This window comes from Protopterus annectens, chromosome 16.part0, assembly GCF_019279795.1.
Source record: "Protopterus annectens isolate FY-2018-M chromosome 16.part0, PAN1.0, whole genome shotgun sequence".
Lineage (NCBI taxonomy): Eukaryota > Metazoa > Chordata > Ceratodontiformes > Protopteridae > Protopterus > Protopterus annectens.
Window position 1 is genome coordinate 74,198,488 of NC_056750.1, and position 72,089 is coordinate 74,270,576.

The following is a 72,089-nucleotide window of genomic DNA, read 5'->3' on the forward strand; positions in this document are numbered from 1 at the left end:
GGCTGATTTTATGAAAAGTGCCTTATCCATACATTGGAGTCTGATTGCCATGAGTCTGTCACTAATTCTAGTGATATCCCTCACTGTCTTCTGAAGCATTTATCTCACCACCATTCCCACACCATTTCTAGTCTGTCCTTCTCCTGAGTAGTAGACTCTGGACCCCAGAATTTTCTGCACTGCCCTTCCATTTTGTCTCCTGGATAGATAGGATGTCTAGCCTCCTCCTTACCATCAAGTCATCCACTTATAAACTGCATCCTGTCAGTGAATTGGCAATTGTTAGTTTATATTTGGCAGGTTGATTGGTTTTACATCCAGCTTTTGCTCAATAGAGCTATTCCAGTAACTCAAGGTGGGCAAATGGACACCAGCCAACCAATATCTTATTGGCCTGGAGATGCTGGGCATTATGGCGGGCATGCACTGGCCAATAGGAGTACATACACCCTCTTCTACTATTAGCATTGGTCCCTGGTGTAGGTTGGAGTGGGCCAGCTCTTCAACCGAGCAAATGCCCATACCAATATGGCACCATAGCCCAACAAGTCAAAATCACCTACAGCCAATTTTTTGCAACATCGAGTAGCTAGCCCTGATATGGTGCACAGTCTATGATCCATGTTCTCCTATCTTGAGGATACTGAGTACCATAGTTGATGCCTAAAGTGGTTGATCTGTACAACTCTTCCCCCAAAAGTGCTATCAAGGGGGTATGGTGCTTTCCACAACTCCATTATTGGTTGAGTTTGAGGTGTAAACAATCAGTATGCTTTGGGGATGTGTGAGGAACCCCACAGAGACAGAGGAAGAACATGCAAACTCCATGCAGGCATTGGCTGAAGGCCAGGATCAAACCTTGTGCACAGGAGACAAAGACCTTAAGCATTATGCAAATAGAGGATTATAAAATCTTCTTTTTCACATCCTCTGGGAGGTTTTGAGAATGCAGCCAGGTAAACCTTCTCATAATGGTTCCAGTGGCAGCCCCCTTAAAAGTAGCATTAGCAAAATCATAAAAAAGAAAAAGAAGTTATGTCTTACCATAACGTTCCATTTGTATTGTTGATCCTCATTCAGTCATTACGCATGGGTATCTTTTCCAACCTCGGAACTGAACCGGCCATTTTCCAAGCTCGTGTCAGCTTCACACTCTTACCCACAATCCCCCTCTCCCTGTTACCTCAGATTGAGTTTGCAAGTTGAAGAAGGTAGAGGCTACCTCTGGTCAAATAACATAAGAGAACCAGATGGTGAGATCCACTAAGAACCACAGGAGGGGGAAGGAGGGAGGGTCGTAATGACTGAATGAGAATTAACAATACAGATGGAATGTTATGGTAAGACATAACTTCTTTATCTGATATTTTTAATCCTCGTTCATTCCTTACACATGGGACAGAGTCCCCAGCTACCTCTATTCCTGGGAGGCTCTCATGGAAGGACATTCCTGAGCACCATAGAACCGAAAGATGCTCTTCCCCTGGAGGCCAAATCCAATTTGTAATGATTGATGAAGGTATGAGGCATAGCCCAAGTTGCAGCTGCACAGATGTCATGTAAAGAAGCTCTGGCATGGAAGGCAGCAGAAGTTGCCACCAACCTTGTTGAATGAGCTTTCATGGTAGTAGGCAACAAGATATTACATTGTGTATAAATGAAGGTCACACAGTCCTTCAACCATCTAGCTAATGTGACCTTAGCAACAGCAGATCCTAATCTAGATCCAGAAAAGGCCAAAATAACTGGTCAGATTTATGAACGGGTTTAGTCCTGTTTAAGTAAAAATGGATTTGCCTGTGGATATCCAGGGTATGTAGGCAATACTATCCTCAGTTTGAATGATTGGGAAAGAAAACTGGCAATTCAATGGCTTGATTAATGGACATTTCAGAGATCACTTTAGGTAGAAATGATGGATTAGTTCTCAGAGACTCTCTATCTCTATGAAATATCAAGTACGGACTCTTGATACATAGAGCTTGAAGTTCAGAAATACGTCTGGCAGAAGTAATGGCGACTAAAAACAAGGTTTTCCATGACAAATACTTGAGGTCGCAAGAAGAGGCTGATTCGAAAGATGACATTGTCAGAGCTTGTAGAACTAATGATAAATTCCACAGTTGAATATGTTCTCTAAAAGGTGGCTTCAGATGATTCACACCTTTTATGAAGGTCTTGCACAATTTATGGGACATAAGAGAGGAATCTTGGACACCCTCATGAAAATTAGAAATTGCAGCCAAATGAACTCTAATGGTAGAGGCCGATAGACCCAAATGAAAAAGGTCGGCCAGGTAGTCTAGTATTATCGACACAGGTGCTGAAAAGGGGTCTACTTGTTTATCTTTCAGCCAACAGGTAAATCTTTTCCACTTGCTCAGATAAGTAATTCTAGTGGAAGACTTATGAGAAGCAATGAGAATATCACGTACTGATAAAGAAAGATCATTCTGCCTGGCAATCAAGGGAATTGGAGTAAGCAGGCTGTGAGCTTCAGGCTGTTCAAGTTGGGATGAATCAGGTTCTGTGGATGTGAGATCAACACCGGTGTTGGATGGAGAATCCATGGTCGATCTAGCAGGTGAGGCCAAAGGAAGGGGAACCAAATCTGTCGAGGCCAATATGGTGCTATGAGGATCACCTTGCTCTTCAACCGACGGGCTTTCTTCAGAAACTGGGGAATGAGGGGAAAGGGTGGAAATGCATAAAGAAGACCCAAGGGCCAATCGTGGACAAGATCGTCCCTGGGTGACTGTCCCTGAGGGGAAATCAGGGCGAAGTAGTTGCTGCATTTGTAGTTGGTCAGGGATGCAAAGAGGTCACAGCAAGGATGGCCCCAGCGTTGGAAGATCTCTGCCGCTATCAAGGGATTCAGGGACCACTCGTGAGTTTGAAGAATACACCTGCTGAGTCTGTCTGCTATCATGTTGGAACTCCCGGGAATGTGCGTTGCTAGAAGAAAACGGTTGGTAGCCATCACCCATTGCCATATCCTCATGGCCTCTCGACAAAGGGGGTAAGATTTGGTTCCACCTTGCTTGTTGATGTACCAGACCACTGCCATGTTGTCTGATTGAATCGCAATTGTCCCAGAGGGCAGCAGGGGATGGAATGCTTGCAACGTCAGCTCTAGAACATTTATATGCAGATGGGCCTCCAGTTCGGACAAAGTGCCTTGGACTTTCTGTCCCTGACATAGCCCCCCCCACCCCATCAGGGAGGCGTCCGTGGTCACTGTGGCCTTGGCTTGCATTGATGTGATGGATTGTGTGACATCCACCAATTTAAATCCTGTTTGCACCTGTGGGTTACTCGAATCATGGCTGAAAGAGGATGCTGAAAAGGATACCATTGGGTGAGTAGTAGTCATTGTAGAAGCCTCATGTGAAACCTGGCCAGGGGAACAATGGTTATGGAGGCTGCCATGGAACCCAACAGCTGTAGAACAGAGTGAGCTGTGGATTTTTCCCTTGAAAGGATTGGGATTAGTTGTTGCTTTATCCTTAGAATTCTGTGCTCTGGAATAGCAGCTCTGCAGTTTTTGTGTCCAAGATAACCCCTATGAATTCTGTCAACCGAGATGGGGTGAGACTGGATTTTTGCCAGTTTATGATTATGCCTACCTTTGGGCAGCGAGGAGAGAGTATGCCAGGGCTTTTTCCAGTAGATGTCTGGTGGGGGCAGAAATGAGCCAGTCATCTAGGTATGGAAACACCTGGAATCCCTGAAGTCGCAAGTGAGCTATGACAACTGTCATGCACTTTGTGAACACTCTGGGGGCTGTATAGAGTCCGAAGGGCAGTGCTCTGAATTGGTAGTGACTGGCTCCCACATAGAGGCGCAGAAATCTTCTTGATGGCCTGTCCACTTTTATGTGGTAGTACGCATCTCGAAGATCTATCGAGCACATCCAATCATCTTTTTCCAAAAGCAGGAGGATAGACTGTATTGTGACCATCCAGAATTTTTGTACTCTCACAAACTTGTTCAATACACTAAGATCCAAAATTGGTCTCCAGTCCCTGGTTTTCTTTGGCAGTAGAGTAGAATCCGGATCCCATCTGGTCTGGAGGGACTATTTGGATGACTCTCTTTCTTAGCAGCTTTTCTATCTCTAGTGCTGCTTCTTCCCTTTGACTGGGTGGAACGTCGGGAAGATTTTTTGAAGAGATAGGACAAAGACTGAAGGGGATATGATAACCTCTGGTTATAATCCTTTGTACCCAAGAATCGGTGGTGATGGTTAGCCAGGCAGAAGGGTACAAAGAGAAACATCCCCCAACCACCTCCAGAGGAAAGGAGTTGGGCCGCTCTTCAGGAGCACTGGTAGGATTGACCAGGGAAAGAATCCCTGGAACCCTGGTTATGTGGACCCCCTCTGCCCCAAAAGGACTGGCTTCCCTGTGAGTTTCCCCCTCTGCCTCTGGGGGAGAACTCGGCCTGTGTGTCATGGAAAGGACCCTGAGATTTCTCCAACCATATCTTCCCATTCTTTTGGTTTCGGGAGAAAGCACGTTGAGGGGAAGAATAATGGACACCTACAGCAGAAAGGGTCTTACCATCCTGTTCACATCTGGCCAGTGTGCTTTTAACTTTGGGCCCAAACAACGAGGAGGCCTCAATGGGAGCATTAAGAAAGGAAGCCTTAAAGGGTTCCGCAAAATTGCACAAGCGCATCCAGGCATGTTATCTCAAGACCGCAGCAGAATCTGCTGCTTTAGCTGCTCCATCTGATGCGTGAGATATCAGTCACATAGAGGAGTTAGATATAGATTCAATGGTGGCCACTTTGTCAAGGACCTCATCAGACACGGCACCAGCCAAGGTTTCAGAGAGCTCAGAAATCAGATCACTTTGAAGCCTGGTAAAATGTGCCATATAACTCAGGGACCTGATAGTAAAAGTCGCTGAAGCAAAGGTGCACATCCCTATCCTGTCCAGGGCCCGGGACCCTTTGTTAGGCAGATGAACAGTCTGGCTTTCTTCCTCTGCCAGATCCTTTTTTGTTGCAGCCGTCACCACCAAAGCATCCACAGGAAGACCTTTGGACCAATGGGGATCCGAAGCAGGAGGGCACAAAATCTTATCTGGCCTCCGGGGAATAGCTTCGATGGTATCAGGAGCCTTCCAAGCACACTGCACGATGAGCCAGACAAGTTCATTGGCAGGTGGAGTAACCCAGGAGGTAGGGGGCCAGGCCCAAAAGGTCTGCAGGAACACAGATTCCTCAGAGGTCGGATACGAGGACTGCCAGTCACCTCTGTTTCAGGATTTTGAGGATATCACCAAAGGATACCTCAGAGGGTGACCGAAGGGATCCTTCCCCCTCATCGAAATCTGTGTCTTCAGTGAAGGACTCCTCTGTGGAGTCCATGTGCTTCCTCTTACACAAACTTTTCCGATGGACCTCCTCAGTGGGAGAAGCTGGAGAAGACAGCAGAAAAGAGGATTCCTGTGGGAATATGTCCTGAGGCTCTTCCACCCGGTGTCCGCTAGGTGTGACTTGTGAAACCAGTGTACCAGAGGAGGGCGGAGGTATAGACAGTCCAGTATCACCAGCAGCAGCAAAAGTCTTCTCCATCAGTTGGAAGGCTGGTCCACCCGAAGAGGAGTGCATGTCTAGGACAGGGGTCACCTCTCCCTAAGTGTCTCAGTCTGCCGACCCAGAGTTCCTGGATGGCTGTGGAGCATCAGACTATGCATGTCACAACTGACATCCGGGGTCATAGCAAAACTTTCCTGCCACAAAGGCAACTGCGGTTCCTTAGTGAGATCCATAAAGGGGACCTCAGAAGAGGAAGACTGTGCTATATCCATGGACTTTAAAGGCAATGAAGGAGGAGAATAAGAAGAGGTCTTTGGAGATGGGTGATTACCTCCCAAGGAAGGGTAGTTCCTGAGGGGTGGGATACCTCTGGCCAAGAGCACCTGATCCACAAGACGCAACACATCATGTTCAGAAAGGCTTCTAGTGGGCCTCCTGGAGACTGAGGGAGAAACAGGCCTGTCCACAGTAGAGGCAAACTCAGTGCCCATCTCATCTGTCTGCATCGAGGACAATGGTGCTGAGGGAGACTGGACTACGGTTGTCTGCACCGAAGAAGTCATCGGTGCCAAGGTCATGGTCTGCACCGACACAGGGAACATTGCCAAAGTGGTTGTCAGTGCTGAAGCTGGAACCGACAAAACTGGAGTCAACAATAAAGGTGTCGGTTCCGAGGAAGATCTCGGAGCCAACGCGGTCAAGGTCAGCGCCGACTGAATGGTCGGTGCCGATACAGTGGTAGGTACCTAGGAGCCCCTCGGTGCCGATATAGTGAAGGCTGCAGGAGACGACGGAGCCGAGATCACTAATGGAGCCAGAAGGCCTCGGTGCTGAAGGTCTAGGCACCGAAAGCACTGGGGCAGATTGAGTGAGCTCCGAAGCCAAAACTTTAGCCTTTTTAGGTTTTGGTTGGTGGGTGTCCCCAGCCAGGGGTGAAGGCAAAGATTTAGCCTTAGTAGAAACATCCAAGATTTTCTTATGGGCTCTAGGAGGGGTTGAGGCCTCCGACCCAGAAATAGCCTCTGAAAAGGGAGATTTAAGAAGTCCCTTCAGTAACAGCTTGTTTTTGCTTTCCAACAAGGTTCTATTCGAAAAGTTCTCACAAATAGTACAGGGTGGGTCAACAGACAAATGGAAGGCTCCCAGACAATAAACACACAAAGAGTGTGCATCAGAAGTAGGTAGTGTCCACAATCAGAACACCGTTTAAACCCCGGAGTACCTTTCTTATCTGCCATGACAGCAAATTAATTAATAGAAAAGGTACCAGCAATGGTACAAGAGAGTACCCGAAGGTATGAGAAAAAAGGGGGAAGGATTACCAACGATGGTAAAGAAAGATACCTTGCGGTAAAAGTGGTAAAGAAAGGAGCAGAAAAACCTGAAGAAATTATGTACACTAGATGCGATAGGGTAAAAGACAATGAAATATAAACTTTTCTGACAGAAAATAAGCTGAAAACTATTAAACAACAAATAACTGTACTTAGCTCAAGAGAAGTAGCTTGACACGACCGAATGGCAACATGGCAAATGAAATCTGTGGTAACAGGGAGAGGGTATTGTGGGTAAGAGTTTAGCTCGAGAGTTTGAAGCTGACGCGAGCTTGGAAAATGGCCGGCTTGGTTCTGAGGTCGGAACCAATACCCATGCGTAAGGAATGAACGAGGATTAACAATATCAGATGTTATGTTCTTACCGTAATGTTCCATGTGAATTGTTCATCACACCTTTGTTCTTACACGTGGGTATGGAGCCGATCCATTGGCGCTGAGTCGACCGCTTTCCAAGCTCAAGATCTTTCAGTAGCTCAAGGCACAGTACCTATCCCATGATGCTCTTTGACTAAGCCTCAGATCTAGTTTGCTGAATCCAGCAACAAAGGAACAGCCTAACATACCCTAAATGTCAATATGTGTATATATAAAAAATATATAAAAACATATATGTACAGTTAACCACAGGAAGAAAGTCTGGTAGAAGTAAAGGACAGTAGACAAACCAAACCAGACCTCCAGTCATAACCAGTCTTCAAGAACCCAGAGGGGGATGGAGGGTGGGAAATGTAAGAACAAAGGCGAGATGAACAACTCACATGGAACGTTATGGTAAGAACATAACTTCTTTATGTGAAGTTGTTCAATCTTGCCATTTGTTCTTACACATGGGTAGTGTCCCAAGCACCCAAACCCTGGGTGGCTCACGGGAGTACATTCCTGAAAACAGTGGAACCAAAGGAAGCTCTGTCCCTGGAGGCCCTGTCCACTTTGTAATGAGTGATAAATGTATGTGGTTTCGACCAAGTGGTGGCTGCACAAATGGTGTCCAAAGGCAAATGAGCTGTGTGAGCTAGAGTTGTGGATACCGCCCTAGTGGAATGAGCTTTCACCTTGTATTCTAAGGTCTGATTAGTTGAAGAATATACAAACTTTATGCAATCTGATAACCTTTTAGACAAAGTAACTTTAGACACAGATAGCCCTTTTTGTTGTCAGCATAGGAAACAAAAAGCTGCTCAGATTTTCTAAAATCCTTTGCTCTGTCCAAGTAAAATCTCAACTGTCTGTGGACATCAAGTTTATGTAGCATATATTCCATTTTATTAGAATGATGTCTGAAAAAAGTGGGCAACTCAATAGACTGATTCAGATTAGTCTCGGAGCAGACCTTCAGAAGAAAAGTGGGATTTGTCCTGAGAGAAACTCTATCAGGAAAAAATACCAAGTAAGGGGGCCTAACAGAAAGAGCTTGAAGTTCAGAAACTCAACGAGCTGAAGTAATAGCCACCAAAAATAATGTTTTCTAAGACATGAACTTCAAGTGGCAAGAGGATGCAGGCTCAAAGGGGGGAAGCATCAGTTGAGATAATATTAAATTTAGGTTCCATGGTGCAACTGGTTGTCTGATGGGTGGCCTCAGGTGATGAGTCCCTTTCAAAAAGGCTTTACATAATCTGTGTGACATAAGATTAGATCCTTCAATCCCCAAGTGAAAATTAGATATAGCGGCCAATTGAACTCTAACAGTGGCCGCTGCAGCACCTTCCTGAAAAATCATTGCGAGAAATTCCAGAACCCTATCAAGAGGGGCAACATAGAGATCAATATCGCATTGAGAGGCCCAGTAAACAAAACGTTTCCATTTACTAATGTACAGTTTCCTAGTGGAGACTTTATGAGAGGAAACCAGAATATGTTGAACTTTGGAAGACAGATTATATGACCTGGCTAGGTTGGGAAGTGGAGCAGCCAAGCTGTCAGTTTGAGGGACTGAAGAGAGGGGTGAAAAACTCCTGAAGAATGCATCAGAAGGTCTGGCACTGGGTCCAGAAACCAAGGTTCTTCCAGCTGGTATTGATGAAGAAAGTGGAACCATATCTGCCGAGGCCAAAAAGGGGCTATCAGAATAACTGTCCTTCCCGAGCCCTTTGCTTTCATCAAGAATCTGGGAATCAGTGGGATTGGAGGAAAGGCATAAAGGAGACCCGAGGGCCAATCGTGCACAAGTGAATTCCTGGGACTGTCCCCTGGTGGAGGGTTGAGGACAAAGTAGCTTCTGCATTTGGCATTCATTGGAGATGCAAGAAGGTTGCAGCAAGGCTGGCTCCATCTGTGGAATATCCTTTCCGCCACATTTTGTTTGAGGGACCACTCGTGGGGTAACAAAATTGCTCTGCTCAGTTTGTCCACTATCACGTTGGATTTCCCCAGGATGTGCATTGCTACTAGAAAGTGCCCGGTGGACACAGCCCACTTGCAAATCCTCAAAGCTTCTCGGCATAAGGGGTAATATTTGGTTCTCCCCTGTTTGTTGATGCACCAGACTACCAACATGTTGCCTGTCTGAATCGCAATCGCCCCCTGAGGTAGAGAGTCATGAAAGTGCTGCAATGCTAAAAGCACTGCTCTCAACTCCAGGATATTGATGTGCAAATGACATTCTATCTCTGACCAGGTGCCTTGGGCAGTCTTTCCCTGAAAAAGCCCCCCCACCCTATCAAGGAAGCGTCCGTGGTCACCGTGGCACTGGATGGGGTAATATAAACAGTCGACCTACTGTCACCTGGTGGCTGTTCAACCACCAGAAAAGGTCTCTCTTGCAAACATCTGTCAACAGAATCTTGAATGACATCAGGAGCTGTTGGTAGGACCACTGGATGAAAAGCAACCATTGGAGTATCCGCATGTGCATCCGGCCCAGAGGTACTGCTATGAGGGAAGCTGCTATTGTGCCTAAGAGTTTTAACACCTGAGAAGAAGGTACTTTCTTTTCTTGTAACAAGCATGACACCTGATTTCTTAGAGAGGTGACTCTTTCTAGAGGCAATTTGACCAGGGCAGTGTTGGTGTCTAGGTCTGCTCCGATAAATGAGATATGCTGCAATGGTAATAAAGTAGATTTTTCGAAATTTATGGTTATTCCTAACCGAGAACAGAGATTGATTGTATGATCCTTGGACTGAATGAGTCGATGCCTGGTGGTGGTGGAGAGGAGCCAGTCGTCCAGATACAGAAACACCCAGAATCCTAGATGCCTCAGGTGAGCCGTAACTACTGCCATACATTTGGTGAACACTCTGGGGGGCTGTAGTGAGACCAAAGGGCAGAGCTCAAAATTGGTAATGACTGGCCCCCAGCTGGAAATGCAGGTGACCTCTGGATGGTCTGGCCATTTTGATGTGGTAGTACGCATCCTTGAGATCTAAAGAACACATCCAATTGCCCATTCCCAGGAACGGGAATATCAATTGAAGCGTGACCATCTGGAACTTCTCCTTCTTTACGAACGTATTGAGTTTGCTGAGGTCTAAAATGGGCCTCCAGTCCCCTGTTTTCTTTGACACTAAAAAGAATCTGGAGTAAGTTCCGAATCCTATCTGGTCCGCTGGGACTGGCTGGATGACTCTTTTTTCTAGCAGGTTTTGGATTTCTGTGACTGCTTGATTCCTCAGACTGGGTGAACATCTGGGATTCTTTTTGTGGGTAATGGGGGTTCTACAAAGGGAATGAGGTAACCTCTGGTAACTATGTTTTGTACCTAAAAATCTGAAGTAATTCCTAGCCCGGCATCTGGGTACAAGGCCAAGTGACCCCCCGACTGCCTCCAGAGTAGGACAGTCGGACCTCCTCTCAGGAGCGCTGCTAGGGCTTGCCAGGAAACTGCTCCCTGTCACCCTGTTTCTGTGGATCCCCTCTGCCGCCAAAGCGGCGTCTTCCATTATTGCCCCCTCCTCTGCCCCTGAAGGGGGGTTCACTACGTGTGTTCTGGAAAGCTCCTTGGGACTTCCAGAACCACATTTTTCTACCTCTTTGCCCTTTGGGGTATGGTCTAGTAGGGGTGGAAAAATGGACTCCTACGGCAGATAGAGCCTTTCCTTCCTGCTCACACCTAGTGAGGGTCTCCTTGACTTTAGGCCCAAACAATGAAGAGCCATCAAACGGGGTATTGACAAAGGAAGACTTGAAGGTTTCCACAAAGGAGCACAAGTGCATCCAGGACTGTCTCCGCAGAGCAATCGCTGAACCTGTTGCTTGATTCGATCCCACAGCTGCATAGGAAATGAGCCGCATGGATGAGTTGATGACAGAATTAAGGGTAGAAAGCTGAGCTGTAACCTTTTCCAAAATAGCCTCATCTGTGTTACCCTTTAGAGTATCTCTGAGTTCTTGAAGGAGATCTCATTGAAGGCGAGTAAAATGGGTCAAGTAGTTAAGCGTTCTCATGGCAAATGTCGCAGAACTAAAAATGTGTTTCCTTTATCTGTCCATTGTCCTGGAATCCTTATTAGGAGGATGGACAGTAGAGAAAGTCTCTGACATCTCTTTCTTGGTAGCTGCCACCACCATGGCATCAACAGGGACTCCTTTGGTGAGGAACGATTTCTCTTGAGGGGCAGTGATGAATTTATTGGGCCTCCGAGGGACTGGTTTCATGGTTTCAGGGGACTCACATGCCCTTCGAGCAACCAAATCCATTAGTTCGTCGAAGGGCAGAGTAACCCAGGAGGTGGAGGGCTGAGACCCAAAGGCCTTCAGGAGCACTGACTCATCCTTAATAGGGCAAATGGACTGCCAGTCGCCCCTCTGCTTAAGTATTTCTAAGATGTCCGCAAAGGAGACATCCTCCGAGGGGGACCATGGGGACCCTTCCGATTCCTCTAAGTCGGTGTCTGATGTCAGGGATTCCTGAGGGGAATCCAAATGCCTCCTCTTGCAGAGTCTCTTTCTGGGAACTTCATCAGTGGGGGCGGCTGGTGAAGTTTCAGTAGAGCAGGGTTCACCCAAAGGGGATACCTGAGGCTCTGGGTCTCGACACTTAGTAGGTGCTTTAGACAAAGAGGCAGAACTCTGCATCTTCAGGGAGGAAGAGAAGAGACCTGTAGTGTGGGTCTGAACAGACAACACCCTCCTCATGGCATAAAAGGCCCCGGACTCTCAGCCCAAGGAGGCCACCGGTTCTGAGGAAGACAGAGGCCTCACAGGTGCCTAGGCCAAGGGCTCCGAACCCGAGGATGGAGCCAAGCTCACCTGCGTCGAAGCCCCGAGGGGAAACGTCGGAACCGACGCATCGATTCGACTCTCCCCCCCCGGAACCGATGAGAGAGTGTCGGATCCGAGACTCTTCGGATGGCACTGAAGAGGTCAGGTTGGGTGGAACTGAAGTCACTGGAACAGGGCTCAGCTCCACAGATTACACAACCATCAGATCTTCCTCCTCCAGCTCCGAAGGCCTGGGTAGGCTCAGAGGAGGAGTAGTCACAGGCAATGGGGCAAGAACAGGGCTCAAACCCAGTTGGGATGAAGCCGAGAGCAGTTTAGCCAATGCCGGGTTCTCCAAGAGCCTCTGCACCACACGGTCCACATCAATAACTGACATCCTTGAAAAGCGGGTCGAAGGGGCCAAAGAAGCTACAGACCTAAGTACTGGAGATTTTAAAGTGTCCGATACCGGCTCCAAAACCAAAGGTTGGCTCCGAATCATCGGTTCAGCACACGGTTCTGAAGACCTAGGAACCGGTGACAACACCTTAACAGAGGTGCTCAGAGCCGAAGACTTAGGCTCCGAGGACACCCTAGACAACTTCGACCCTTTCGAAGACTTGGAGGTCTGGTCGGACTTGTCCAAAGCTTGAAACTCAGGTGTTGAGACCTTGATCAATAAGTTTCCTACATCTCTCTAGCAGAACTCTGCCACTAAAAGAGTGGCAGATGGAACAATCCTCCTGCAAATGGAGAGGTCCCAAACAATAAACACAAAAAATGTGGTTATCTGTTATTGACATTTTTTGGCCACAGACACATCTTTTAAATCCGGACTTTTGCTTTTGGTCAGCCATCATGTCCAGGAGAAAGCACAATTATCAGATCCCTGATAACATAAAGTACAACAGTATAATCCAATAATAATCAAAAAACAATCTTGCCAAAAAGTGGGACAGGAGAAAAGATAGATCCCTGTATAACTATAGTAAAGGATGTAACAAACTGAAGAGAGGGCAAGGCCCAAGAGCAACTCGCTCCAATAAAACACACTAAACAGGGACAAAGTTCTAAAAAAAGATAGTATAACAAGGGAATACTGGTAGAAAAACATATATATATATATATATATATATATATATATATATATATATATATATATATATATATAAAAGGTAAACTTAGCTGTAGAAATACTTCTTAATAAACCTTCACTGGCTCGAGCACACTGAAGACTTGCGATCCATTGCAGTGGCAAACTAGATCTGAGGGTTAGTCAGAGAGCATCATGGGATAGGTACTGTGCCTTGAGCTACTGAAAGATCTTGAGCTTGGAAAGCGGCTGACTTGCAGCCGATGGATCGGCTCTGTACCCACATGTAAGAACAAATGGCGAGATTGAACAACTTCACATCACATTTTAAATGAATCACCCTGAACATTAATGGCAGACAGGGAAATGGGGACACAGGCAGCAGATTGCAGAGACTAACTACTCAATGTATGTCTGAACTCACTCTTTCATGGAGTGTGTTGTGGTCCCATGGAATGAACAATGACAAGTGAATCCACAAAGATATTAAAGAAGGCATGGGACAGGCGGAGAAAGGGTAAGGATGAATAGCAGACTAGATGTGTTTATTGTCTTCTTTTTCTTCTTCCAATTAAATGTGACCACTGAAATAATAAACTTGCATAAAGGTAGGGAGCAAAGCAATGCTTAGGCAGGGTCTAGCTTCTAAATATGCATCCGAGGTTAACCTCTTACTCTTTGAATATGTTGGTGCTCTGCAACTGTAACTAGACTGTGGCAAAGAACTTGTCTCAGCTCATCTACTTGTTATAGGAAGAAAATAATCAAGGAATATTACGAGCTAAATAGATCAACTAGTGGTAAATCACATCTCTGAACCTCTATTCATTCATTCATTCACTAAGTCATTGCTTAATCCAGTTGATTATATCTGGGAAGCAGAAGCCTATCTTAGCACTCAGTGGGCACATGGCAAAGAAAACAGTGCAGTACAGGATGTCAGTCTAGTGCAGACAGAGGGAGACAGAGTGTGTGAGACAGACAGACAGGCATTCACAGACACAGACACACACACAGACATGAACACACACACACACACACACACACACACACACACACACACACACACACACACACACACAGACACACACACACACACACACACACACACACACACAGACACACACACAAACACACATACACACACACACACACACACACACACACACACACATACACACACACACATTAACATACACCACATATATACACACACACACACACACACATATACAAACATATATATATATATATATATATATATATATATATATATATATATATATTATATATATATATATAAATATAAATGTATAAACACACGCACACACACACACAGACACGAACACACACACACACACACACACACACACACACACACACACACACACACACACACACACAGACACGAACACACACACACACAGACATGAACACACACACAGACACGAACACACACACGCACACACACACAGACACACACACACACACACACACACACACACTCACACACACACACACAGACACACACACACGCACACACGTACACACAGACGCGAGCACATACAGGTGCACACACACACACACACAAACACACACTTACTCTACACACACTCTCACATGTGCACATACACACACAGACACATACACACACACACACACACACACAGACACACACAGACACACACACACACAAACACACATACACACACACACACACACACACACACACACACACACACACACACACACACACACACACACACACACACACACACACACACACACACACACACACACACACACACACACACACACACACACACACACACACACACACACACATGCACTCTCATTCACAAACAGTACATACACTATGAGTAATTTGGATGATTCTCAGGTCTACATCTAGAGTTTGGTTATGTGAAAGGAATCTGAATCCATGCTCATATTCTGAGTCTCATCCTTCTTCAAGGTAGCCGTCATATACGTTTAACAAATTACAATATTGTACATATTCAATGACTTTATTCTACTTCATAAATGTGTAAGGATATTGTGCTATTGGAGTTATGCCTCACTGTGCCCCTAAGGGGTTCATTAAAGATTTTGATGCCTTCATAGACTTTTATTTGATTACCTAATCTTACTCTGAGGTGCTGTCTTTTTTTTCTTTCTGTTGATTTGTATATGCATGCATACAACACTTTGGTTTGCTAGCAAATAACATTTGTAAACAATTATTTTTCATCATTTGGCCTCTGCTAATGCTTGCCCTAAATGTACAGTTTGATTTCAGGTTTAGTTCAAGCACAGTTTTGCAAAATTATGTGTAATTATTTGAATTATTAGCTGCAGCTGTTTTTCGTAAGGATCACTGCTGAAGTAGCCAAAGCTGTATGGGTTGTATCCTGTACAGGATACAGCAGTCAGCTAGCTTCCAAACCTTCAAGGCACCTTCCATGCACCCAAACCATTAGTCATCTTGAGCTGAGCTGACTAAAAGTCTGGTTTGGGTACCAAGCCATTCAGTGCTTTACTGCTGCCGAACAGAGCACTCCTCTATTGGCATTTAAGGATCAACAATCAGCTAACACTTTTCCATTGCTGGGCAGATAACTTCCCTTCAGGGGGGAAAAACTTCCACTTTACTTTTTATGACAGAAAACATTGTTAGCTTTTAATGAGTGTAATGAGTTTTGTATACTTTTAAACAGGACCATTAACTTTTTTTTACCTTTGTGGTAAAAAGTTGATAAAACTAACTTTAAATTATTTTTTCTGTGGTAAAAGTTGTGTTATTTTACTTTTGGAGGCTTGGGTAAGTATTAACAGTGATTTTTACTGTGTTTTAATGGGGAAAACTTTTTCTACTTACCTGTTTTACCAGCTATTGCTGCCAAGCTTACCAGGAAATCAGGCACCTTTTTTTGGCTTAACCATTGAAAACCATAGCAATTCCTCATTTCTACTTTCTTTCAGCCACAAAAAGAAAAGATTATTAAGCAACATTTGCCACATCAGCAGGCCTGTAATATGCCTCAGCCATAGGTGGATCACTCCGCTGGTTCCTCAGCCATTGGTGGGTCACTCCACTGTTGCCAAAGCTAGTTCCTAGGACCACAAATCTTTTTCCTTGAGTCCTGCTAGTGTGCTCCCTTACAATTACTATGGACCAGGGGTTATATGCATCATCTCTGGCTGTTGGAGTGCTCTTGGTGGACAAGAAAAAGACACTCTTGTCCGTCCTGTAAAGAGGGGCAGGGAATGGCACTCTGCTTAGTCAAAAGTCTGTACCCATGCTTAGGAAGGTTTTCACTAACAAAAGCAGGTCTGTTTCTTCAGATTTTCCTGTTAAACATAAACAAAAACTTAAACGTATACCTTCTGCTGTCTCAGTTACCCTGAACAGAAGTAATTTTACTGGATTTAGCTCAGGGGTTAGTGCAGGCTCTTGTCCCCTCCTCTGTGGCTGTTTCTAGTAAAAGAAAAACAAAGTAATTTACTGGGCTTAGCACAGAGTTTTTCTTGTATGGCTGCTTCTGGTAAAAGAAAAAGGGATTCATCACTTTCTACAGAGATTTAAGAATATGAACCTCTTTTTTAACACCTTTATTGATTTATCACTGGTGACATAGGCACATTTACATTTATACAAAAGTAATCAAACTGTATTAACAAATTAACATTACCAAACATTATACTTCACATATATTGCTATATATCATATAACCTGTAGAATAACAAGTGTGCTGTATCTTTAAGAAGCTTTTCTAAAGTCTGTGTGTGAGTATAAATTCCAAGCATGTTAATTTCAGTGCCATTTTGAAGGTGCAGCCAGAGTGTTAACATCTATATGCATGATAGCTAGTTTGTTTATAAGTTAAAGTTGCTTAGCTTAATTTATGATGTGTTTGTATATAACAAAGCTGCTTGAACAAGAACCCACAATGTTTGCCTGTTTCTTCCTGACCTGTTGAGTGACATGGTGTCAGAACCGGGATGGTAAAAACTACTCTTCGGAGCCATGAGGTGCAGAAGTAATGATGAAGGCAAACTAAGTGAACTGCAAGCAAAAAAGGGCCAGAAGCAATGTAAAGGTAAGGAAAATATACACAAAAGATTTATTTATTAAAAGAGATAAAATGGAGTATTACAAGAGCACAAAATATATTACTAAGCAAACAAATAGCACAGAAATTTTTATTAAGCAAAAGAAAAGCACAAAAAAGCTCATTAATAAAACAGAATGTTTGAAACAAGGTTATCTGATAAAACAAGCACATTTAAAGTTAAAATGAGCATGTCTAGAGTTAAAACAGGCACAAGAAAGTATAATGGGCATGAAAGGAGATTAAATGAGCAAAACAAATACAACAGAAGGGGCAGAAAAGGGCATATTAAGCATAAATAAGGCAAGGTCACTGCATGTGTTTTGGCATAAATTACTACTTCACATTGGCTGAAGCCTTGAATAGCATAACTAAAGTTATTTGAAGTATCTCAGTGTGTAAAAGTGGTTACATTGTGTTTATTGCTGTGCATTTATTTCAAAGAGCTTGTTGTTTGCAAAGTGCAACTATTTTGTGAATTGTAGTCAAATACAGCCATTTTGAAAAGTTTCTTGTGCATGGGTACAGTTATTTCAAAGTGTTTCTCACTCTGAGCTTCTTCTGCCCAGTTCATTCACAAAGTATAATTACTTTGAGACAGTTTATTCGCAAATTGCAATTACTTCAAAGTATTTTATTTGTAAAGTACAATTGCTTCAAAATATTCCTTGCCCTCAGCTTTTATTGCTCAGTTTAATCGCACTGTGCAGTTATTTCGAAAAGTTTCTTAAAATGACAATAAATTACTTTTACAGTAAAAAAAATGTCAAGATAAATGGCTTGTACAGTAAAATAATTTCAAGACAAGTGACTTTTACAGTAAAGTGATTTCAAAGTATTACAGTGCCCAGGAGACTTATTTCATTAAGTTCAGTTATACAGAGGCTTATTGTGCTATTACAAGTACTGGCATATGAAGTATGTTGTACTGTCCAGATCAATGGTAAATCCACCGAGCTCAAAGTAGACACTGGTACAAAGTGTAATGTTATGTCTCCAGATACTTTTGCAAAGATCAGAGCTGGTGAACAACTAAATGTGACTAGTTGTGCAAAACTTGTTGCTTATGGAGGTGAAGATATTCAAACTGAAGGCTCAGTAGTGCTTTCATGTTATGTGGCCAAGAACTGTTATAGCCTATTATTCTATGTAGTTTGAAGACCTGTGCAGTCATTATTGGGTCTCAGGGATAGCTTGAAAATGCATCTGCTTTCTTTTACCCAAGAAGTTCATCAAATAAGCACATGTCCTAGTTCCAGCTTCACTAACACTATTTTTTTCAGAGTATGCTGATGTTTTCCATGACAAGTTGGGCAAACTTCCAGTGGTGTATTCTATGAAATTAGACCCAGAGATCAGTCCAGTGGTCAGACCAGCAAGAAGAGTTCTGATAGCTATGCAGCATAAAGTCAAAGCTGCAACAAGGTGTAATTTGTCTAGGTACAGAACCTACCAAATGGGTGTCATCCATGGTAGCAGCTCATAAAAAAGACTCAGATGAAATCAGAATATGCATTGACCCAAGAGATTTGAACAAAGCATTGAAGAGACCACATCATCCTACGCATATAGCTGAAGAAGTCACAGCCCTGATGCAGAATGCCACTCTTTTTTTCTGTCTTAGATGCAAAGAATTCATTTTGGCAAGTGATGCTTGATCACAAATCTTCACTACTGACTACATTCAGTACCCTATTTGGAAGATATAGATTCCAAAGGATGCCATTTGGAATACATTCTGCAACTGAAGTCTTTCAGCGTGCAATGGAGCAAATTTTTTTTGGGTTATCCTTGTGGCATAAAAGTAGATGATTTATTGGTCGGAGGCAATGGTGAGGTAGAGCATGACAGAAATCTTAACAGAGTTCTCAACAGAGCATGTCAAGTGAACTTAAAGCTCAATACTCTGAAGTGCAAATTCACACTTCCTGAAGTTACATATGTAGGTCATTTATTTACAAGCATTGGCTTGAGAAAAGACCTGTCCAAGCAAGCAGCCATTCTTGAAATGCCAGCATCAGATAATGTTCAAGCTCTACAATGTTTTCTTGGTATGGTCAACTATTTAGGCAAGTTTATACGAGACTACAGTGAATTGACAGTGCCTTTGAGAGAGCTCACATGTAAAAATGTTACATGGTCATGGCTAGAACAGCATGGGAAAGCATTTGAAGTTGTTAAGCAGAAAATTGCTACCCCACCAACATTAAGGTACTATGATGTCAACAAAACAGCAACTCTTTCCTACAATGCTTCAAAATTTTGTTTAGGTGCAGTTATTCTTCAAGAAGGCAGGCCAGTAACCTATGTATCTAGAGCAAATGTCCAGAAAAAACATAAACTCCTAATACTGCTAAAACCACACTGAAGGAGCAAAAAACCACTGTAAAATCCAGTATAAATCCAATGTTCTTTATTGTAGGTAAGCGCTTTCGCAACCAGCCCTGGTTGCTTCCTCAGACCAAAGATGGCGAAAATGCTTGCCTACAATAAAGAGCATTGGATTTATACTGGATTTTACAGTGATTTTTTGCTCCTTCAGTGTAGTTTTAGCAATATTAGGAGTTTATGTTTTTTCTGGACATTTGCCTTGGTGTGTTTACTCCTATACTTCATAAGTGGGCTTCTCCTTCTTTTTTACTATGTATCTAGAGCAAATACCCAGACTGAGATGCAGTATGCTCAAATTGAGAAGGAACTTTTGGCAATAGTGTTTGGATGTTCCAAGTTTCATGATTATATCTATGGTTGAGATATCCAGATTGAAACTGATCATAACTTTGGTTACTATTTTAAAGAAACCTATGCATTCAACTCCAGTGAGATTACAAAGAATGATGCTTAAATTGCAAAAGTACAACTTCAAAATGGTCTATACAAAAGGTAAACTTTATCTGGTTGATACCTTATCCAGATTGCCCAGAAATATAACGGAACAGCTTGATGCAGAGAATTTTGACTTTGATGTCATGGAAGTGAGTAATTTTTCGACCACAAGACTTGATAGCTCTGAGATCATACAATGTCTGACCCAATTTTGCAAAAGCTCAATCACTATATTAGTGTTAGTTGGCTGTCAAAGCAATTTAGTGTACCATCTGATGTGCACCCTTACTTTCCTTACAGAGATGAGTTGTTGATGGAAGATGGCATTATTTTCAAAAGTCCTAAAATTGTTGTTCCTGCTTCCTTACAAGAGTCTATCCAAATTTTGCATCGTGGTCATCCAAGTTCAAATCTAATAAGAGAAGGGGGAGAGGACTTGTGTTTTGGACCTCTCTAATGAAAGACATTGATAGAGTTCTTTCTTCCTGTTTAGTTTGTAATAGTACTAAACTTCATTTGCAAAAAGAACCACTTCAGCTAAGTCAAATCCCTGAATTATCTTGATCAATAGTAGCTACTGACATATTCGAGTGGAACAATCAACATTACTTATTACTGGTAGACTCTTATTCAAATTGGTTTGAGATCGCTCTACTATCTAATCTAACTTATACTACAGTCATTACTAAGTTGAAATGCCATTTCTCAATCCATGGCAGTCCACAGAAATTAATCTCAGGCAACGGTACCCAATTTAGCAGTCAATTGTTTCAAAAATTTGCAAGAGAGTGGGACTTTAAACAGTTTAATATCATAATCTCAAGCTGAGATGCACGCAAATGGAAAATTCGAAACACAGATGTTCGAATTTTCATCTGGGTGAACATCTTAATGTTTGAAAGTTTATATTAGTAAATGCACTGTGCATTTGCTAATATAAATTCAAAAAACTGTACAGAGATAGCGGTCCATTGAAGTTTGGGAAATTCATCCCTTTCCTCACTGTAGTGCGATCTCGGAGTTGGAATATATAGTTAGCAGGGGGTGTTGGTATGCAGTCCCCCATGGGGAGGGGTGCAAAAATGTGATGTTAGGTATAGGAGTTTACTTTACGTGAGCTCCTATATGGACATCACATGATGTGTTTAGAAACAATGTCGAATCTGCTGAATTCGTTCAGCTGATTCAACATTGTGACTTGTTCTTTATTTTAACTTTCAAGTTTTGTTTTCGATGTGTTGGACAGAAATTATTTTGCCTTTTGACATATTGATAGTAAACCACTTTATACATGTTACTAGTAGTCCAGAGTATCCGCAATCAAATGGACTTGCTGAACGTGCAGTACAGAGTGCAGAGCAAATACTTGACAAGTCAAAGCGTGATAATACTGATTTTTAATTTACTCAGTCTCAGAAACATACCTCATGATGATATGATATACGTGGCTCACCTGCTCAGAGACTTCTATCCAGGCAAACCAGAATGACATTGCTTATCAGTTCTTGCTTATTGAGGCCTAAAGCTAAAAACAACAAAGCCATTAGAGGCCAGTTATTTAAAAAGTGTTCTTTTCAAAAGTCCAGCTATGAAAAATTGAGCAGATTTCTTCATCCCTTGAAAAAAGGAGAGACAGTAAGGATGCAAACAGCAAAGGGTTTTGGCTGGATTGGTCAAGTAATGAATATATGTGCAGAGCTGAGATCCTATTTTGTTAGATCCGAGGGTGTGGAGTACAGGAGAAATTGCAGATATCTTCTTCCTGTAGCAGAACCAATATCACAGCATTGCTCCTGTGATAAAGATTCTCCCGAGGATTTATTAAGGTTTTTATTCTGTGCAGGAACAGTGCAGCCGCTCCTACACAGAATATGTCCACCGAGCGATTCAACAAACAGCTGATCTGATGTGCACAAGCTTGGCAGCACTATTCCTGCATGGACACCACTGAATAATGCTAATTACGTCATTTGCTGGTGAAAACAATGCAAATGAGGTGAATTAGCAATTCAGGAAGCAGGCAGGTGCCCATGCAGGAATACTGTAAGAATCAGAAATGTGTTCAGCTACTAGCTGAACACATTTCTGAAAATTACAAAACGGAGGCATGACAGCTTGAAATAAAGCATGTATTACAACTGTTAGGCATGCCATTGGCCAAATATATGGCCATTGTCATGATAAAGAGTTTAAATTTTATAAAATAAAACTTTTTTTTCAGGCCGATCTCGGCCGTTTAAGCATAGAGCAGCAGCTCACAAAGGGGATTGTGCCGAAAATAAAAAGAAAATGTGAAAAAGCAATTTTCATGGAAATCTGCATGTTGCCATTATAGTCAATGGCATGCAGAATGAAAACAATACCAGGGAACAGTGGTTGCTAAGTGGAAAGGCCCAGTGCAAGTGTAGTAACTATGGAGTAAGGCAGTGGTGTATGTAGTTGAGGGGATTTATACTGAATCACAAATTTCTTCTAAGTGTAGGTGCACCAATACCACTGTGTAGACAGGAGAGCTAGATGACTTGAAAAGGGTGTGTGTCATGCTTGCTGTAAGCACATTGGAGCTTGGTGGTCTGTGTTTACCCTTAGCTAAGCACAGCTAAGGAAGGGGGTGTGCCTGAGGATGTACTAACTTATTTCATGAAATTAAGAGCGTTTTCCCCTCCAGGGGATGGCCAGTTCTGCTTAAAAGTGTTTACTTTAGCTAAACGGGTGTACGCAGCATGCACCAGGCCTAAAGCAAAACAAAACAAAAAAAACAGGAAATACCAGAACTGTTTACATTTGAGCACTGGGTATGCACAGCACACATTGGGGCTTAAACGAGGAGGAAATGGGAAGGGGAAACAGCAGAAGGAAGGCAATCAAGGAGAACTAGCATAGCTGGCAGGTGGAATGTATCATAGTCAGCCAATCACACAGGCAGCAGCCCAGCACACTACTATAAACTATGTATCATAGTCAGCCAATCACACAGGCAGCAGCCCAGCACACTGCTATAAACTATGTATCATAGTCAGCCAATTACACAGGCAGCAGCCCAGCACACTACTATAAACTATGTATCATAGTCAGCCAATTACACAGGCAGCAGCCCAGCACACTACTATAAACTATGTATCATAGTCAGCCAATTACACAGGCAGCAGCCCAGCACACTACTATAAACTATGTATCATAGTCAGCCAATTACACAGGCAGCAGCCCAGCACACTACTATAAACTATGTATCATAGTCAGCCAATCACACAGGCAGCAGCCCAGCACACTACTATAAACTATGTATCAGAGTCAGCCAATTACACAGGCAGCAGCCCAGCACACTACTATAAACTATGTATCAGAGTCAGCCAATCACACAGGCAGCAGCCCAGCACACTACTATAAACTATGTATCAGAATCAGACAATTACACAGGCAGCAGCCCAGCACACTACTATAAACTATGTATCAGAGTCAGCCAATCACACAGGCAGCAGCCCAGCACACTACTATAAACTATGTATCAGAATCAGACAATTACACAGGCAGCAGCCCAGCACACTACTATAAACTATGTATCATAGTCAGCCAATTACACAACAGCAGTCCAGCACACTACTATAAACTATGTATCAGAATCAGACAATTACACAGGCAGCAGCCCAGCACACTACTATAAACTATGTATCATAGTCAGCCAATCACACAGGCACCAGCCCAGCACACTAATATAAACTATGTATCATAGTCAGCCAATTACACAGGCAGCAGCCCAGCACACTACTATAAACTATGTATCATAGTCAGCCAATTACACAGGCAGCAGCCCAGCACACTACTATAAACTATGTATCAGAATCAGCCAATTACACAGGCAGCAGCCCAGCACACTACTATAAACTATGTATCATAGTCAGCCAATTACACAGGCAGCAGCCCAGCACACTACTATAAACTATGTATCATAGTCAGCCAATTACACAGGCAGCAGCCCAGCACACTACTATAAACTATGTATCAGAATCAGCCAATTACACAGGCAGCAGCCCAGCACACTACTATAAACTATGTATCATAGTCAGCCAATTACACAGGTAGCAGCCCAGCACACTACTATAAACTATGTATCAGAATCAGCCAATTACACAGGCAGCAGCCCAGCACACTACTATAAACTATGTATCATAGTCAGCCAATTACACAGGCAGCAGCCCAGCACACTACTATAAACTATGTATTATAGTCAGCCAATTACACAGGCAGCAGCCCAGCACACTACTATAAACTATGTATCAGAATCAGCCAATTACACAGGCAGCAGCCCAGCACACTACTATAAACTATGTATCATAGTCAGCCAATTACACAGGCAGCAGCCCAGCACACTACTATAAACTATGTATCATAGTCAGCCAATCACACAGGCAGCAGACCAGCACACTACTATAAACTATGTATCATAGTCAGCCAATTACACAGGCAGCAGCCCAGCACAGTACTATAAACTATGTATCATAGTCAGCCAATTACACAGGCAGCAGCCCAGCACACTACTATAAACTATGTATCATAGTCAGCCAATCACACAGGCAGCAGCCCAGCACGCTACTATAAACTATGTATCATAGTCAGCCAATTACACAGGCAGCAGCCCAGCACACTACTATAAACTATGTATCAGAGTCAGCCAATTACACAGGCAGCAGCCCAGCACACTACTATAAACTATGTATCATAGTCAGCCAATTACACAGGCAGCAGCCCAGCACACTACTATAAACTATATATCAGAATCAGCCAATTACACAGGCAGCAGCCCAGCACACTACTATAAACTATGTATCAGAGTCAGCCAATTACACAGGCAGCAGCCCAGCACACTACTATAAACTATGTATCATAGTCAGCCAATTACACAGGCAGCAGCCCAGCACACTACTATAAACTATGTATCATAGTCAGCCAATTACACAGGCAGCAGCCCAGCACACTACTATAAACTATGTATCATAGTCAGCCAATTACACAGGCAGCAGCCCAACACACTACTATAAACTATGTATCAGAGTCAGCCAATTACACAGGCAGCAGCCCAACACACTACTATAAACTATGTATCAGAGTCAGCCAATTACACAGGCAGCAGCCCAGCACACTACTATAAACTATGTATCATAGTCAGCTAATTACACAGGCAGCAGCCCAGCACACTACTATAAACTATGTATCAGAGTCAGCCAATCACACAGGCAGCAGCCCAGCACACTACTATAAACTATGTATCATAGTCAGCCAATTACACAGGCAGCAGCCCAGCACACTACTATAAACTATGTATCATAGTCAGCCAATTACACAGGCAGCAACCCAGCACACTACTATAAACTATGTATCATAGTCAGCCAATCACACAGGCAGCAGCCCAGCACACTACTATAAACTATGTATCAGAGTCAGCCAATTACACAGGCAGCAGCCCAGCACACTACTATAAACTATGTATCAGAGTCAGCCAATTACACAGGCAGCAGCCCAGCACACTACTATAAACTATGTATCAGAGTCAGCCAATTACACAGGCAGCAGCCCAGCACACTACTATAAACTATGTATCAGAATCAGCCAATTACACAGCCCAGCACACTACTATAAACTATGTATCATAGTCAGCCAATTACACAGGCAGCAGCCCAGCACGCTACTATAAACTATGTATCATAGTCAGCCAATTACACAGGCAGCAGCCCAGCACACTACTATAAACTATGTATCATAGTCAGCCAATTACACAGGCAGCAGCCCAGCACACTACTATAAACTATGCAAACACCTTTCAGTCTGTTTTTTCCCACAAACTCTACATCACTGGTGTACACATTCGGGGGAATTTTAAATTGACAAATCTAACAAAACATGTTAGGGGCTGCTGTCGCTTTGATCTATCAGTATGTGCTAGAGACTGAGGGTGGTGAGGAAGATAATGCTGACAACCAACTCAAAGTGAGGAGGAGGAGAAGAGTGTTCAGACCCAGGGTAACCTACCAGGGGCTACATGATCTGGAGATAGTACAGCGCTACAGGGTAGGCAGGGACATACTTCAGCAACTTGTTGAGCTGTGCCGGCCTTGTCTCAGACCCAGAACCAATAGAGGGGAACCCATCCCAGTGGATACCAAGGTATGTGTAGCCTTAAGAATACTAGCTACAGGTACTTTCCAAAGACCAACTAAGGATATCATAGGGGTCTCACAGGCATCTACGTCCATGATACTCCACCAGTTTCTGGTTGCCATGTGACCATATGCTGCTGAGCACATTTACTTCCCCAGCATCCATGAGAAGAGGACCAGCAATATCCATCTCTTCCACCATGTAGCAGAATACCCAGAGGTACTGGGTGCCATAGACTGCATGTACATCCACAACAAAGCACCACCCGGTGACCAGGGTAGGGTCTACCTAAACTGCAAGGGGTTCCACTCCATCAACTGCCAGGGCATTATCATGAATGTGTGTCCTGGCAGCCCTGGAAGCTATCACGACTCCCACATCTGGCATTCGTCACAGCTGTACCAGGCATTTGCCAGTGGGAACATCCCATATGGCCATTTAGTGGGGGATGCTGGCTTTGCACTGGAGCCGTGGCTGATGACACCCATCAGAAATGCATACACACCCAGACAAGAATGCCATAATGAGGCACATGCACAAACCAAGAATGGGATACTCAAGTCACAGTTCCGCTGCCTTGACATATCTGGTGGAGACTTGCACTACTCTCCAGTAACATGTGCACACATATTCATAGTATGTGCCATGCTACACAATATGATCCTGTGGAAACAGCTGCAGCAGGAACAAAATGGGGAAGGACCACACAGCCCCTCACCATTGTCAAGGTTTCCACAGGCACTCGGAGGAGGAACATCCTGAGCCTGCCCTTGTAGGCAGACGGAGGCGTGCCCTGTCCTTGGCAAAGAGGCAATCCATAGCACATACACTGACACTGTAGGGCCTGAGGGACTGATCTCGCTCTCTCTCTCTCTCTGACTTACACACACAGTAAAATGGATTCCAAACATCACACATAGGCAGTGTACTGTATGCATCTGGCATACTCAGCCCTCAAGCACCGTCCTCACAACAGCCTCATACACAAGGTAATTCAGTCTCCTTAACAATAAATGAATAGAGTGGAATGTTCTGATAGCATATCTATGGTATTGATTCAAGCATGCAAGGGAATGGGGTGGCTTACTGGGACAGCAGCAGACAACTGACAGCTCTGTGGGACAGCAGGAAGTGTATTCCCAGTACTGGCATACCCACACTATGCAGTACCACCCTAGCTGACAAATACCACTGCAGAATATGTGGTGAGCCAAATAACTGGGGGGTCATAGGTGACATGCATGGATGTCAAAGTGGGAAGCCCTTACCCACCCCCAGCCTCACCCAGCAGATCAGCTATAGAAAACCATACAGAAATGTCTGGCAAAAGCCCCCACATGGCACCATCCATGAAATCCCCACCTACAGACTTGTACACAGTGATATCACAGCAGGTCTGTTAGTGGCAGTATGGCTCTGAAAGAGAAGAAGTCTGAAACTACAAATGTTTATGCCAGAACAATCTGACCTGTGGTTGATACTGTTATGCCTGTAGTGCCAAAGATAGGGCACACCACTATGCTAAATGGGACCAGAATGTTAAGGGAATATAAGCACAGTCTCTACAAATGTGTATTGTGTACAGATGTGTCACCCCCCCCCATACTCCCATAGAAATGCAGTAACATGTTCCTAGCCTTAAGCAGCATCCAGCCTTCAGCAAGAGTGATGGCTCAATACAAACAGAAAGCAATTGTCAGTAATACCCACAGTCAACTTACTGGTGCCATCCCAGGGTTCTCCACTGCTGGCAGCCTGGGAACATATGATCATCAGAATGCATTGCCTTGCTACAGATGGCCTGCATTTGTCACACCTGGTCTATAGCCCTCTGGCAAATGTCCATGCCTCACCCACAGTGCCCTGTTAGGGAGTGTCACGGGGTCCATAACACCAACATAACACAGTCTACAAAATGCAAAGAAAGACCATGCTGCTAACTGCTAGGAGAAAACCTGCAAGCATCAGAGAGCCAGACATATAGACAAAGCCATGAATAATGGGGTGAAAAATATCCAAAGAGAAGGACACCTTTGAAATACTGCTCTAATAATGTTAGAAAGTTGATGGAATGATTGTAGTAGCATGGAATGTCTGATGGGTATGAAGTCTGAAACTGCAATGTCAAGTGTCAGTAATATCTGACTTCAACCCTGAGTGACTTGCAAAACACTTTTCCTTGAAAACCACACTCATCTGGGTAACCAGCCAGATGTATGAGTCATGAATCTGGACATTCTGTGATACTCTGTACAGTCGATAGGCAGGGCTAGGAGTCTAAACATGGGAATGCACTCATTGCAGGCAGTCCTAACCCTGGAAGATGGTGACATGTCTGCACCCACAGAACCCTGGCCCACAGCCATGGGGAGTAACACAGCCTTCCCTGATCACTAATCCTATGCAACATCCTGACCCCAGAATGTGACCATCCAAGCAAAATGAGGTGGGCCATACATATATGTGAGACACACACACACCTCCAGGCTGGTCAAACAGTCTGACACACACAAGACCCTCCAAGTGCAGTCAACCTTTGAGAAGACCCCTATGCAAAGTACTGGTAGCTATAGGCAAACATATCTGACCCAGGACACCCCCCACATATCTTATCCCTTACAAATCTATCTGGGGTATGTCTGTCACCCTGATCCTGTCTGACTTATATTACCCAACCGTGGACTGGAAATCAGACCAGGCCAAAACAGAAATGCACAGAGATTCCACCATTGTAATATATCACCAAGGTGATGGACCATTTCCACAGCTCCAGCAGTCAATTGCTCATAGGCATACCTCTCAGCAAGCTGGATTGTGCAAGAATGCATAGCATTTGGCCCATAATATTGGTGTGTGCATCATCCATTCTGTATTCCTCTGGTAAATCACTATGATGATCTGAGGAGGTATGTCACGAGGTACTGAAACAATACATGACAGTGTCATATGTCATATATGTCAGATGTCTGCTAAAACAAGCCCTGTAACCCCTAGCAACCCATACATAACTGAGAGAAATAGTCACAATCACCATATGGCCCATTTTCTCCATTTTGATAAGCTATCTCCAGATATCCTGCACCAACAGGTTGAGAGGCATGGCTGTAGCACAAAACAAACTGGACTGGAGTGCAACAATCCCTGGAATGGAGTCCCAAATTTACTATAGAAGGTCACACTGGGCATGCTCATACACGTAGAGAAATGTCAGTAGGATCTAGGAATGAACAGGCCTTCCACACCCAGTGCACTTGCCATTGCCCTACTTTAGCAGTCCTGAAGCTGTCTGTCACTATAGAAGTATCTTTCGTCATGCCTCGGCCCTATAAGCTCTGTGGCACGTGCGATAACTGTGTAACACTATAGTACAAACAACTAGTTAGGTAGGAGTTCTAATCTCAGTTCTGCCAAATGTAAAAGTGTGTGTGTGTGTGTGTGTGTGTGTGTGTGTGTGTGTGTGTGTGTGTGTGTGTGTGTGTGTGTGTGTGTGTGTGTGTTGATAAGTTAAAGCTTTTGGGTAAATTCAAACCCAGTACACTTCACCTTTCCCTACTTTAGCAGTCTTGCAGATGTCTGTCACCAGAGAAGTATCTTTCATCAGGCCTCATCCCTATAAGCTCTGTGGTGTGTGCGATAACTGTGTAACACTATAGTACAAATATCTAGTTAGGTAGGAGTTCTACTCTCAGTTCTGCCAAATGTAAAAGTGTGTGTGTGTGTGTGTGTGTGTGTGTGTGTGTGTGTGTGTGTGTGTGTGTGTGTGTGTGTGTGTGTGTGTGTGTTGATAAGTTAAAGCTTTTGGGTCCATTCAAACCCAGTACACTTCCCCTTTCTCTACTTTAGCAGTCTTGCAGATATCAGTCACCTTTGAAGTCTATTTCTTCAGGCCTCAGCCCCATAAGCTCTGTGGCACATGTGATAACTGTGTAACACTATAGTACAAATAACTAGTTAGGTAGAAGTTCTAATCTCAGTCCTGGCAAATATAAAAGTGTAAATAACTAAACTTCAATAATAACAGGTATCCGACCATAAAAAATACACTGAGGCTCAAAACTGATAGTATTTAGCTTTCGTTCTTTATGCTTTTAAGAACTTCGTCAGAATACAATGCAAAACTTGGGTATGATGTTACATATAAGAAAAAATGACATGTGAGCATACAGTAACCAATGGAATGCAAACAATGCTTATGTACAGTACCCATTAAGGTTAAGTGTAGTACTTTAAAATTGACAATAAGCTTACAAATATTTACATATAATACATCATGCATGAGTTACATAGCATGCATGAATAAAAGAATGTTTAATTATACCATTTGAGTGCACACTTAATATTGATAGTTTCATTTAAACTACGGTGTATTTCAGCACCAAGAAGAAGTTGCCACTTAAGCTCCCTCAGTTCCAGAAAGACATCAGTATTTCCAAAAAATGGATCTATTTGTTTAAGAATAATAAACTTAAAAGAGCCATTACAAATAGTAGAATCATGATGATGAATTTAAAGTTCAAGCAAACTTGAACGTGTTTCTTCTGAGAGACTATCCTCTATCTTTGATTGACAATATTTTTGCTGAAATAGCATCTCTCAGACATTTTAAATATTCATCTATCCTTAAATATGGTCTTAAGGACACAAAAAAAAAACAACCAAGCATTCAGACATGTCTCTTAGTTTTCCACTACCCATTTCAAGAGATATGTCACTTATTAGACAAGTGATTACTGATAACTGGGTATTATTATCTGACTCACAACATATGCACAGTCTTAACTAGTTAGGTAGTTAGTTAGGTCTGAGACCTTTGACTGTTGTCAGAACCCTGGACATAAGCTCAATGCCAGATGATGTGCCAACATCCCCCTTGGGTATGACATGGTTCCCATGAAGTAATACATTGATGGTAGTCCACTGAACACTGATGTTGGTATAATGGAACTGAGAACACAGGTTGACAGTGAGTTTTATGGTGACCACCACAGTGCCACTGTCTTCTGAACGTCCTTCCATGTGTCACTTCTCCTGATTCAGGGTGTTGAATCCAGGAAGTAAAAGGACAGTGTTTCCCTGTACACTCCCCTCAGTAGGATAATCGATGTGTACTATGGCCTATTTGGCATGTACCCCACTAGACACCTGCAACAAAAAGAGAGGCTGCAAATGTACCTCACAAAGAGGATCTTAGGTACAACACACTTGCCCCATACGGACAGAGTCCAACAACTGCAATGAATCTCTGTCTCATATTGGCTACTTAGGTGCAATCTCTGCCTGACATACACAGCCATGTCTGATCCAACCCTGTCAGGAATGCTACATCTGAGGAAACCAATCTGTCCATACAGCATGTCCCAGATAACTCAACCCAATCCTCAGAATCAACAGGACATGCTGGAGGGACAGGTTCACAACCAAGAGACTAGCCACGCTATGGAATAGATGCCACATGCATGTCAATCTGAGCACATCACTGGCCCTCTTCAAGAGAAATCAGGAGGAGTGAATGGGGAATAGAATACCCACCCTGTGGATCACTCCAGTGACTATACTCAGAAGACACACTGGGGAATATCATCAGGTGACATGATGCCAGTGTATTCCCATGGGCTAGCCTTGTAAAGCCTCCATGGCCATTTGCTATGTACACACGTATGACTCTTTGAACCTATGGATCTCAGTACTGTCAAGTGTGTGTGTGTGTGTGTGTGTGCGTGTGTGTGTGTGTGCATTAGTATGTATAAAAATGTATGTGAGTGTGTAAACATGTGGGTGAAAGTAATTGGTGGCCCATCTCACCTAGTACAACTACTATTGCCATACCATACAAGTGCTGTAGATGTTATTCACTACATAAGTACCTTGGGATGCTCCCCAACCTATAAGCTCTGTGGTGTGTGCGGTAAATGCATAACACTATAATACCAATATCTACATAGGTAGGGGTTCTAATATGAGTCCTGGGAAATGTGTGTGTGTGTGTGTGTGTGTGTGTGTGTGTGTGTGTGTGTGTGTGTGTGTGTGTGTGTGTGTGTGTGTGTGTGTGTGTGTGTGTGTATTATTGTGTGTAAGTGTGTATATGTATAGGTTACAGTATTCTGTGGTTTCTCTCACCCAGTAGATCACCCATTGTCATAATTTGCAAGGCCTGGTGATGTCCCTTACCTTAGAAGTACCTTTGGAGAAGTGTCACTTCATAACCTCTGTGCTGCATGCGATAAATACGTAATAATAAATAGATAGATAGGGGTTCTAATCTCAGTCCTGACAAATGTGTGTGAGAGAAGAGTATCTTGTGTTTGTGTGCAAATGACATCCATTGGATGGGCATGGTTTCATATTTTATGCCATAGTGCACACAATACACATTCCTAGGTCTACTCTAAGAGGTCCGCTGTTCACATCAACCGTAGTGGAATCTGTAGACACTGTTCAGCCCTATAAGCCCTGTGCAACAGTATGGAATAATGTAGCTATAGAGGGACATACCTGCAGAGTTATTGACTTTGATCACATCTAAAAGGAGGTTTTGATTGGATTGTAGGACCCTGCTTTTGGTGCTTGCGTACAGTAAGTTTTGTAATGCAGTGTTTTTATCAGGATAGTAGATTTATTTGTGGGTTAGTACAAGTTGATTGTAAACAATGAGATGAAGAAGTTCCAGCCAGTTGAGTTGTTTAAGGAAAATGCAGTTGTGTGTACTGTGAGTACTGGTTGCAAATCTGGGAATTTTATTATAACATGCTTGCAGTTTAGACTAAGGACATGGTATCTAGGTCCAGAGAGGTCTTCATACCACTGTACTTGGCCTTCATCAGACCCATCATAGAATACAATGCCTCTTTTGGTATGTACCTGACCAGACACATGCAGTTACTGCAATATCCACAGAATTCCTTACAAAAAGAATATAGGGAGTTAACACAATATCCTATGCTGATCACATCATAGCCCCGTCCTTTATTAAGTATCGTACAGATTTCTGAGAGGTAGTTTTGGTCACAAAAAAAAAAAAGACCTAAATTTTGCTTTTGACATGAACAGGGCATGTTTCTGACAGAATTCCCATTCTCTGGAGCAGGCTCCCGATCCATGAGATGCAGAGTGCATCCCTAACCCTATTTAAGCATAACTTGGACCAATGGATGTGTAATCAGAAATTCACCCCGGTCTGGTACCTATGTTTCTGATGGACAGAGGCAGTCAATAAATCACCCCTTATATAAATCAAATTTGTGGGTCACATTTGGGTTGCATGACTAAGCATATAAGGGCCCTAGTGGTTGTTAGCCTACTATACACCTATGAACCTAAGTAAACCTATTTACCTCCTCTCCAAGAATGTTTCTGTATACTTTCCAACCTTTCCACTAATATCCAGGGTACTTACGAAAATTAAGAAGAACCCCAAGATCATTGTGGTAACTCCCATTTGGCCCAGGCAACAGTGATTCTCCCTTCTTTTGAAAATGGCCAGGGGCAACTCCCACAAGCTTCCTAACAGAAGAGATCTACTATCACAAGATCAGGGGTGTTTAATACACCCTGACCCCAATCAAATTCAATTGACTGCATGGATGTTAGTGTCCTAATTCCCTTTATGCACCTGTTCACTGAGGACGTGCAGCAGGTACTAAAGGAGGCAAAAACCCCTGCAACTGCAAAATCATGTATTAGCAAATGGAAAAAGTTTTCTAGTTGGTGCCAGCAACATACTCAACACTCATTCAGGGCTAGTTCTTCTCTGGTTTTACAGTATTTATGTGAGTTACCATCCTATGGTCTTTCTTACTCAACTCCATGGGGGTTCATTTACTGGCCACTTCAGCATGTCTGCCATGGATCTTCCTGTTTCAATGTGTTCTCATGTCAAAATGATTTTGAAAGGAGTTTTTCCATAAGAGGCCTACAAGCAAATGAGTGTCCCATCCTTGGGAATCTTAATTTTGTGGTAGATAAGCTAACACTTACTCCTCTTGATCCAGATAATGTGGCTGACTTGAGTTTATCAACATGGAAAACTGTTTTACTGATTGCTCTAACTTCTTCATGAGGAGTATCTGACTTGCAAACTCTTATGGTGAGTCAACCCTATCTCACTTTCCACAGAGACAGGATTTCTTTATGAACTTCCATGTATGCCTAAAGTTGCATCTTAGTTTACTTTAAGCTAAACTATCCCTCTCCCAGTTTTCTTTCCTGAACCTAAAAATGAGGGAGAGGATACTCCATACCTTAGATGTCCACAGCAACTCAGGTACTATCTTGACAGAACTAAATCTTTCAGATTTTCAGAGGAGTTGTTCATTTTTTGTGAAGGTAAGAAGAAGGAACAACCTGTGTCAAAACAGACTATTTCCAATGGTTGTCTCAGGCTGTTACCTTTTGCCATAGTCACCACAACAAAACTATTCCATGCAGGGTCAAGGCCCACTCTATCAGAGGCCTTGGTTTCATCTTTGGCTTTTTGGAAAGGGTTGGATTCTAGAAGTATTCTAGAAGCAGCAACTTGGTCCTCTGTACGCATGTTTGCTAAGTGTTACAATCATGATTTCCTCTCCAGGTCTAGATCAGTCTTTGCTAGTACCATTCTCCAGGGGCTCTAGGACCCTTCCCCTTCCACCTCCCAAATATAATAAGATATGGTAATCTACCCATATAGTCAAGACTACTGCAGCAGTGATAGATATGATGAACGTAGTACACTTGTGTAAGTGAACTTACCATAACAGTAGATGTTCAAATGATCACTTCTGCAGTAGCCACTCCCTCCCTCCATCCCCCTTGTTTTTTGGTGTGTTGTTTATGCCAAGATATGAATACTTATTTTTTGCTGTTCCTTGCATTGTCCTTTCAGGGCTCAGCCTCTCGTCTGTTGAGATGAAAGTACTGAAGGACTTTATGCTCAAACCTGTCTTTTTAGTCAGATCAGCTTGAGCTAATTAATGGTTTAGAGGTGTAGAAGGTACCCTGAAGCTTTGGAAGCTGCCTGGCTGTTATATCCTTGGCAGAATATAACCCATAGGGCTAAGGTTACTACATCAGTGATTATTAAAACATCTGCTGTTATGTTAAGTTTCCCTATACAGCTGTACTTTTCATCTGCAACACTTGTTTTTAAAATTCTTAGCTGTCAAGTTGAAGTTTATGCTTGTCTTGTGATAATATGAGCAATATTTTGGCATCTGTTTTCTCTTGTGAGGAAAAATCTGATTTGTGCAACTTGGTGTATTCTGTGTCTCAAGTAACTACCCAGTTTAAAATATTATTCTGATTCAACTGCTGCCACTAGAACTGTTATGAGGAGGTTTGCCTGGTCGTGTTCTCAAAACCACCCAGAGGATGCCAAAAATGAGATTCTTGAATTCTACCTCAGATAGAAAACTAGGTTTTGGATCCTGTGCTGCAGAGGTCACTAGCAATTGTGACAAGAAAGGAAAACTGATTGACGGGATTTCTCAGATTTTTCAGCCCTCCTTCTTTAATTTTGCCAAGGCATTCAATGCTCCCTCTACAACTTTCTTTAAAAAGTAAAATAAACAGTCCCAACCCACTGCTGGAAAGCAAACATTTAAAAAGCAATGGCAGGGAGTTTCCAAAAATAAAGCAGCCCCCCGAACAAAGGATAGTATAATAAGTCTGAATGACTATATGAAGTTCAACCCATCCCCCCTCCCATCATGGCAGTCATTTAATCCTACCAGAAAGCCTGAACCTACATTTCTTTCTTTGGCAACATATTGTTTCAGACATCTGGGTTCTAAAAATAATCCATCAAGGTTATAGGTGGCAGTGGGAGTCTCAGTTTGCTTTTCGTAGAATTCCTCCTCACCCACCAGACCAGTCTCTTTTCTCTGCTGTCATTTGGCATGTGATTGCTGAGGGAGTGATAGACTCTCACCCTCCTCCTCAGACAGGGCAAGGATTTTATTCTAGGAAGTTCCTGGTGCAAAACAAATATGTTGTAGACCAATTCTGCATCTTTCCTGAATCAGTCTGTGATAGTTTCCAAGTTCAAAATGCCATCTCTTCACAACGTGCTGCCTCTTGTGCCCCATTTGAGTGTTCTAGTGACCCTACATTTAACAGATGCATATTCCCACATTCCTACAGATCCAGGAATTCAAGTGTTTCTTCAGGTTTTCTGTGTCTGGATCACATTACCTTTTGGTCTATCCACTGCTTCAAGGAGCTCATGAAGTGCCTGGCTCATGTGATACCCACACTACAGGGTATTTACAATTTTATATATTTAGCTGACTTGTTTGACTTTACAGAGTATTTTTCAAATTGTCAGGAATCTTTCAGTTGGGCAAGGGATCTCTTACACAGGCTGGGACTCCAACAGAACTTACAGAAGTCTTGTCTGACTCCTTCTCATGATTGTTTTCCTTTGGTGTCTCATATACAGCTCAGGTCAAAAATCTTTTCTTCCACAAGAAAAAAACTATCTGTATTTGGATCTTTTCTGAGTTTTTCCACCCAGACTACAAGGGGATTCCTCAGGAATTAGAGTCTCATGGGATCTATGTTACTCATGATATCTGTTGCTCATCTCTCTCTAACATAGATGACAAGCAGGTGGGGTATTTCGTTTAGATGCTTTAATACATAGAAACACATCAGTATGGATAGCAGTATCATAAAATACAAACAAGTCAACAGACAGACCTTACATACATAGATGCTTACATATAAACAGCTTTTTACAAAATGGTAGCCAGGTTCGCACATCCTCAGTATTTATACACTTGTGCAAGCCCTTGGATAGCTTCTTAAAGGTACATGCACAAACACTAATCTACATCCTCCCTCTTAAAAAGATTGCCCTTTGTATAAATAATATCAGAGTTAGACATGCATTACTATAGACATTAGAAACTAAACACAATGTTCATGTCCAAGTTGCTTCATATCTGCTACAGGGTTTAGAGAGTTATTTATTTTATTTATTTATTGACATTTGTTAAGCGGGTTAGTCCAACTGAGCCAGTGGCCCATTTTCAGTGAAGACCTGAAGAGAAAAGCTCCAAATGCAAGTAACAATATCACAGAAGTATCCCAAAAAAAAAATCGTAAAAGTAGCTATGCTTACAATGATATAGTTTCAAGTAGTTATACATTGGAGACACATTATTACACAATTTTGTATAAGATGTGGAAGAAGAAAAAAGAAAAAAATCAGGTACATAACATAAAATAAGTTCGATATGGCTAAATATCTACAGGTAACAGCTGGAAACTCCAGGTTTAGCGGTATTTACAAGAAGTAGGGGGTAGGTTAAAGAAAGTAAAGGGAAGTATTAGAGAGACAAGTAGAAAGAAATAAAATATATGCTTACAGTGAGGAATTAGAAAGAGTTGATTAAAATATCAGGTAGGAGTTTGACATGGATAGAACCAGGTGTTTAGTAGGTAGTTTTTAAGCTCATGTTTAAATTTGGCTTTATGAGGGATGCTTCTTATATTAAGGGGAAGGGTATTCCAGGAATGGGTGACAGAGAATTTATAGAGGAACTTGTCTATATTTTTAGCAGGTTTGTGGATGTCTAAAAGATGTTTGCCAGATGTGTGAAGCTGTCGTGTGGGGTTATAGGGTGATACGATGTTAGAAATGGAGGGACAAGAAGTGGGGTTATAGAGTATGGAGTGTGTAATGTGTAGTTGTGGCATAAGAAGTTGTTTTTGAAATTCAGGTCATAATAAAGACTTAAGAGCAAGACAGTGGTGGGATTTATATGGTAGATTGGAGGCAAATCTAGTTATTTTGTAGTAGGTTTGCTCTAATTTAGAGAGGATAGATGACTGAAGGTTTGTAAGGACTGGGGCTGCATATAGAAGACAGGGTAGGAGAAGTGATGTAGCAAGACAGGATTTAGTGGAGGGAGAGAGTAGTTTGTGATTACGTTACAGAAGTCCAAGTTTTTGGTTAGTTTTTTTAATGCACTGGTTGATGTGGATGTCAAATTTTAGTTCATTATCAATAGTTGCACCAAGTAATGTTGAGAGATGTAATTAAGAAGGAGGGTTTAAGGTGTAACATTGTTTTAGGCAGGACAAGTAAAAGCTTAGTTTTTTTGGATTTAATATTAGTTGGTTATCAGTGATCCAGGTTTGGAAAGAGGTGAAGTTATCTTAGGTGTGGGCAAGGAGTTCTGGAAAGTTGTGGCTGGTGGTGATAAGAGTTGAATCATCAGTGTATTGTAAGAGAGTAGAGAGCTTAGTAGTGGAGTGTAGTCTGTTTGTAAAGATACTGAACAAGAGGGGACCCAAGATAGAGCCTTGGGGAATACCTGTGTTAACTGGTAGAAATGGGGAGGTGACAGATTGCCAACATAAAGATTGTTGTCTGCTAGATAAGTAACTAGAGAACCAGTTTATAGTGGTGGTGCAGAGATGGAGATCAGAAAGTCTAGATATCATTTTGGTGTGAGAGACTGTATCGAAGACCTTGGAGAGATCAAGGAATAGGCAGGAAACTAGGTGGTTGTTATCACGGGCTTCTGCTATAGTTTGGGTGAATGAGAGTAGTGCCATAGATGTGCTGTGGTGGGGTCTAAATCCATGCTGGGTCGGAGTAACAAGATTGTTGTCCTGCAAGTGTTTAAGTAGTTGGGTGTGGTCACATATTTCAAGAATTTTGGATAGTGGGGAGAGTATTGCAATGGGATGGTAGTTGGATGGGTCGGTGGAGTTACCACCTTCGTGAAGAGGGATTGTGAAGAAGGCTTTCCGAATATCTGGGACAAGGGCTTCCATAATAGAGCGATTTATAAGGATAGAGACTGGGTAAGCAATGGAATTGGCAGTGAGTTTGAGGAAGTGAGGGGGTAATTTATCGACAGTGGGAGAGCAAGGTTTGAGTTTACTTAGCTGTGACCTGATGAAAGCAGTGGGAACTGGTTGAAAGGAGAATGAAATGGGGGAAGAGGGATTTGGGGGTATGAGCAATGTACAGGCAATGGGACTTGGTTGAGTTAGCTTTTGAATTGTATCTATGAAGTGTTTATTTAAAAGTGTAGCAGTCTCAGTGGCAGTATTGAGGGGGAAGGGGTTGGGGGTTCGAGGTTTGGTAGGATAGAGACTTTTGTTAACTGTAGACCAAACTCTTTGGGGGGTTTTGTGTGGGCTGCCATTGTTGGAGTTAAAGAAAGTTTTTTTTTGTCATTTATGACTAGTTTTTTACACAAGTTTCTAAGTTCCTTGTACTGTTGGAGTAGGGGAGGAGTTTGATTTTTGATCCAAGTTTTCCAGGCAGCATCCCTCTGATGTATAATAGAGTGAGTTTGCTTAGTGAGCCAGGGGGCACAGTTAGATTTTACTCTTATTTTTCTGGTTGGGGCTATGGAGTTCAGAACATCTAGGAATATTTTGTTGAAAGCGTTTACTGCAACATTAACAGGGAGGTTGTGGAGGAATGTCCAGATGATACTGGACAGTACAGAGTTGAATTTATCGGGGTCAGATTGAGTTAGATTGTGACATTCTCTGTAGTGATGTTCTTTGGGAGAATGTTTGAAATTTCTATGAATATAGGTAGGGGAATGGTTGCTAAGTGAGCTGGGAAGAATGCCAGGACTATGATAGAGACTGGGGTCAGAAGTAAGGATTCAGTCAATTATAGAACTTGCATTAGAGTTTCTTTTGGTTCTGGTTGGGGACGATATATGTTGGTAGAATCCAAACAGATTGAGGCTACGAATTGGAGATGAGGAGGAGAGTGCGATCAGATCTCGTAACATAACTGTTTGGACCAAATTTAGCAACAGGGACAGTCTGCAGTGCATAACTCGTATTAGGAACTTCTGGATTCATCACAGGAATGGGAATGTCCCCTGGAATGTTCTCTGGAATTGGAACACCGGACAACTCACTCTGCGATAGAGTCTTTCTCACATGCTAGGTGCTGTGGTATAGGCTCAGAAACCGGTCTCAAATGCTTCCGATTCCACCTAAAGACTGCTCTTTGTGATTCCACAATGTATGATCTCAGATCTGGACAAATATTCTTCATGACACCAATCTGATCATATCCTTTGGACGTTTGCATCCTTACCACTTCTCCTTCTTGTAATGGATTGAACAGTTTGCTGGTTTTATCATAGCAGGACTTTTGGGTTAGGTGCTTCTTCAACAGATTGGCTTTCGCTGACCTATTGTTCTTGACACATGGAACCAACAATTGACTACTGATTGGTAATGTGGTTCTGGTTTGTCTCAACAGAAGTCTCTGAGGAGGTGAACCAAGATGTTTACCACAAGGAACATTTCTTTTTTTCACTTTAATTTTTTTAATTTGTTTTTTGTTAAAAGAACATTTAACAATACATGAAGTAAAAAAAAAAAAAACAAAATACAATATTCCATTGATTACATATGTAAAGAGAAAAAAACTTGAAGTTGGTAACAATGAAATTATACAATCATGGAAGAAAGAAAATATATATAAAAGAGAACTATATAACATCATAACTTAATAAAACTATTTACACTGGTGCCTATACAGTATAAATAATGATTTTAACTTTGTTTGAATAAACATCATATACGAGGAACATTTCTGAGATTCAAAATATTCAGGAAAACATCACTATTATCTCGTTTTGACTTCTCGGGTAACTGTTTTGCACTTTGAACTGCATGTTCTGCCAAACCATTTGATTGTGGGTACTCAGGGCTACTCATCACATGAGTAAAGACCCATTCTTCAGCAAATCTTTTGAACTGTTGGCTTGTAAACTGTGTGCCATTGTCAAAAATAACTTTGTGTGGGCTACCAGGCACTGCAAAATGATGCTTCATCTTAGAAATGACAGTACTGGATGCTAAGTTAGGAAGTAGGTCAATCGCAAACCAGTTAGAGTAAGAGTCTACTAACACCAAATAATGTTGACCATTCCACTCAAAAATGTCAGTGGCTACTGTCGACCGAGGTAGTTCTGAAATCTGGTTTAGCTGAAGTGGTTCCTTCTGTTGATGTGGCTTAGTACTATCACACATGGAACAAATGAAAGTGCTCTCTCAATGTCTTGTGACATAGAAGGCCAAAATACTAGACCTCTTGCCCTTCTTTTGGTAGAATCGACTCCTGGGTGACCACGATGCAAGATTGTAATGTACTCTTGTTGCAAGGACATTGGAACAATTACTTTTTGACTTTTCATAATGATACCTTTGTCAGATAAAATTTCATCTCTGTATGGAAAATAAGATGGCACTTCTTGAGGTAAACTAAATTGCATTGATGGCCATCCTTGATTGATAAAGTGGTTGAGCTTTTGTAAAACTGGATCTGTGGATGTCTGATCTCTCAGCTATTCAAGAAGTGTGGAAGAAAAATTTCTCACTGCCATGACTTCAAAATCAAGGTTCTCCTTCTCATGCTGTTATGTGATGTTTCTGGGTGGTCTGGATAATGTATCATCAAGATGAAGAAGTTTGCCTTTCTTGTAGACAAGAGTGAAATTATACTTTTGCAGTGTCAGCATTATCCGTTGCAGTCTGGCTGGAGCTGAATGCATAGGCTTTCTCAAGCTAGTGACTAAAGGTCAGTGGTCTGTTTCAAAATGGATAGGTCTACCATAAACATAATCATGGAAATTCGAACATGCAAACACAATTGCCAAAAGCTTTTTCTCAGTCCGGGCATACTGCATTGCAGTTTAGGTAAGAGATCTTGATACGTACGCAACAGGATTATCCTCTTGTAGAATGACTGCACCAAGACCAAATTTTGAAGCATCACAGGAAAGATTAACTGGCTTGTGAACATCATAGTATCTGAGAGTTGGTGGACTAGCAATTTCTCTGTTTCCGGACTTCAAATGCTTTTTGGTGTTGCTCTAACCAACACCAGGATACAACTTTATGTGTCAGCTCTCTGAGTGGTGCTGATAGTTGACTTAAGTCTGGAATGGACTTGCCTAGGTAATTGACCATGCCAAGAAAACATTGCAGGGCTTGAACATTGTCTGGAGCTGGCACCTCAAGAATGGCTATTTGCTTAGAATGGACTGGTCATAAGCCTGAACTGGTAAATAAATGACCAACATAAGTTCATAGGTTCATAGGTGTTTACTAGGCTAACGACCACAAGGGCCTTTTTAAGCCTAGCCACGCATCCCAAATTTCTGATGAATTCTGATACCCTAGATAAGTGTAAGCATGGGCCTGGGAGATGAACCATTTACAGGTTACCTGTTTGCATCAGAGACATAGGTGTCAAACCAGGGATGAATTTCCAGTTTCCCATCCAATCGCGGATCTGGGCAAATATTCTTCATGGCACCAGTCCGATCATAACCTTTAGACGTTTGCATCCTTACCACTTCTCCTTCTCGTAATGGATTAAGCAGTTCGCTGGTTTTATCATAGCAGGACTTCTGGGTTAGGTGCTTCTTCAACAAATTGGTCACTGATGTGTTGTTCTTGACACATGGAACCAACAATTGACTACTGATTGGTAATGTGGTTCTGGTTTGTCTCAAAAGAAGTCTCTGAGGAAGTGAACCAAGATGTTTACCATGAAGAACATTTCTTTTTTTCACTTTATTTTTTTTTATTTGTTTTTGTTAAAAGAACATTTAACAATACATGAAATAATAAAAAAAATACAATATACTATTGATTACATGTGTAAAGAGAAAAAAAACTTGAAGCTGATAACAATGAAATTATACAATCATGGAAGCAAAAAATGTATAAAAATGAACTATATAACATCATAACTTAATAAAACTATTTACACTGGTGCATATACAGTATAAATAATGATTTTAACTTTGTTTGAATAAACATCATATACGAAGAACATTTCTGAGATTCAAGATACTCAGGAAAACATCACTTTTATCTCATTTTGACTTCTCAGGTAACTGTTTTTCACTTTGAACTGCATGTTCTACCAAACCATTTGACTGCGGGTACTCAGGGCTACTCATCACATGAGTAAAGACCCATTCTTCAGCAAATCTTTTGAACTGTTGGCTTGTAAACTGTGTGCCATTGTCAAAAATAACTTTGTGTGGGCTACCAGGCACTGCAAAATGATGCTTCATCTTAGTAATGACAGTACTGGATGCTAAGTTAGGAAGTAGGTCAATCCCGAACCAGTTAGAGTAAGAGTCTACTAACACCAAATAATGTTGACCATTCCACTCAAAAATGTCAGTGGCTACTGTCGACCGAGGTAGTTCTGAAATCTGGTTTAGCTGAAGTGGTTCCTTCTGTTGATGTGGCTTAGTACTATCACACATGGAACAAGATGAAAGTACTCTCTCAATGTCTTGTGACATAGAAGGCCAAAATACTAGACCTCTCATCCTTCTTTTAGTAGAATCAACTCCTGGATGACCACCATGCAAGATAGTAATGTACTCTTGTTGCAAGGACTTTGGAACAATTACTTTTTGACCTTTCATAATGATACCTTTGTCAGATAAAATCTCATCTCTGTATGGAAAATAAGATTGCACTTCTTGAGGTAAACTAGATTGTGTTGATGGCCAGTCTTGATTGATAGAGTGGTTGAGCTTTTGTAAAACTCGATCTGTTGGTGTGTGATCTCTCAGCTCATCAAGACATGTGGAAGAAAGATTTCTTCCTGCCACACTTCAAAATCAAGGTTCTCCTTCTCATGCTGTTATGTGATGTTTCTGGGTGGTCTGGATAATGTATCATCAAGATGAAGAAGTGTGCCTTTCTTGTAGACAACAGTTAAATTATACTTTTGCAGTCTCAACATTATGCGTTGCATTCTGGCTGGAGCTGAATGCCTAGGCTTTCTCAAGCTAGTGACTAAAGGTTGGTGGTCTGTTTCAAAATGGATAGGTCTACCATAAACATAATCATGGAACTTACAACATGCAAACACAATTGCCAAAAGCTCTTTCTCAGTCTGGGCATACTGCATCTCAATTTGGGTAAGAAATCTTGATGCGTAGGCAACAGGTTAATCTTCTTGTAGAATGATTGCACCAAGACCAAATTTCGAAGCATCACAGGAAAGAGTAACTGGCTTGTGAACATCATAGTATCTGAGAGTTGGTGAACTACCAGTTCTCTGTTTCCAGACTTCAAATGTTTTTTGGTGTTGCTCTAACCAACACCAGGATGCATCTTTATGTGTCAGCCCTCTGAGTGGTACTGATAGTTGACTCAAGTTTAGAATGGACTTGCCTAGGTAGTTGACTATGCCAAGAAAACATTGCAGGGCTTGAACATTGTCTAGCGCTGGCATCTCGAGAACGGCTGCTTGCTTAGAAGGGACTAATTGTAAGCCTGAACTGGTAAATAAATGACCAACATAAGTTCATAGGCTCATAGGTGTTTACTAGGCTAATGACCACAAGGGCCTTTTTAAGCCTAGCCATGCATCCCAAATCTCTGATGAATTCTGATACCCTTGATCAGTGTAAGCATGGGCCTGGGAGATGAACTATTTACAGGTTACCTGCTTGCATCAGAGACATAGGTGCCAAACCAGTGATGAACTTCTGGTTTCCCATCCAATTGTCCAAGTTGCACTTGAATTGGATTAGGGAGGAACTCTGCTTCACATGGATGGGGAGCCTGTTCCATAGATGGGATAGTCTCTGTGATACATAAGTATCTCTTCAACAGGTCCTATTTATATCACAGGCAAGGTTTAAGTCTTTAGAAAAAGACGTTATGTACTTATCATAATGTTCCATGTGAGTTGTTCATCTCGCCTTCATTCTTTACTGATGGGTTTGGAGCCAATCCCTCGGCTCCAATACAGCCAATTGCAAAGCTCGAGGTCTTCAGATAGCTCGAGGCCAAATCCCTATCCCATAATGGACCTAGAATTACCTCAGATCTTGTTTGCTGTGCATAATAATACCATATGTCATTCTTTCACTCCTAAGATAAAGGTATAGAAGGATTGAGTAGCCAGGATGGATCCAGCATTTCAGTCATCTAACAGCCCAGGACGGGGTAGGAGGGAGTGATGTAAGAATGAAGGCAAAATGAATAACTCACATGGAATGTTATGGCAAGTACATAACTTCTTTATGTGAAGTTGTTCAATCTCGCTGTTCATTCTTTACTGATGGATAGCGTCCCAAGCACCATTACCCTTGGGTGGCTCACAGGAGTATATTTCTCAGGACCGTGGATCCAAAGGAGGCCCTGTCCCTGGAGGTCTTGTCAACTTTGTAATGAATGATAAAGGTATGAGGTTTTGACCAAGTGGCTGCTGCACAAATGTTATCAATGGGAAGTCTGGCAGAAAAAGCAGATGATGTAGAAACTGCTCTGGTTGAGTGAGCTTTAATCTTGTGTTGCAAAGGCATATTGGCAGCTGAGTAGACAAAGGTGATACAATCAGATAACCATTTAGACAGAGTTGTTTTTGCTAGTGGTCTACCCTTCCTGGAGTCCAAAAAATGAAACAAAAAGCTGGTCTGATTTTCTGAAATCTTCTGTTCTATCCAAATGAAATCTGAGCTGTCTTTGAACATCAAGTTTGTGCAGCATATACTCTAAATTGTACGAATGGTTGGGGAATAAGACTGGCAAATCAATAATTTGGTTGAGATTGGTTTCAGTGCAAACTTTGGGCATTAATGAGGGGCTTGTTCTAAGTGAGACTCTGTCAGTATGGAATATCAAATAGGGAGGCTTGATGGATAAAGCCTGAAGCTCTGACACTCTGCAGGCAGACGTAATAGCTACCAGAAAGATGGTCTTCCATGACAAAAATTTGAGATCACAAGAGGAAGCTGGTTCAAATGGCAGAAGAATTATCTGGGACAGCATAAAATTTAGATTCCATGGAGAATAGGGAGATCACACAGGTGGTCTAATATGAAAGGTCCATTTGAGAAAAGCTTTGGATAACTTGTGAGACATGATATTCAACCCTTCAAATTCAAGATGAAAACTAAAAATAGCAGCCAACTGAACATGAACTGTTGCTGCTGCACCTCCTTTGTTAAAAAACATAGTCAAGAACTCTAAAATGGAGGCCATAGGGGCTTGGTAAGGATCGATATTATTTTTAGAGTTCCATATAGAAATTTTTTTCCATTTGCTAAGATATAGCTTCCTAGCAGAAGATTTATGAGAAGATAAAAGGATCTGTCTTGTCTCATTGGAGAGGTTATGGAACCTGGCTATGATGGGAATTGGAGCAGCCAAGCTGTCAGCTTCAGGGACTGCAGGGAGGGATGAAGATCCCCTGACAAGTGCGTAAGATGGTTTAAAACTGGGTCCAGAATCCAAGGGTCCTCCAAAAGATGAAGTCGAAGGAAGGAGAACCAAATCTGATGAGGCCAATGAGGGACTATTAGAATGATGGTCCTTCCCAGGGTTATTGCTTTCTGTAGAACCTTGGGTATCAACGGGATTGGTGGAAATGCATAGAGGAAACCCGGAGGCCAATTGTGTAGGAGTGTGTCCCTTGGGGCTTCTCCCGGGGATCAGGGCAAAGTAGCTTCTGCATTTTGTGTTCATGTGACTGGCAAAAAGGTCACAGCAAGGCTGGCTCCACCTGCAGAATATCCTGTCCACTATTTCTTTCTTGAGGGACCACTCATGGAGCAACAAGATTGCCCTGCTCAGGTTGTCTGCTATCACGTTGGATTTTCCCGGGATGTGCATTGCCAACAAAAAGCGTTGGGTGGAAACAGTCCACTGCCAAACTCTGAGAGCCTCACGACAAAGAAGGTAAGACCTGATTCCTCCTTGTTTGTTCAAATACCAGACTACCGACATGTTGTCTGTCTGAATCGCAATTGTACCCAGAGGAAGAGAGTCCTGAAAGTACTGCAATGCCAAAAGTACTGCTCTCATCTCCAGGACACTGATATGCAGATGTGCCTCTTGATTGGTCCATATGCCTTGGGCAGTCTTTCCCTGACAATGCCCCCCCAACCTATAAGGGAAGCATCTGTGGTCACTGTGGCCGCTGGAGAGGGTAGCACAAAAGGGCATCCTATCATGACATGAAGCGAGGTCAACCACCACTGAAGGTCCTTTTTGCAAGAATTTGTGATCATTATAGTGTGAGTCATAGGGAGCTCTTGGTAAGACCATTGAGTGAACAGCAGCCATTGTAGTATCCGCATGTGCATACGAGCTAGTGGAATATCCAAAATTGCTGCTGCCATCATGCCTAATAATTTCAGAACTTCTGATGCTGGTGGTCTGTCTTTTGATATCAGAACGCTGACATGCTGATGAAGAAGAAAGACTCTTTCTATTGGGAGGCTTAGTGCGGTGGTGGTGGTGTCAAACTCTGCCCTGATAAAAATGATATGCTGCGATGGCAACAAGGCAGATTTTTCTGAGTTGATTGTAATGCCCAGTTGATTGCACAGTGACAGAGTGGCTCCCTGGTTTGAATGAGCTGATGCCTGGTGGTGGTGGAAAGGAGCCAATCATCTAGGTATGGAAACACCTGGAATCCTAGACGCCTCAGGTGAGCCATGACCATTGCCATGCATTTGGTGAACACTGGGGGGCTGTAGTGAGACCAAAGGGCAGAGCTCGAAACTGGTAATGATTGGCTCCAAGCCGGAAGTGCAGATGATCCCTGGATGGCCTGGCCATTTTTATGTGGTAGTACACATCCTTGAGATCTATCGAGCACATCCAATTGTCTTTCCCTAAGAAGGGGAGTATAGACTGAAGTGTGACCATTTGGAACTTCTCTTTCTTTACATATTTGTTCAGTCTGCTGAGGTTCAATATGGGTCTCCAGTTCCCCATCTTCTTTGGAACCAAAAAGAATCTTGAGTAAGTTCCAGATCCCATCTGGTCTGCTGGGACTGGTTGGATGACTCTTTTTGATAGCAACGTTTGGACCTCTATTGTTGCCTGTTCCCTGTAACTGGGTGGAACGGCTGAGATTTTTTTTTATGAGTGGAGGGGGTGTGGTAAATGGGATGAAGTATCCTCTGGAAATGATACTTTGTACCCAGCTGTCTTTTGTTATTTTGAGCCAGGCATCTGGATACAAAGATAAGCAACCCCAACTGCCTCAAGAGCAGGACAGTCAGGCCTCCTTTCAGGAGTGCTGATAGGGCTTCCCAGAGAAGTGATTTCTGTCACCCTAGTGTTGCAGACACCCTCTGCCGTGAAGGCGGCGTCTTCCATTATTGCCCCCTCCTCTGCCACTGGAGGGGGGGGTTCACCACGTGTGTCCTGAAAGGCTCCTTGGGCTTTTTGGAGCCACATTTTTCCTCCCCTTTGACCTTTAGGGTAGGATCAGGTAGGGGTGGAAAATGGAACCCGATGGCAGACAGAGTCTTTCCATCCTGTTCATACCTGGTTAAGGTTTCCTTCACTTTAGGCCCAAAAAGGGACGAGCCATCAAAGGGATTGTTCATGAAAGATGACTTGAAGGGCTCCACGAAGGAACACAAGCGCATCCAGGAGTGTCTCCTAAGAGCAACTCTTGTACCCACTGCCCTACTCATTCCATCAGCTGCATAAGTAATGAGGCGCATGGATGAGTTGACTATAGAATTGAGGATAGCAAGCTGGGTGACAACTTTGTCAGAAACTCCTTCAGCTACTGTACCCTGAAGAGTACCTCCTAGCTCCTTAAGGAGATCTCTTTGTAACCTGGTAAAATGGGTTAAATAGTTGAGTGAACGAAGAGCAAAGGTTGCTGAACTAATCATGCACTTCCCATATCTATCCATAATCCTGGAGTCTCTGTTAGGAGGATGGATAGATGACGAAGTCTCAGACATTTCATTTTTGATGGCTGCCTCCACCACCATGGCATCAACTGGAACACGTTTTGTTAGAAAATATTTGTTAAGGGGGGCAGAGATGAATTTATTAGGCCTCCTAGGGACAGGCTCCATAGTATCTGGAGACTACCACACCCTTTGTGAGACCAGCTGCATCAGCTCATTGAAGGGCGGACACACCCAAGAGGTGGAGGGCTGAGACCCGAAAGCCTTCAGAAGAACTGACTCATCCTCAGTAGAGATGTTGGACTGCCTGTCACCCCTCTGCCTAAGGATTTCAAGAATCTCAGCGAATGAAATATCCACTGAGGGGGGACCATGGGGACCCTTCTGACTCATCTAAGTCAGTATCTGATGTTAGAGACTCATGTGGGGAGTCTAGATGTTTCCTCTTACACAATCTCTTCCTGGGAACCTCATCAGTGGGAGCTTCTGGTGAGGTCTCAGGCGAGCAGGGGGCACCCAGTGGGGCTTCCTGAGACTCTGGGTCTCTATGCTTGGTCAGGATGTGCGAGGCAGAAGCAGACACAGGCACTTTAGAGGAGGAGGAAGGCAGACCTGAGGTCGAGGATGTCTCAGGAGACATGACTCTCCTCATGGCATCGAAAGAACCTCTGCTCTGATGCGAGGGAACTGACAGATCCGAACAAACCGGTGACACCCCCAGCACCGGGACAATGGGCTCCGTGCCCGAGGTAGGAGGCAGGCTCATCCGAGCCGAAGCCCTGAGAGGCAGAGTTGGAAGTTCCAAATGGTCACACTTCAGTCGATTCGACTATCCTCCCTGGACCCGACCAGAGAGTGTCAGCTCCTAGAGTCCTCGATCGGCCCCGAGGATGTCAGAGTGCACGGAGCCGAAGACACTGGAGCAGGCATCAGCTCCGAGGGTTCCACTAACATCAGGTCTGACTCCTCCGGCTCCGAAGGACCAGCATGGCTCGGAGGAGGAGGAATAGTTTGAGCCTGTACAATGGTCTTTGGCTCTGAAGCAATTTGGGTCAAAGCCAATAACATTTTTGCCAAGGCAGGTGCCAATAACAGCTTCTGCACAACATGATCCACATCCAGATCTGACAGGCTGATAGAGGACTGAGAGGAGTGCACCAAAGGTGGCACCGACTGAAGTAATGGACTCTTAGGAGCTTTGGACACTGGTTCAAATACTGGGGACTGGCTCCGAAAGGAAAAGACTGTTAGTTCCAATGGCAGTGGAGCCAAAGTCGAGGATTTTTTAGATTTCTTAGAGTCCAAAGTCTTAGAAGACTTTGAGGACTTGTTGGATCCATCTTGGTCTCTCAAAGTTTCTTGAAACAAAGGCTTCAACAACCCTCTGTCAATAAGTTTTCTCTTCCTTTCCTGAAGAACCCTTGAGGAAAAGGAATGACAAATAGCACAGCTCTCTTGCAAATGCAGAGCTCCTAGACAGTATACACAATTCATGTGGCTGTCTGTGACAGACATCTTTTGGCCACACTTTGGGCACTTTTTGAAGCCAGACAGGGTGCTTCACTTGGTCAGCCATAGTAATCTCAGGAAAATTACAGTCACCACAAAAATACCACAACAGTAGTTATTCACACAAGCCTTAAATAAAAGCAGGCTAAATCACACACATACACACAGTAATACTAGTATAAATGAGAAAGCAATAATAAGAAATTCCAAGCAGACTATGCAATAAAAGAAGATAGCTGCTGAGAGACAACAACCTTATCTAAAATTGTCTAAGGAATAATATGTGACAAAGATACTGTAAACGACAACTTCAGCAGTAATAAACAACTAAACCTTATCTAAAAAATTCTTAAGGCTAAACAGACCACACAGCAAATGACTATAACTATCTAAGTAATAAGTAGAATTTGTGACAAAAGGTCACTGGATAAACACACTGTAGTATTTAGAAAAGACTGTTAAACTAGGCCTAAAACAAGAGGCCAACTAGAATTTTTAAAGCACACTAGATGGGAAAGGATATAAAGAAGGTAAACACACCAAAATGCTATAAGAGCTTTATAAACTATTCTAAACTACCTTAAAACTATCTAACTAGCAAAAAAATGTAAGTAAGTAATGAAAAAACTGTTTTACTGGTCCGAGCTAATGCAGAACCTCTGATCTACTGCAGCGGCAAACTAGATCTGAGGTAATTCCAGGTGCATCATGGGATAGGGACTTGGCCTCGAGCTATTTGAAGACCTTGAGCTTTGCAATTGGCCATATCAGAGCCGAGGGATCTGAACCCATCAGTAAAGAATGAACAGCTTCACATTGGGTAATTCTGTTACTGTTTGTTTTGTGGATATCCAGGAGGTCCATCAGAGTGGGGTCTGACAATGCCTTGTATGCCAGGCATAGATCTCCCATCAAAAGCCTGTAGGAGACAGAATACAGGGATAGGGCCTTGAGGCGGTCTGCATAGGACATATTACTTATGCCCTGTATTCTTTTAGTGATGAACCTCTGTGGACATTCCAGTTATTGGATACACCTGGATAGGTACATACCAAGGGGGGCATTGTACTCAATGATAGATCTGATGAATGCTGAATACAGTGAAACAATGACTTCCTTGGACATAGATGCCATACCTTTATTTATAAGTTGCACAACATAGAATGATTTCCTCACCACTGTAGACACGTGGTGATCAAAGGCTAGATGAATATCTATGTGTGTCCCTAAGTCCTTGACTACTGGGTAAACTCTAAGGGGTGTATTGTCGATATGATATTTACCAGGGATGGATGACTTCCCAAAGGATACTATTATGCATTTCTTGGCATTTAGTTTTAGTCCATGACTCTGACACCAGTTGTTTGTCTGTCTCAGCCCCTCCTGGAAAACATTTGTGTCAGTGTGAGATTCAATGACAGCTCCTAATTTGCAATCATCTGCAAATTTAATCAGCGAGAGACCATTGCCATTGGCCTTGACTTCTGAGAAGTAAATGCCAAAAAGGAGCGGTCCAAGAACTGATCCCTGAGGGACTCCACTTGTGACTGGCCTCTTTGTAGAGGTGGACTCCCCAATTCTAAATTCCTGGGTCTTGTCTGTGAACCACTTGGCTATCCACCAGGTGACATATGGGTTTGTACCTAATCTCCTGAGTTTGTCAACAATGCCCGAGTGAGGTACTGTGTCAAATGCCTTGGCCAGGTCAAGGTTGGCAGTGTGAATGATTTTGCCCTCATCCATTGCCTTGGAGACCTTCTCAAAGAAGTCCAGCAGGTTTAGTAGGCTTGATCTGCCCTTTATAAAACCAAACTGGATTGGGTCCAGTGTCTGGAGATTTACTATATCCTTATTAATCATCTCCATGATAATTCTTTCCATGGCTTTATATATAAGACTAGTGAGACATATAGGTCTGTAGTTTCCAGGGTCTGTAGATGGCCCACCTTTGAGCAGAGGGATGACTGTTGCCTTTCTCCATTCATGAGGCATAAAGTCTGTTTGGAGGTTACAGTTAAATAGTAATTCCAGAGGCCCTGATAGGTCATGTTTCATCCTATTTAGAAGGCATCCTGGGATATTGTCTGGACCCATTGATGCAGTGTTGTTGGTCTTAGAGTGAGCATTAAGGACCTATTCCCTAGTGATAGTAGGAGGAGTTATATTTGATGATATTTCCTGAGGGAAGGTTGAGGGGGAGAGGGGAGTAAACTTGGAGTTGAATTTATCAGCCAGAAGGTTTGCCATATCTTCTGGCTCAGTATAGGTGGCTCCATTTACAATGAGCTCTGCACACAATTGTGTATTGCCTTTGAGGTTGCGGACATAGCTAAAGAATGCTTTGTGGTTGTCTTTGGCCTAGGAGGCCAAACTTACCTCAAATGTGGCCCTGCTAGACTTTATTTGTCCTCTAACTTGTTTGTTTAGTTTAATTAGCGTGCTTTTATCCTGCTGGGTGCTGCACCTCCTAATTTTTGCCCTAATTTTCTTCGTCTTGTTATACATCTGACTGATTTTGTGATTCCACCAGGGTGGTTTGTTTTTTGAGTTAGTTCTGTACTTCTTCCTGGTGGGTACAGCTGCCTCTGTACAGCTATTAACATGCTTGTACATGGTTTCTGTGAAAAGCTCTGCATAGGCTTGTAGCCCATATTTGAATTTATGTGGATTGAGCTTAAGATTCACTTGATGTGCCCTTTCTAGAACTTTTCTGAGGTTTCTGTCATGCTCTGCTTTATCATGCCCTCCTACTAGTATGTCATTGACTATAACAGCACAAGGACAGCCAGAAAAAAAATTGCTCCATTGAATGCTGAAAGACTTCACTTGCAGAATTTATCCCAAATGCCATTCTCAAAAATCTGTACCTGTCAAACAGTATACTGAACATAGTGAGCAATGTGGATTTTTTTGTCAAGCTGAATTTGCCAAAATGAACATTTTGCATCTAATACAGAAAAAACAGTGGCATTTGGCATCAAGGCTGTGACTTATTTGACTGTGCGCATTGGATGATGAGGTCTTTTTAGCACTTTGTTCAAATCTCATGGATCAATACATATTCAGATGTCATCTGAGCTTTTCTTATGAGCTACCACCATGGAAGATACCCATTTAGTTCATAGGTTCATAGGTAGGTAGGTACTAGGCTATCGGCCCAAGGGCCTAAGTAAGCCTAGCCAGCAAAGTTCCCTGGCTTACGCCAACCCAAGAAAGTTAATTTCCTGTGCCCCTGTTGAGCAGAGCCACAGACGTGATCCCTGGGGTGTATTTCCTATTTCCCATCCACTCATCAAGATTTTTCTTGAAGAGTGTTAATGAGGAACTTTGGTTAACATAGATGGGTAGCTTGTTCCAGAGTATGGGAAGTCTCTGGGACAGGAATCTATCCCTCCAGCATGTCCTGTTTATTGTGGTGACAAGGTTTAGGTCCCTAGAGCGTGTAGCTCAGAGGGATTGGGATTTCTTTAGCTGTAGCATGCCCAACAGCTCTGGGTTTGACATAGCTTTATATGTTAGGCAGAGATCACCTTGGAGTAGGCAATATGCTGCAGAGTAAAGCTGGAGTTTTTTGAGATGGTCAGTGTAGGGCATCTGTTTGAGGCCAGTAATCCTCTTTGTGAGGTACTTCTGTGGCCTTTCCAGCTGCTGCAGATGTTTTGTGAGGTACATTCCAAAAGGGGAATTGTACTCTATTATGGGTCTAATGAGTGTCGTGCAGAGGGGAACAATGACCTCTTTTTTCCTGAATGAGAACCCTTTTGTAATGAGATGTGCCACGTAGAAGGATTTCCTGACTACTGTGGAAATGTGATTATCAAAGGAGAGACTACTGTCCACCTGGGTCCCAAGGTCTCTCATCACACATTTGGCATTAAGAAGACTGCTGCCTATGTGGTAGTTCATGTGTACAGATTTTTTACCAAAGGGGATAACAATATACTTTTTGGCACTGAGCTTGAGGTCATAGCTCTGACACCAGGCATCTGTCTCAGTGAGGCCCTTCTGTAGGATGTCCACATCATTTGGGGACTCAGCTACAGCTCCTAGTTTGCAGTCATCTGCGAACTTCATTAGCCAGAGGCCTGCTGTGTTAGCCTGTACTTCAGAGAAATAGATACCAAACAGCAGAGGCCCCAGGACTGAACCCTGTGGTACTCCACTTGTCACTGGTTTGAAGTCAGATTTGGAGTCTGCAACTTTTACAGTGTGGGTTCTGTCAGTGGGCCAGTTGGCAGCCCAGCTTGTGACATAGGGATTTATGCCTAGTTTAGTGAGTTTAGCTATAATTCCAGAATGAGGGATGGTGTTGAAAGCCCTGGTGAGGTCAAGACAGGCTGTGTAAACCACCTTACCCTTGTCTACGGCTTTGGTGACTGCCTCAAATAAGTTGACCAGGTTCAGGAGGATCTGCCTTTCTCAAACCCGAACTGGGTGGGGTCCAGAGTTTGGAGGTTACCAATGTCTTTGTTTATGAATTCCATAATTATACGTTCCATGGCCTTGCAGACCAGGCTCATCAGGCTAATAGGGCGATATTCCCCTAGATCAGTGTTGGCTCCCCCTTTGTGGAGTGGGATAACTGTTGCTGTGTGCCATTCAGTGGGCACAAAGCCTGATGTGAGGCTATGATTGAACATGGTGCTTAGGTGGGGAGCCAGTTTGTTCTGAAGTTCGTGTAAAACGCAGCCTAGGATGTTGCACGATCCCATGGATGCTGTGTTTTTGGCTTTAGAGAGTGCTGCTTTTACCTGTGTAGTTGTGATTACAGGGACTCTGCATTCTTCCTGTATAGATATACCCTTTAGGGGGTGAGAGGGGGGGTAAAGTTAGCACTGAACCTATCTACCAAGATGTTGGCAATATCAGTTGGTCCTGTAATTTTTGTGCCATTGTGCTGTAACTCAGAGCAGATCTGGGTGTTGCCATTGAGATTCTTGACATAGCTATAGAATGCTTTGTTGTTGTCCTTAGAATCAGTGGTGATCTTGTTTTCGTAGCTAGCTTTGGAGGATCTTATAAGGGATCTCAGCTTCTTACTGAGGCTGACCAGGGAGCTCCTTCACTCATGGGATTTTACTCTCTTTTGCAACAGTTTCTTCCTTCTGTTGTAGAGTTTGTTTATGGTAGGGGACCACCAGATTGGCTTCCTTTTTTTGGAGGATAGCATCTTGGTTCTGTTTGGGATAGCACTATCCATGCACTCGTGTAACTGCTTATAGAGTGCATTTGTGTAGGATTCAGCAGTAGTAACTGTATTGTCCATCTGCATGGGTGTCATGAAGTTCGCCACTTCTGTCTTAAGAAGCATGAAGTTGGCTTTGGAGAATTTTTTTACTGTGGTTTCCTTAATGGGGGTGGGGGCGGGATGTGGATATCTAGGGTGATTAGCTTATGGTCGGATCTGACCAATGAGGAGTTGACTCCAGGTGTGGAACACCGGTCACTCATGTTGGTAATGACTAGGTCTAAGATATTGTTGCCCCTGGTGGGGGTGTGGATAAGTTGATCCAGGGCATTGAAATTTATGAATTCCAGAAAGCGCTGAGCAAAGATGTTGGTACATGAGTAGTTTTCCCAGTTAATGGTGGGGCAGTTGAAATCGCCCAATATTAGGGTGTTTGGTTGAACCCTAATATTTTCCAGTATATGAAGAAAAGAGGAGTGGGAATCCTAGGGCATGGTGGGGGATCTGTAGCAAGCTACAATTTGGATTGCAGTTTTGCCCAGAGTTAGTTGCACTTGCATAACCTCGGATGCATTGTGCTGAGCATCTAGCCTGGAGGTGTGTATATCCTTAATGAATATGGACACAACTCCGCCTTTAGTGTTCCGGTTCAGGTTAGATGGCTGAAAAGCGTGGTATGAGTTATAGCCTGGTAATGCAGGAGTGCTCTCCGGATCCTTGAACCAGGTCTCAGTCACTGCACAGATATCAATATTCTCCATTTTAAGGAGTGCCTCGAGTGAGTGCATTTTGAGATTTAGACTTCTAGCATTGAGTAGCATTACCCTCAATTTTTGCTTGCCTGTTCCTGTTACGGTGGTGAATTTGTCATTTGAACTGTGCCTAAAAAAGGCACTATAGGGGCGGCAAGAACCTTTGCCAGTATCCGGAATCCCAGGGGTGACAGGTGCAGGCCATCTCTGGCAAAGCATTGTGTTCTCTCGACCATGTTGTCCCAAGGCAGACAGATACTGGATCCCCTTAGAATGACACCAGAAGCTTAGCCAATTGTTGAAGTCAATCATTTTGTCCTTGCACTGTGGTATCATTCTGGGTGATGGCAAGATGCTTCTCAGGTCATACCTGCCTGTGCTACAAAATTGGAGAGCTCTTCCATGTCTCTTTTCATGTAGTTCAGGGAAGTACATCTCAGGTCATTCACACCAACATGGACAATCACAGAGTCATATTTGTACTTGTGGAGTGACCTGAGTGCATGGGTTATGTGGTGGATCCTGGCACCCGACAGGCAGATGACAGTAACCTTCTCCTTGTTTAGCCTAGTGAGTGGGACATCAGTGTGCCTGAGTATAGAGTCACCTATGACTAGTATGTTGGGTACGTTGTTTTGCCTTATGGACTGTGGTTGAGTGGCACACTGAGTCTGTGGGCTATGTGTCATTTGGGTTGTGTTGGTGGGAGGAGGTTGCTTGCGTTTCTGCTTTGGAGGTCTCTGTTGCTTGAGCAGATTATTATTGAAAGCCTCTGCGAATGTTTTTGCGTTTCTATGTGTGGATTTTGGTGGTGTAGGTTTAGTGGGACTATGTGATGAGTGTGGTGCGGTGCAAGTGTTTACCTTCTCCTCTTGGCTGTCAAGTTCAGTCTTGGTTGGAGAGAGCTTTACCTCCAGTTTGGCTAGATAATTGCACCTCTCACAGGTTGTAGTGTTGGGTGGTAGGAGGAGAGGGTTGTCTGTGTACATGAGGCAATTGCTACATTGCCTCAAGAGGCCCAGATTCATCAGATAGACAGGAGAGAACACTGGGAGCTGACCCTTGGACATGCCTGAATAAAAAAAATACTTTCCTCTAGACAAGTGAGGAAAGTGAGTACAAGAGCTGTTTTTCTCTAAGCAAGTGAGGAAAGTAAGTACAAAAATTGTTTTCCTATAGGTAATGAGGAAGGTTGAGTGCTGTAGTAATTTGTAGTTTATTTAGTGCTTACAACAAGTTCTGAACAAGTGCTGAGCACAAATAAGCAAATTCAAGTGCTAAAACTAAGAATCTGTATCTGGATCTTGTTGTAGATAGGCTACATAGTGCTTACCACTCCCACTGATAAGCTAGAAGGCTTCCCTCCAATACAGAAAGGCTTGGGGCACAGAAGCTTACAAACATTCCTGGATACAGCAAATCTGTATCTGGACCAAACTAGTTACAGGGAAGGTGGGAAACAAGCACAAATGCAGGCTTTTAAACCAGAAACTTGAAAGAGATGGAAAAACGGCCCAAATGGCCAATAAACTACAATTTCTGTGCCAGAAACCACTCTTGTGGTAGATAGGCTGCCTAGTGCTTATCACTCCCGCTGATAAGCTACAAGGCCTCCCTCCAACACAGAAACGTTTTGAGAGTTCAGAAGGTTACAAACAGTCCTAGATACAGCAAATATGTATCTGGACTAGACTAGTATCAGGAAAGGTGGGAAACAAGCGCAAACACAGGCTTTTAAACCAGAAAGTTGAAAGAGATGTAAAAACTGCCCAGACAACCAATAAACTACAATTTCTGGGCCAGAAACCACTCTTGTGGTAGATAGGCTAACTTGTGCTTACCCCTCCCACTGATAAGCTAGAAGGCTTCCCTCCAACACAGAAAGGCTTGGGGGCACCGAAGGTTACAAACAGTCCTGGATACAGCAAATCTGTATCTGGACTAGACTAGTTACAGGAAAGGTGGGAAACAAGCGCAAACATGGGCTTTTAAACCAGAAAGTTGAAAGAGATGTAAAAACTGCCCAAACAGCCAATAAACTACAATTTCTGGGCCAGAAACCACTCTTGTGGTAGATAGGCTACCTTGTGCTTGCCCCTCCCACTGATAAGCTAGAAGACTTCCCTCCAACACAGAAAGGCTTGGGGGCACCGAAGGTTACAAACAGTCCTGGATACAGCAAACCTGTATCTGGATTAGACTACTTACAGGAAAGACAGAAAACAAGCTTGGAATTTATATATATATATATATATAAATTTTTTTTTTTAGTTAAGTGATTTGGCTTTCTCAAAAAGTTCTCTCTGTATTAGAAAGAATTAGCTAATGACAGTAGCAAACACGCTTTAAATACAGTACAAGCTGGCACACTTGTGTGTAGCAATATTAAGGCAAATACAGTTTAAATAAATGCAGATAAGTTAAACATTACAAAAACAAGTTTATGAAAAATCAAATAAGAGCACTTGAACACTTAAAAGCACACAGAACAGCAAATTAAGGTATTAAGGTAGAAGACAGTTATGTAAGAGCAGCTCAAGAAGGTATAAGTATTTTTTTTTGTGGAGAGGGAGGGAACAGAGCAGATTAAAATGCTATAGGGGATGTCCTTCCCAAGTGCTCTCTCTGTACACAGCAGAGGAGATGGGACTGGTAGGAGTGTCTGAAATCAAAATATGATTTCACTGTACTCAGTTCAGTGAGCAAATCAGATGGGCCCAGTAGGAGTGTCCAAAAACAGATTTACAGCAGAGGCGGGTAATTCCAAAGCCACCAAGATTAATACCACAACAAGAACAGGGACAGGGGTGGGAGACTAACTGCAGCTAGACAGGGAGTACAGTATTCAAGTGAAATAATTATTTACAAATTTCTAATCTTAAATAAGTGCAAAGAAAAGTATACTTAAATCAGCTTTTGTCAGTTTATTTATGCAGGTGAATCTCAGCAGCCAACCACTCGGAAGATGAGCAGAATAATTAAAAAATGTGACCAACACAGATTATAATGCAAGGAGAAACCCCCAGACTAAGTTAACACAGAATTTCAAAAGCAGTCTAACAATTTTCAATGTATCCAGATGGCTACACTTTTTCACACTTCAGGCAACTAACTGCAGCTAGACAGGGAGTACAGTATTCAAGTGAAACAATTATCTACAAATTTCTAATCTTAAATAACTGCAGAGAAAAGTATACTTAAATCAGCTTTTGTCAGTTGATTTATGCAGGTGAATCTCAGCAGCCAACCACTCGGATGATGAGTTGGTGTTTCAACTGGACAAATCACACCTTGTTGCACCATTTTATTTAGCTCAGCTTTGACTCTGTCCTGCATGGCTATTGGATATTTTTGTGCTGGCCTGATAACTGGACTGACCTCTGGGTCTAACTTCATGGAGTACACAACTGGAAATTTGCCTAGTTTGTCTTCAAAAAGGTCAGCATAGGTGGAAAAATGTGCTGGACAAAATTAGAGTTGTGTTTTTTTAAACTAACACGATGGACTTCCTTATTAAATGAAAGCAGTCCCATTTTCAAACTGTCTCAGAGCCCTAATAATGACTGAACGTGCCTCTTGAAGACATAAAATAACAAGTCGTAGCTTCTTCCAACAGAGTAACATGAAAGCACTACTAAGCCTTCAGTTTGAATTTCTTCATCTCCATAAGCAGCAAGATTCACATACCTTGCCAAATCAAGCCTTTCACCATGACACACTCTAGCAAATGTTTCTTCTGACATAACATTGCACTTGGAACCTGTGTCAACTTTGAGCACTATGGGTTTGCCATTTATCCATACAGTACAAAATACTTCATTTGTTGCCCTTAAATCTACTGCACTGACTGTTTCATGAAGCACTGACACACCTTTGACATAAAGAGTAGGGTTGCAGCTTTCTAATTGATCAACTCATTTCTTAAAACCCATTAACCCACCCTTAGTAGAAGCCTTTTCAAAGCTATGTGAAGATGACATTTATGAGTTATTTAATGACTGTGATGGGAAGTATGAACGTAAAGTTTTTTATAATTTGAACAAAGAACTGGCTGCTTTGAATGAACTGGTTGAGCGTGATGATTTATACATACGACCAGCAGATAAGGGTAGGTCCATCATAGTGATGGACACAGTAGCCTATGTGAGAGCTATGAATGATATTTTACTGGATGTGACAGTTTACCTGGTTTGTGATTTGACGCATATCTCATCCAGGATAGAGAGACTGAAATCCTATCTCTATGACCTTCTGTTAGAAGGGAGGATAGGCAAGGATCTGTATGATTATTTTTGTGTTGATCACAGGATAGGCAAGGATCTGTATGATTATTTTTGTGTTGATCACAGGATAGGCAAGGATCTGTATGATTATTTTTGTGTTGATCACAGGATAGGCAAGGATCTGTATGATAATTTTTGTGTTGATCACAGGATAGGCAAGGATCTGTGTGATTATTTTTGTGTTGATCACAGGATAGGCAAGGATCTATATGATTATTTTTGTGTTGATCACAGGATAGGCAAGGATCTGTATGATTATTTTTGTGTTGATCACAAGATAGGCAAGGATCTGTATGATTATTTTTGTGTTGATCACCCCAAAATACCTGTAATTTATGGGTTGCCTAAGGTGCATAAGTCTCTGATTAATCCACCGATGAGACCGATAGTATCTGGAAGAGGTTGGGCAACTGAGCCCATTTCAATCTATGTAGAGAAACAACTTAGGCCTCTAATAGATACAGTAGATACTATATTATTAGACACAAAACACTTTCTCAAAGGTTTAGCGAACTGGTCTGAAACAAATGGTGACCTAGATTATATTCTAGTTACTATGGACGTGGTGTCACTATTCACGTGCATTCCAAATGATACAGGTATTGATTTTATCAGACAGTTTTTGACGGTAAGATCAGAATTCAACACAAAGTTGAACTGCTGTGTTACTTATTGGAGCTCATGTTGACTAATAACGTCTTCATGTTTGATGACAAATATATTATTCAGAAAGTGGGAGAAGCTATGGGCACCATGTGCGCAAACAGTTATGCAAACATGGTACTTGCCCAATGGGAGTACATGTGTGTTTTTAATGATTGTAACCTATTTAAGGAAAATATTTTATATTACAATAGTTTTGTGGATGTGTTTCTTTTGTGGGGCTCTACCACCCAGGAGCTGAGGTCCTTTGTAGTTTATTTAGAGAGCACTACAGATTTTTTGAGGTTCACGTACAGTGAATCGAATATTAATGCTGAATATCTTGATGCCAGTGTTCAGAGGGTACAAGGTGGTTAGTCACCAGAATATTTGAAAAAGGTAAACAACAAGCTGTACTCTAAGAGTATGCACCCCAAGAAGACTAAAATGAATGCTATGAAAGGGCAGTTTTACAGGTCAGCAAGGCTGCATAATAGAGATAGTGACATGTACATCCATTTTGATACTCTGTTTGAGGAATATAAACAAAGGGGGTATACACAGTTTGATGTTGGAACAGCACAGAATGATGTGATTGTACATAAATCTGATAGAGCTAGACCTTACTACAGTACAGAGAATGTTGGTACGTCAGTGCACCCTGAGTGGAATGATACCCTTAGGATGTATATTAAGTATTCAACTGATGTGGACTCTGTATGTAACATAATTAAAAGGCATTGGAAAGTCCTTACCTCAGACCCTAAGCTCAAGGATGTCTTAGATGAACAACCACATTTTACCTATAAGAATAATGTCTCTGAAGAAACGCTTGTGTTATAAACCTCTATCACTGAACAGTGAAGTCAATACAGCTACACCAGGAACTCATGCATGTGGAAAATGCAATGTCTGTAGTTATATTAGGACTGACAATGTTTTTATGCATACTATGAATGGACATTTGTATACTTTTGATGTATCTGCTAATTGTAATAGCAACAATATGATATACCAGGCAGTATGTGAAATATGTGGTTCCTACTATGTGGGTATGACAATTACACAATTAAGAAATCGTATCAGGGAACATGTATATGCCATCAATAGAAAGGATGGCAGAAACACTCTTGCCAAACATGTATTGAAACAAGCGAATGAGCATGTGTTTAGATTTTTGGTTTTGGAGCTTGGCAAAATAACAGAAAGAGGTGGTGATGTTAAGACCCACGTTCACTGCTTAGAAATTAAATGGATATATAACTTGGCTGTAAATAGTGGCAAGGGTTTAAACTGTAGTGTTCCCTTAAAGCCTGCACTGAGCTCTAGGGCTTTAAGGTAATTGAGCCTATTATTTAATTACTATCTTATAAAATCATGGTGGATTGTGTGCATGGTAGATCTGATGTAGCACCATTCATTGCGAAAGCGCTCATCTCATTTGTTTCCTTTGATTTACAGTGGCTTTACTGTGGATTTTATTGTGTTTTATTATTTTTTATTGTTTATTAAAGAGTACTTCTGCTACACACTGGACTTTGTCATTTTCCAGTACCTTATTTCTTAAAATGTTCCAATTTATTAAAAGAATGTGAGCCTTTGGATTTACAAAAACTTTTGAAATGATTAAATTTATTGCATTTGTGGCATTGCTGACCAAAAGCTAAACATTTCTCCCTTCTAGATTCATGACCTTCTCAACAATTGACAGTTGGCAATGAAACTGGGTTGGGACCCATGCTATGAGTTTGCTGACTCACTTTTATGCTTCACTGAGTCTGTGTGAAATCTGGAAGTTTCTGGAAAGCTCTGGAGTTTACCAGTGAGTGCTGCAGGGGCTACAGTTGCTGCCATGTGCTTGGGCCTGTTTCTTTTAATAACATGCTGCATACTATCAACATGAGCTTTGTCACTGTGCTTTCTAGAGCTGTTCTCATTTGTAGGCATATTTGTGTGCTTTTCTGTGAGCTCATATATCTGACAAATCTCAATGGCCTTATTCAAAGTTAAATCACTGTCACAAGGCAAAATCTTTCTCACAGCATCATCTTTAATACCAGACACAAGTCTGTCCTTTATCAACTCAGCCCTTAAATCACCAAATCTGCACGTTTTAGCATTATTTCTCAAATCAGTTATAGATACTGCAAAAGTTTCACCAGGCTTTTGATCCCTTGTGTAAAATAAATGCCTTTCCATTGTAACATTTGTCTGGGGGTTACACATTTCTCTAAATTTACGTCCTCCCTGGACTCAGCTTGTACCACTAGGGTGTCCCAGGCTGCGCCCTACATGAACTCCAAGAAGAGCTAAACCCAAACATAAAACTACTGTTCAATCTCAGCCTTACTACAGGATATATGCCCAAAGAGTGGCGTACAGCAACAGTGGTCCCTCTCCATAAAGGTGGTGCCTCAACGGATCCTGGAAACTATCGCCCCATAAGGCTGACTAGCTTGGTCTGCAAAGCTATGGAAAGGATCATCATGGACCTCATAAATAAAGATATTGGGGACCTACAGACACTGGATCCTACCCAGTTCGGCTTTGTTAAGGGCAGATCCTGCCTCTTAAACCTGGTTGATTTCTTTGAAACAGTCACCAAGGCCATTGACGAGGGGAAGGTGGTCCACACAGCCTACTTGGACCTCGCAAAAGCCTTCGATACAATACCCCACTCGGGCATTATAGATAAGCTCACCAGCTTAAATATAAACCCCTATGTCACTAGATGGATTGCAAACTGGCTCAAGGACAGAACCCACATGGTTAGAATTGCTGGAGCCATGTCAGACTCCAAATCAGTTACAAGTGGTGTCCCACAAGGCTCAGTCCTGGGACCTCTCTTGTTCGGTATATATTTCTCGGAGGTACAGGCCAACATGGAAGGACTGTGGCTGACCAAGTTCGCAGATGACTGGAAACTGGGCGCCATAATCGACTCTCCAGCTGACACAAGCACCCTCCAAAAGGGCCTCATAGAAACAGACAACTGGTGCCAGAGCCATGGCCTCAAGCTAAATGCCAAAAAGTGTATAGTCATCCCCTTTGGCAAAAACAAAGTGCCCACAAATTACCACATAGGTGGAAATCCATTAAGTACAGAAGAAGTAATTAGGGACCTGGGGACCCAAGTTGATAGCAATCTCTCATTTGACAACCACGTGGCCAAAGTGGTTAGAAAAACATTTTATATAGCCCACCTAATCATGAAGGGATTCACATCTAGATCAGGGGAGGTCATCGTGCCTCTTTACTCATCCCTCATCAGGCCCATAATTGAGTACAATGCCCCTTTTGGGATGTACCTTACTAGACACCTGCAGCAACTGGAAAGACCCCAAAAGTACCTCACCAAGGGGATCAAAGGGCTCAAACAGATGCCATATGCTGCCCGGTTAAAGAAACTCCAGCTCTACTCAGTGGCATACCGCCTGTTCAGAGGCAATCTGTGCCTGACGTATAAAGCCATGTCCAACCCGGAATTAATGGACATGTTGCACCTCAGAAAATCCAAATCCCATTGAGCTACGCGCTCGAGAGACTTGAACCTCAGCACTGAAATAAATAGGACATGCTGGAGACACAGATTCATAACCCAGAGGCTCCATTCACTCTGGAATAAAATCCCAGTCCAGGTTAGTCAGAGTCCCTCATTGAGTCTCATCAAGAGGAATCTTGATGAGTGGATGGGAGATCATAGGTTTACCCCGGGTATCACTTATGTGTCACTGTTAGACAGAGGCACAGTATAGTAACCTCGAAAAAGGGCATAGCAAAATAAATTTAAAATGGGTGGTGAAAGCCAAACACATTCTGGCTAAGCTTATAAATGCCATAGGGCAGATAGCCTAGTATGAACCTATGAACCTATGATGGTTTCCCCTTCTCCAGTACGGATAGCAGGTGCATACACAAATAAATGTTCCCTTTCTATGGCTTCTGACCCAGCTAAATTAAGTAGAATAAATGCCTTTGTATGGTCATCTTTATCAGAAAATGCAGCCTGTTTGAAAATGCCATATTCTTGCTCAAACACTCTCCAGTTCTCAGCAATATTACTGTCAAACACAAGTGCACTGGATTTAAAACTGTTCTGTGGGTTTGTAATAACATTCAAATGCACAATAAACCCTTTGAAATACTGTACTTTGCAAAATATGCCCTGTAATGGCTGTACTTTTGCGAAATAGCTTTACTGTGACACTGCACAAACATGCAAACACTTTATACACTTCTTATACCTCAGATATCTTTGCTTTATACAAAGAAATAAATGCTTCGCGAAAATACGGTCATTTCCCCTTATTTTACTCATTTTATGCAATTTGGACTTTATTTCAAACATTTTCCGTAGTAATTTGAATATTTTATGAATATCATATATATCAGTTTATGCTAACATCATTTAGAATGTTCTGTATGCCTTGTTTCATATTTTACGAAAAAGAAATGGTGCTGAGCAAGTTTTAATATCTAAAATTAGTTTCTGACCTTTTTGCAAAGTACGCACATTTTAGGGATGATTCATTGCTCTATATTCCACCAGTTCCAAGGAAGTGCCTTAAGTAATTTTAGCCATGCCCTTTAGACATGTCACTTCTGACACCATGTCCTTTTTTAGACATGCCACTTCTGACATTATGTCACTCGTCTCTCACTAACATAGATGACAAGCAGGCGGGGTATTTCATTTAGATGCTTTAATACATAGAAACACATCAGGATGGATAACAGCATCATAAAATACGAACAAACTAGTTAACAGACAGACTTTACATACATACATGCTTACATCTCAACAGCTCACTACAAAATGGCAGTCAAGCTTGCACATGCTCAGTATTTATACACTTGTGCAAGCCCTTGGGTAGCTTCTTAAAGGTACATACACAGACATTGATCTACAATACCTCTTGCAATATTCCACATGAGAAAAATTGTGTGGTACCTGAAATGTCTTTTATTCCAGAATCAACATCTCCTGATGTTTCAAATTCCAATTTTGGAATTTGTGAAAAAGGAGATTTTGTGGAGACTCAAAATTTCTCAGAATCCAGATCTTCCATTCTCCCTTTCTGCTCCAGCACAAGCAGCCATAGCAGACAAATTTTGCTTGGGGAGCAATGCCCAAAGTGATAAAAGTACATGGTCCTTGGAACAAAAAAGACAGACCAAATACAATAACATAAAAGATGTCAGCTCTTATAAATGCTCTCAATTCTCTTAACCATACGTGGTCTCCATGACTTCTTCAAATGTTTACAGACAACACCACAGTAATGTGGTACATAAACAAGCAAGGGGAACCAGATCCTACCCTCTGTGCAGACTGCCTACGGTAGGCTAGGGTAAAGCTTTTCAGCACAATCTCACTCTACAGCATACTGTCAGAAAATATCTATGTGGCAGACAAACAGAGCATAACCAGGACAGACCCTCATGAATGGAAACTGAATATGGGGGAGGGGGGGGTCTTCCAATACTTGATTAAGCTGCAAGGAACACCTCAAACTGAGCTCTTTGCTTCCACTCATAACAATCAGATGGCAAAATTCTGCTCCATGACTCCATGCAAGAAAGCCTGGAAAACAGATATTCTTTTTCTTTTCCTTAGAAAGGAATGTTCCTGTATGCTATGATTTTCCACCCCTTTCCCTAATATCCAGGATAATTCTGAAGATTCAGAAAGACTCCTCAAAGATAATGGTGGTGACTCCTTTCTGGTCCAGGAAACAGTGGTTTTCCCTTCATTTGGAAATGGCCAGGGATGGTTACCACAAGCTTCTTCACAGACTGGATTTACTCTCACAAGATAGGGGTGCTTGATACATCCCTACCCCAAATATCTATAACTGACTGCCTGGACGATAAAATTTTAATACCTTTTAGGCACCATTTCTCTGAGGATGTGCAGCTGGTATTAATGAAGACAAAAAAGCCTGCTACTAGAAAATCATATATTAGCAAATGGAAAAGGTTTTCTAGTTGGTACCAACAAAAGGACCTGCATGCATTCAGGGCTAGTGTTTCTCTGGTTTGACAGTACTTGTGTGAGCTACTTACTTCTCAATCAAGGTTCACTTGTCAACCATTTCAGCATGTCTACCCATAGATTCCCCTCTTTCAACAGAACCTCATGTGAAAATGTTTTTAAAGGGGTATTGCAAAAGAAGTCTCAGAGGAAACGTGACTTCTCCTTTGGATCCTAATTTTATGTTAAGAAAAACTAAGTCTTGCTCTATTTGAAACAATTTATCAGGGTAACTTGAAGTTATTAACATGGAAAACACTCATTAATTGCTCTGACCTCTGCACAGAGTATCTGTGTTGCAAGCTCTTATGGTGGGTCAGTGATATCCCATTTTCCATAAAGATAGGGTTTCTTTAAGAAGTAATCATTCATTTATGCCTAAAGTGGTATCCAAGTTTACCTTAAACTAAGTTATCCATCTCCCTTTCTTCTTTCCAGGACCTAAAAATGAGTGAGAAAGGACTCTTCATACCCTGGATGTCCACAGATATCTCAGGTACTATCCTGACAGAACAAAATCTTTCAGAACTTCTGATCAGGTATTCATTTCTTTTGAAGGTAGGAAAAAAGGACAATGTGTCAAAACAGACTATTTTAAAATAGTTTTGCCATACTATTACTTTTTGTTATACCCACCACAACAAAACAATTCTAGGCAGGGTTAAGGCTCATTCTACTAAGGCGTTGGCTTCATCTGTGGCATTTTTTTAGAAAGGGTTGCATTCTAAAAGTATTCTAGAGGCAGCACCTTCGTGCTCTGTGCATACTTTTACAAAGCACTATAGTCTAGATTCCTTCTCCAGGCCTAGGACATGTTCCAGGGGCTCCCAGACTCATTCTTCAACTTCATAGCCAGTTTAACCTGTGGTAATCTACCCATATAGCTTAGGCTACTGCAGCAGTGATCCTTATGAAGAACATAACACAGATGTGTAAACAGACTTACCATAACAGTAGATGTTTGAATAATCACAGGTGCAGTAGCCACTCTATCCCTCCAACCTTTTTATTTTCTGTGTGTTTTATGCCATGGTGTAGACTTTTACTGTTATATTCCAGAGCACTGTCCTCTCAGGGTTTTAGCATATCTCTCTCTTCTGGCATGAAAGCCGAGAAGCTCTTAGTGCCCAAACCTGACTTTTAGTCAGCTCGTCTCAAGCTGATTAATGGTTTGGGCACATGGAAATTGCCCTGTAAGCTTTGGAAGCTAATCATCTGTTGTGTACAACTCATATAGCTTAGGTTACTGCAGGACAGATCATTTAAATGTCTACTGTCATGCTAAATTTATTTACACAGCTGTGTGTACGTACTGTGTGTGTAAGTCTTGCAGATTTATATTTTATATATTACCTGTTCATTTACTGATACTGGTATATTACCTGCTCAGCCACTGATGCTGACATCAGCGGTAATACCGGTACTCATCATTGATGCTGATGTCAGTATCAGTGGCTGAGCAGGTAATACCTGTACTCATCATTGATGCTGATGTCAGTATCAGTGGCTGAGCAGGTAATACCTGTATTCATTACTGATGCTGATGTCAGAACCAGTGGCTGAGCACATAATACCTGTATTCATCATTGATGCTGATGTCAGCACCAGTGGATGAGCAGGTAAAACCTGTATTCATCACTGATGCTGACGTGAGCACCAGTGGCTGAGCAGGTAATACCTGTATTCATCAGTGATGCTGACGTGAACACCAGTGGCTGAGCAGGTAATACCTGTATTCACCACTGATGCTGACGTCAGCAACAGTGGCTGAGCAGGTAATACCTGTATTCGCCATTGATGCTGGCATCAGCACTAGTGGCTGTGCAGGTAATACCTGCATTCACCATTGATGCTGACATCAGCACCAGTGGCTGAGCAGCTGATACCTGTATTCACCATTGATGCTGATGTCAGCACCAGTGGCTGAGCAGGTGATACCTGTAGTCACCATGGATGTTGATGTCAGCACCAGTGGCTGAGAAGGTGATACCTGTAGTCACCATGGATGCTGATGTCAGCACCAGTGGCTGAGCAGGTGATACCTGTAGTCACCATGGATGCTGATGTCAGCACCAGTGGCTGAGCAGGTGATACCTGTGTTCATCACTGATGCTGATGTCAGCACCAGCGGCTAAGCAGGCGATAATTGTGTTCATCACTGATGCTGATGTCAGCACCAGCGGCTGAGCAGGCGATACCTGTGTTCATCACTGATAATGATGTCAGCACCAGCAGCTGAGCAGGCGATACCTGTGTTCATCACTGATGCTGATGTCCGCACCAGCGGCTGAGCAGTCGATACCTGTGTTCATCACAGATGCTGATGTCAGCACCAGCGGCTGAGCAGGTGATACATGCGTTCATTACTGATGCTGACGTCAGCACCAGCGGCTGAGCAGGTAATGCCTGTAGTTATCACTGATGCTGATGTCAGCACCAGCGGCTGAGCAGGTAATGCCTGTAGTTATCACTGATGCTGATGTCAGCATCAGCGGCTGAGCAGGTAATACCTGTATTCATCACTGATGCTGATGTCAGCACCGGTGGCTGAGCAGGTAATACCAGTATTCATTGATACTGATGTCAGCACTGGCGGCTGAGCAGGTAATACCTGTAGTTTTCTTTGATGCTGATGTCAGCACCAGTGGCTGAGCAGGTAATATCTGTATTCATCATTGATGCTGATGTCAGCTCCAGTGGCTGAGCAGGTAATACCTGTATTCATCATTGATGCTGATGTCAGCACCAGTGGCTATGCAGGTAATACCTGTATTCATCACTGATGCTGATGTCAGCACCAGCGGCTGAGCAGGTAATACCTGTATTCATCAGTGATGCTGATGTCAGCACCAGCAGCTGAGCAGGTAATACCTGTATTTTTCATTGATGCTGATGTCAGCACCAGCGGCTAAGCAGGTAATACCTGTATTCATCACTGATGCTGATGTCAGCACCAGTGGCTGTGCAGGTAATGCCTGTATTCATCATTGATGCTGATGTCAGCACCAGTGGCTGTGCAGGTAATGCCTGTATTCATCATTGATGCTGAAGTCAGCACCAATGGCTGAGCAGGTAATACATGTATTCATCATTGATGCTGATGTCAGCACCAGCGGCTGAGCAGGTAATACCTGTATTCATCATTGATGCTGATGGCAGCACCAGCGGCGGAGCAGGTAATACCTGTAGTTTTCATTGATGCTGATGTCAGCATCAGCGGCTGAGCAGGTAATACCTGTATTTATCATTAATGCGGATGTCAGTATCAGTGGCTGAGCAGGTAATACCTCTGTTCATCATTGATGCTGATATCAGCACCAGCGGCTGAGCAGGTAATACGTGTATTCATCATTGACACTGATGTCAGCACCAGCGGCTGAGCAGGTAATACCTCTATTCATCATTGATGCTGATATCAGCACCAGCGGCTGAGCAGGTAATGCCTGTATTCATCATTGATGCAGATGTCAGTACCAGTGGCTGAGCAGGTAATACCTGTATTCATCATTGATGCTGATGTCAGTATCAGTGGCTGAGCACATAATACCTGTAGTTTTCATTGATGTGGATGTCAACATCAGCAGCTTTGCAGGTAATACCTGTATTCATCATTGATGCTGATGTCAGCACCAGTGGCTGAGCAAGTAATACCTGTTTTTATAATTGATGCTGATGTCAGCTCCAGTGGCTGAGCAGGTAATACCTGTATTTATCATTGATGCTGATGTCAGTATCAGTGGCTGAGCAGGTAATACCTGTGTTCATTATTGATGCTGATGTCAGTATCAGTGGCTGAGCAGGTAATACCTGCATTCATCATTGATGCTGATGTCAGCACCAGTGGCTGAGCAGGTAATACCTGTATTCATCATTGATGCTGATGTCAGCACCAGCGGCTGAGCAGGTAATACCTGTATTCATCATTGATGCTGATGTCAGCACCAGTGGCTGAGCAGGTAATACCTGTATTCATCATTGATGCTGATGTCAGTATCAGTGGCTGAGCAGGTAATACCTGTATTCATCATTGATGCTGATGTCAGCATCAGTGGCTGAGCAGGTAACACCTGTATTCATCATTGATGCTGTTGTCAGCACTAGAAGCTGAGCAGGTAATACCTGTATTTTTCATTGATGCTGATATCAGCACCAATGGCTGAGCAGGTAATACCTGTATTCATCATTGATGCTGACGTCAGCACCAGCGGCTGAGCTGGTAATGCCTGTATTCATCATTGATGCTGATGGCAGCACCAGCAGCTGAGCAGGTAATACCTGTAGTTTTCATTGATGCTGATGTCAGCATCAGTGGCTGAGCAGGTAATACCTGTATTTATCATTAATGCGGATGTCAGTATCAGTGGCTGAGCAGGTAATACATGTATTCATCATTGATGCTGATGTCAGTATCAGTGGCTGAGCAGGTAATACTGTAGTTTTCATTGATGGTGATGTTAGTATCAGTGGCTGAGCAGGTAATACCTGTATTCATCATTGATGCTGATATCAACACCAGTGGCTGAGCACGTAATACCTGTATTTATCATTGATGCTGATGTCAGTATCAGCCGCTGAGCAGGTAATACCTGTATTCATCATTGATGCTGATGTCAGCACCAGCGGCTGAGCAGGTAATACCTGTATTCATCATTGATGCTGATGTCAGTATCAGTGGCTGAGCAGGTAATACCTGTATTCATCATTAATGCTGATGTCAGTATCAGTGGCTGAGCAGGTAATACCTGTATTCATCACTGATGCTGATGTCAGTATCAGTGGCTGAGCAGGTAAAAC